This window comes from Rhinoderma darwinii, unplaced genomic scaffold (assembly GCF_050947455.1).
Source record: "Rhinoderma darwinii isolate aRhiDar2 unplaced genomic scaffold, aRhiDar2.hap1 Scaffold_2041, whole genome shotgun sequence".
NCBI classification, from domain to species: domain Eukaryota; kingdom Metazoa; phylum Chordata; class Amphibia; order Anura; family Rhinodermatidae; genus Rhinoderma; species Rhinoderma darwinii.
Genome location: NW_027462393.1, coordinates 1 through 56,687, shown reverse-complemented (window position 1 = coordinate 56,687; position 56,687 = coordinate 1). Strand labels below are relative to the sequence as shown.

Below are 56,687 nucleotides of genomic sequence, written 5' to 3'. Positions count from 1 at the left end.
CGGGGGGGGGATGTACCTCTAGTATTATAACACGGGGGGGGGGGGTATGTACCTCTAGTATTATAACACAGGGGGGATGTACCTCTAGTATTATAACACGGGGGTATGTACCTCTAGTATTATAACACAGGGGGGTGGTGCCTCTAGTATTATAACACGGGGGAATGTACCTCTAGTATTATAACACGGGGGAGGAATGTACCTCTAGTATTATAACACGGGGGGGGGATGTACCTCTAGTATTATAACACGGGGGGGATGTACCTCTAGTATTATAACACGGGGGGGGGATGTACCTCTAGTATTATAACACGGGGGGAGGAATGTACCTCTAGTATTATAACACGGGGGGGATGTACCTCTAGTATTATAACACGGGGGGAGGAATGTACCTCTAGTATTATAACACGGGGGGAGGAATGTACCTCTAGTATTATAACACGGGGGGGATGTACCTCTAGTATTATAACACGGGGGGGATGTACCTCTAGTATTATAACACGGGGGGGGATGTACCTCTAGTATTATAACACGGGGGGGGGGTGTACCTCTAGTATTATAACACGGGGGGGGGGTGTACCTCTAGTATTATAACACGGGGGGGGGGTGTACCTCTAGTATTATAACACGGGGGGGGGGATGTACCTCTAGTATTATAACACGGGGGGAGGAATGTACCTCTAGTATTATAACACGGGGAGGAATGTACCTCTAGTATTATAACACGGGGGAGGATGTACCTCTAGTATTATAACACGGGGGGAGGAATGTACCTCTAGTATTATAACACGGGGGAGGATGTACCTCTAGTATTATAACACGGGGGGGGATGTACCTCTAGTATTATAACACGGGGGGAGGAATGTACCTCTAGTATTATAACACGGGGGGAGGAATGTACCTCTAGTATTATAACACGGGGGAGGAATGTACCTCTAGTATTATAACACGGGGGGGGGGTGTACCTCTAGTATTATAACACGGGGGGGATGTACCTCTAGTATTATAACACGGGGGGAGGAATGTTCCTCTAGTATTATAACACGGGGGGAGGAATGTACCTCTAGTATTATAACACGGGGGGGGATGTACCTCTAGTATTATAACACGGGGGGAGGAATGTACCTCTAGTATTATAAACACGGGGGGGATGTACCTCTAGTATTATAACACGGGGGGGATGTACCTCTAGCATTATAACACGGGGGGGGCTGTACCTCTAGTATTATAACGGGGGGGGGATGTACCTCTAGTATTATAACACGGGGGGGGGATGTACCTCTAGTATTATAACACGGGGGGAGGAATGTACCTCTAGTATTATAACACGGGGGGAGGAATGTACCTCTAGTATTATAACACGGGGGGAGGAATGTACCTCTAGTATTATAACACGGGGGGGATGTAGCTCTAGTATTATAACACGGGGGGGGGATGTACCTCTAGTATTATAACACGGGGGGGGATGTACCTCTAGTATTATAACACGGGGGGGATGTACCTCTAGTATTATAACACGGGGGGGGGGTATGTACCTCTAGTATTATAACACGGGGGGGATGTACCTCTAGTATTATAACACGGGGGGGTATGTACCTCTAGTATTATAACACAGGGGGGTGGTGCCTCTAGTATTATAACACGGGGGAATGTACCTCTAGTATTATAACACGGGGGAGGAATGTACCTCTAGTATTATAACACGGGTGGGGGATGTACCTCTAGTATTATAACACGGGGGGGATGTACCTCTAGTATTATAACACGGGGGGGGATGTACCTCTAGTATTATAACACGGGGGGAGGAATGTACCTCTAGTATATAACACGGGGGGGATGTACCTCTAGTATTATAACACGGGGGGAGGAATGTACCTCTAGTATTATAACACGGGGGGAGGAATGTACCTCTAGTATTATAACACGGGGGGAGGAATGTACCTCTAGTATTATAACACGGGGGGGATGTACCTCTAGTATTATAACACGGGGGGGGGGATGTACCTCTAGTATTATAACACGGGGGGGGGGATGTACCTCTAGTATTATAACACGGGGGGGGGATGTACCTCTAGTATTATAACACGGGGGGGATGTACCTCTAGTATTATAACACGGGGGGGATGTACCTCTAGTATTATAATCACGGGGGGGATGTACCTCTAGTATTATAACACGGGGGGAGGAATGTACCTCTGGTATTATAACACGGGGGGAGGAATGTACCTCTAGTATTATAACACGGGGGGAGGAATGTACCTCTGGTATTATAACACGGGGGGAGGAATGTACCTCTGGTATTATAACACGGGGGGGGATGTACCTCTAGTATTATAACACGGGGGGAGGATGTACCTCTAGTATTATAACACGGGGGGGATGTACCTCTAGTATTATAACACGGGGGGGATGTACCTCTAGTATTATAACACGGGGGGGGATGTACCTCTAGTATTATAACACGGGGGGGATGTACCTCTAGTATTATAACACGGGGGGATGTACCTCTAGTATTATAACACGGGGGGGGATGTACCTCTAGTATTATAACACGGGGGAGGAATGTACCTCTAGTATTATAACACGGGGGGAGGAATGTACCTCTAGTATTATAACACGGGGGGGATGTACCTCTAGTATTATAACACGGGGGAGGAATGTACCTCTAGTATTATAACACGGGGGAGGAATGTACCTCTAGTATTATAACACGGGGGGGAATGTACCTCTAGTATTATAACACGGGGGGGATGTACCTCTAGTATTATAACACGGGGGGAGGAATGTACCTCTAGTATTATAACACGGGGGGAGGAATGTACCTCTAGTATTATAACACGGGGGGGGGGGGATGTACCTCTAGTATTATAACACGGGGGGGGGGGGGGGGGATGTACCTCTAGTATTATAACACGGGGGAGGAATGTACCTCTAGTATTATAACACGGGGGGGGGGGATGTACCTCTAGTATTATAACACGGGGGGAGGAATGTACCTCTAGTATTATAACACGGGGGGGATGTACCTCTAGTATTATAACACGGGGGGGATGTACCTCTAGTATTATAACACGGGGGGGGGATGTACCTCTAGTATTTTAACACGGGGGGAGGAATGTACCTCTAGTATTATAGCACGGGGGGGATGTACCTCTAGTATTATAACACGGGGGGGGATGTACCTCTAGTATTATAACACGGGGGGGGGATGTACCTCTAGTATTATAACACGGGGGGGGATGTACCTCTAGTATTATAACACGGGGGGGATGTACCTCTAGTATTATAACACGGGGGGGGGATGTACCTCTAGTATTATAACACGGGGGGGATGTACCTCTAGTATTATAACACGGGGGGGGGATGTACCTCTAGTATTATAACACGGGGGGGGGATGTACCTCTAGTATTATAACACGGGGGAGGAATGTACCTCTAGTATTATAACACGGGGGGGATGTACCTCTAGTATTATAACACGGGGGGGGGGATGTACCTCTAGTATTATAACACGGGGGGGATGTACCTCTAGTATTATAACACGGGGGGGATGTACCTCTAGTATTATAACATGGGGGGGTGTACCTCTAGTATTATAACACGGGGGGGGATGTACCTCTAGTATTATAACACGGGGGGATGTACCTCTAGTATTATAACACGGGGGGGGGGGATGTACCTCTAGTATTATAACACGGGGGGGATGTACCTCTAGTATTATAACACGGGGGGGGGGATGTACCTCTAGTATTATAACACGGGGGGGTTATGTACCTCTAGTATTATAACATGGGGGGGGTATGTACCTCTAGTATTATAACACGGGGGGGGAAGTACCTCTAGTATTATAACACGGGGGAGGAATGTACCTCTAGTATTATAACACGGGGGGGGGGATGTACCTCTAGTATTATAACACGGGGGGGGGGGGATGTACCTCTAGTATTATAACACGGGGGGGATGTACCTCTAGTATTATAACACGGGGGAGGAATGTACCTCTAGTATTATAACACGGGGGGGGGGATGTACCTCTAGTATTATAACACGGGGGGGATGTACCTCTAGTATTATAACACGGGGGGGGGGGTATGTACCTCTAGTATTATAACACGGGGGGGGATGTACCTCTAGTATTATAACACGGGGGGGGATGTACCTCTAGTATTATAACACGGGGGGGGGGTATGTACCTCTAGTATTATAACACGGGGGGGGATGTACCTCTAGTATTATAACACGGGGGGGTATGTACCTCTAGTATTATAACATGGGGGGGGTATGTACCTCTAGTATTATAACACGGGGGAGGAATGTACCTCTAGTATTATAACACGGGGGGGGGATGTACCTCTAGTATTATAACACGGGGGAGGAATGTACCTCTAGTATTATAACACGGGGGGGGGATGTACCTCTAGTATTATAACACGGGGGGAGGAATGTACCTCTAGTATTATAACACGGGGGGGATGTAGCTCTAGTATTATAACACGGGGGGGATGTACCTCTAGTATTATAACACGGGGGGGGATGTACCTCTAGTATTATAACACGGGGGGGGATGTACCTCTAGTATTATAACACGGGGGGGGGGGTATGTACCTCTAGTATTATAACACGGGGGGGATGTACCTCTAGTATTATAACACGGGGGGGTATGTACCTCTAGTATTATAACACAGGGGGGTGGTGCCTCTAGTATTATAACACGGGGGAATGTACCTCTAGTATTATAACACGGGGGAGGAATGTACCTCTAGTATTATAACACGGGTGGGGGATGTACCTCTAGTATTATAACACGGGGGGATGTACCTCTAGTATTATAACACGGGGGGGGGATGTACCTCTAGTATTATAACACGGGGGGAGGAATGTACCTCTAGTATTATACACGGGGGGGATGTACCTCTAGTATTATAACACGGGGGGAGGAATGTACCTCTAGTATTATAACACGGGGGGAGGAATGTACCTCTAGTATTATAACACGGGGGGAGGAATGTACCTCTAGTATTATAACACGGGGGGGATGTACCTCTAGTATTATAACACGGGGGGGGGGATGTACCTCTAGTATTATAACACGGGGGGGGGATGTACCTCTAGTATTATAACACGGGGGGGATGTACCTCTAGTATTATAACACGGGGGGGGGATGTACCTCTAGTATTGTAACACGGGGGGGGGATGTACCTCTAGTATTATAACACGGGGGGGGATGTACCTCTAGTATTATAACACGGGGGGGATGTACCTCTAGTATTATAACACGGGGGGGATGTACCTCTAGTATTATAACACGGGGGGGGGATGTACCTCTAGTATTATAACACGGGGGGGATGTACCTCTAGTATTATAACACGGGGGGGATGTACCTCTAGTATTATAACACGGGGGGGGATGTACCTCTAGCATTATAACACGGGGGGGGATGTACCTCTAGCATTATAACACGGGGGGGGGATGTACCTCTAGTATTATAACACGGGGGGGGGGATTGTACCTCTAGTATTATAACACGGGGGGGGGGATGTACCTCTAGTATTATAACACGGGGGGGGGGAGGAATGTACCTCTAGTATTATAACACGGGGGAGGAATGTACCTCTAGTATTATAACACGGGGGGGGGATGTACCTCTAGTATTATAACACGGGGGAGGAATGTACCTCTAGTATTATAACACGGGGGGGATGTACCTCTAGTATTATAACACGGGGGGGGGGATGTACCTCTAGTATTATAACACGGGGGGGGGGGGATGTACCTCTAGTATTATAACACGGGGGGGGGGGGGGATTGTACCTCTAGTATTATAACACGGGGGGGGGGGATGTACCTCTAATATTATAACACGGGGGGGGGGGAGGAATGTACCTCTAGTATTATAACACGGGGGAGGAATGTACCTCTAGTATTATAACACGGGGGAGGAATGTACCTCTAGTATTATAACACGGGGGGGGATGTACCTCTAGTATTATAACACGGGGGGGATGTACCTCTAGTATTATAACACGGGGGAGGAATGTACCTCTAGTATTATAACACGGGGGGGGATGTACCTCTAGTATTATAACACGGGGGGGATGTACCTCTAGTATTATAACACGGGGGGGGGATGTACCTCTAGTATTATAACACGGGGGGGATGTACCTCTAGTATTATAACACGGGGGGGGGATGTACCTCTAGTATTATAACACGGGGGGGATGTACCTCTAGTATTATAACACGGGGGGGGGGGGAGGAATGTACCTCTAGTATTATAACACGGGGGAGGAATGTACCTCTAGTATTATAACACGGGGGAGGAATGTACCTCTAGTATTATAACACGGGGGAGGAATGTACCTCTAGTATTATAACACGGGGGGGGATGTACCTCTAGTATTATAACACGGGGGAGGAATGTACCTCTAGTATTATAACACGGGGGGGGGATGTACCTCTAGTATTATAACACGGGGGGGGGGATGTACCTCTAGTATTATAACACGGGGGAGGAATGTACCTCTAGTATTATAACACGGGGGGGGGGGATGTACCTCTAGTATTATAACACGGGGGGAGGAATGTACCTCTAGTATTATAACACGGGGGGGATGTACCTCTAGTATTATAACACGGGGGGGATGTACCTCTAGTATTATAACACGGGGGGGGATGTACCTCTAGTATTATAACACGGGGGGGGGATGTACCTCTAGTATTATAACACGGGGGGGGGGATGTACCTCTAGTATTATAACACGGGGGAGGAATGTACCTCTAGTATTATAACACGGGGGGGATGTACCTCTAGTATTATAACGGGGGGGGGATGTACCTCTAGTATTATAACACGGGGGGGATGTACCTCTAGTATTATAACACGGGGGGGGATGTACCTCTAGTATTATAACATGGGGGGGTGTACCTCTAGTATTATAACACGGGGGGGGATGTACCTCTAGTATTATAACACGGGGGGGATGTACCTCTAGTATTATAACACGGGGGGGGTATGTACCTCTAGTATTATAACACGGGGGGGGATGTACCTCTAGTATTATAACACGGGGGGGATGTACCTCTAGTATTATAACACGGGGGGGGTATGTACCTCTAGTATTATAACACGGGGGGGGGGATGTACCTCTAGTATTATAACACGGGGGGGTATGTACCTCTAGTATAACACGGGGGGGGTATGTACCTCTAGTATTATAACACGGGGGGGGAAGTACCTCTAGTATTATAACACGGGGGAGGAATGTACCTCTAGTATTATAACACGGGGGGGGGGATGTACCTCTAGTATTATAACACGGGGGAGGAATGTACCTCTAGTATTATAACACGGGGGGAGGGATGTACCTCTAGTATTATAACACGGGGGGAGGAATGTACCTCTAGTATTATAACACGGGGGGGATGTAGCTCTAGTATTATAACACGGGGGGGGGATGTACCTCTAGTATTATAACACGGGGGGGGATGTACCTCTAGTATTATAACACGGGGGGGGGATGTACCTCTAGTATTATAACACGGGGGGGGGGGGGTATGTACCTCTAGTATTATAACACAGGGGGGATGTACCTCTAGTATTATAACACGGGGGGGTATGTACCTCTAGTATTATAACACAGGGGGGTGGTGCCTCTAGTATTATAACACGGGGGAATGTACCTCTAGTATTATAACACGGGGGAGGAATGTACCTCTAGTATTATAACACGGGGGGGGGATGTACCTCTAGTATTATAACACGGGGGGGATGTACCTCTAGTATTATAACACGGGGGGGGGATGTACCTCTAGTATTATAACACGGGGGGAGGAATGTACCTCTAGTATTATAACACGGGGGGGATGTACCTCTAGTATTATAACACGGGGGGAGGAATGTACCTCTAGTATTATAACACGGGGGGAGGAATGTACCTCTAGTATTATAACACGGGGGGGATGTACCTCTAGTATTATAACACGGGGGGGATGTACCTCTAGTATTATAACACGGGGGGGGATGTACCTCTAGTATTATAACACGGGGGGGGGGTGTACCTCTAGTATTATAACACGGGGGGGGGGTGTACCTCTAGTATTATAACACGGGGGGGGGGGGGTGTACCTCTAGTATTATAACACGGGGGGGGGGATGTACCTCTAGTATTATAACACGGGGGGAGGAATGTACCTCTAGTATTATAACACGGGGGGGATGTACTCTAGTATTATAACACGGGGGGGAGGAATGTACCTCTAGTATTATAACACGGGGGGAGGAATGTACCTCTAGTATTATAACACGGGGGGGATGTACCTCTAGTATTATAACACGGGGGGGATGTACCTCTAGTATTATAACACGGGGGGAGGAATGTACCTCTAGTATTATAACACGGGGGGAGGAATGTACCTCTAGTATTATAACACGGGGGAGGAATGTACCTCTAGTATTATAACACGGGGGGGGGGTGTACCTCTAGTATTATAACACGGGGGGGATGTACCTCTAGTATTATAACACGGGGGGAGGAATGTTCCTCTAGTATTATAACACGGGGGGAGGAATGTACCTCTAGTATTATAACACGGGGGGGGGATGTACCTCTAGTATTATAACACGGGGGGAGGAATGTACCTCTAGTATTATAACACGGGGGGGATGTACCTCTAGTATTATAACACGGGGGGGATGTACCTCTAGCATTATAACACGGGGGGGGCTGTACCTCTAGTATTATAACGGGGGGGGGATGTACCTCTAGTATTATAACACGGGGGGGGGATGTACCTCTAGTATTATAACACGGGGGGAGGAATGTACCTCTAGTATTATAACACGGGGGGAGGAATGTACCTCTAGTATTATAACACGGGGGGAGGAATGTACCTCTAGTATTATAACACGGGGGGGATGTAGCTCTAGTATTATAACACGGGGGGGGATGTACCTCTAGTATTATAACACGGGGGGGGATGTACCTCTAGTATTATAACACGGGGGGGGATGTACCTCTAGTATTATAACACGGGGGGGGGGGTATGTACCTCTAGTATTATAACACGGGGGGGATGTACCTCTAGTATTATAACACGGGGGGGTATGTACCTCTAGTATTATAACACAGGGGGGTGGTGCCTCTAGTATTATAACACGGGGGAATGTACCTCTAGTATTATAACACGGGGGAGGAATGTACCTCTAGTATTATAACACGGGTGGGGGATGTACCTCTAGTATTATAACACGGGGGGGATGTACCTCTAGTATTATAACACGGGGGGGGGATGTACCTCTAGTATTATAACACGGGGGGAGGAATGTACCTCTAGTATTATAACACGGGGGGGGATGTACCTCTAGTATTATAACACGGGGGGAGGAATGTACCTCTAGTATTATAACACGGGGGGAGGAATGTACCTCTAGTATTATAACACGGGGGGAGGAATGTACCTCTAGTATTATAACACGGGGGGGATGTACCTCTAGTATTATAACACGGGGGGGGGGATGTACCTCTAGTATTATAACACGGGGGGGGGGATGTACCTCTAGTATTATAACACGGGGGGGGGATGTACCTCTAGTATTATAACACGGGGGGGGATGTACCTCTAGTATTATAACACGGGGGGGGATGTACCTCTAGTATTGTAACACGGGGGGGGGGATGTACCTCTAGTATTATAACACGGGGGGGGATGTACCTCTAGTATTATAACACGGGGGGGATGTACCTCTAGTATTATAACACGGGGGGGATGTACCTCTAGTATTATAACACGGGGGGGGATGTACCTCTAGTATTATAACACGGGGGGGATGTACCTCTAGTATTATAACACGGGGGGGGATGTACCTCTAGTATTATAACACGGGGGGGGATGTACCTCTAGCATTATAACACGGGGGGGGGGATGTACCTCTAGCATTATAACACGGGGGGGGGGATGTACCTCTAGTATTATAACACGGGGGGGGGATTGTACCTCTAGTATTATAACACGGGGGGGGGGATGTACCTCTAGTATTATAACACGGGGGGGGGGAGGAATGTACCTCTAGTATTATAACACGGGGGAGGAATGTACCTCTAGTATTATAACACGGGGGGGGGATGTACCTCTAGTATTATAACACGGGGGAGGAATGTACCTCTAGTATTATAACACGGGGGGGATGTACCTCTAGTATTATAACACGGGGGGGGGGATGTACCTCTAGTATTATAACACGGGGGGGGGGGATGTACCTCTAGTATTATAACACGGGGGGGGGGGGGATTGTACCTCTAGTATTATAACACGGGGGGGGGGGATGTACCTCTAATATTATAACACGGGGGGGGGGAGGAATGTACCTCTAGTATTATAACACGGGGGAGGAATGTACCTCTAGTATTATAACACGGGGGAGGAATGTACCTCTAGTATTATAACACGGGGGGGGATGTACCTCTAGTATTATAACACGGGGGGGATGTACCTCTAGTATTATAACACGGGGGAGGAATGTACCTCTAGTATTATAACACGGGGGGGGATGTACCTCTAGTATTATAACACGGGGGGGATGTACCTCTAGTATTATAACACGGGGGGGGGGATGTACCTCTAGTATTATAACACGGGGGGGATGTACCTCTAGTATTATAACACGGGGGGGGGATGTACCTCTAGTATTATAACACGGGGGGGATGTACCTCTAGTATTATAACACGGGGGGGGGGGGGAGGAATGTACCTCTAGTATTATAACACGGGGGAGGAATGTACCTCTAGTATTATAACACGGGGGAGGAATGTACCTCTAGTATTATAACACGGGGGAGGAATGTACCTCTAGTATTATAACACGGGGGGGGATGTACCTCTAGTATTATAACACGGGGGGAGGAATGTACCTCTAGTATTATAACACGGGGGGGGGATGTACCTCTAGTATTATAACACGGGGGGGGGGATGTACCTCTAGTATTATAACACGGGGGAGGAATGTACCTCTAGTATTATAACACGGGGGGGGGGGGATGTACCTCTAGTATTATAACACGGGGGGAGGAATGTACCTCTAGTATTATAACACGGGGGGGATGTACCTCTAGTATTATAACACGGGGGGGATGTACCTCTAGTATTATAACACGGGGGGGGATGTACCTCTAGTATTATAACACGGGGGGGGGGATGTACCTCTAGTATTATAACACGGGGGGGGGGATGTACCTCTAGTATTATAACACGGGGGAGGAATGTACCTCTAGTATTATAACACGGGGGGATGTACCTCTAGTATTATAACGGGGGGGGGATGTACCTCTAGTATTATAACACGGGGGGGATGTACCTCTAGTATTATAACACGGGGGGGGATGTACCTCTAGTATTATAACATGGGGGGGTGTACCTCTAGTATTATAACACGGGGGGGGATGTACCTCTAGTATTATAACACGGGGGGGATGTACCTCTAGTATTATAACACGGGGGGGGGTATGTACCTCTAGTATTATAACACGGGGGGGGATGTACCTCTAGTATTATAACACGGGGGGGATGTACCTCTAGTATTATAACACGGGGGGGGTATGTACCTCTAGTATTATAACACGGGGGGGGGGATGTACCTCTAGTATTATAACACGGGGGGGTATGTACCTCTAGTATAACACGGGGGGGGTATGTACCTCTAGTATTATAACACGGGGGGGGAAGTACCTCTAGTATTATAACACGGGGGAGGAATGTACCTCTAGTATTATAACACGGGGGGGGGATGTACCTCTAGTATTATAACACGGGGGAGGAATGTACCTCTAGTATTATAACACGGGGGGAGGGATGTACCTCTAGTATTATAACACGGGGGGAGGAATGTACCTCTAGTATTATAACACGGGGGGGATGTAGCTCTAGTATTATAACACGGGGGGGGGATGTACCTCTAGTATTATAACACGGGGGGGGATGTACCTCTAGTATTATAACACGGGGGGGGGATGTACCTCTAGTATTATAACACGGGGGGGGGGGGGTATGTACCTCTAGTATTATAACACAGGGGGGATGTACCTCTAGTATTATAACACGGGGGGGTATGTACCTCTAGTATTATAACACAGGGGGGTGGTGCCTCTAGTATTATAACACGGGGGAATGTACCTCTAGTATTATAAACACGGGGGAGGAATGTACCTCTAGTATTATAACACGGGGGGGGGATGTACCTCTAGTATTATAACACGGGGGGGATGTACCTCTAGTATTATAACACGGGGGGGGGATGTACCTCTAGTATTATAACACGGGGGGAGGAATGTACCTCTAGTATTATAACACGGGGGGGATGTACCTCTAGTATTATAACACGGGGGGAGGAATGTACCTCTAGTATTATAACACGGGGGGAGGAATGTACCTCTAGTATTATAACACGGGGGGGATGTACCTCTAGTATTATAACACGGGGGGGATGTACCTCTAGTATTATAACACGGGGGGGGATGTACCTCTAGTATTATAACACGGGGGGGGGTGTACCTCTAGTATTATAACACGGGGGGGGGGGGGTGTACCTCTAGTATTATAACACGGGGGGGGGGGTGTACCTCTAGTATTATAACACGGGGGGGGGGATGTACCTCTAGTATTATAACACGGGGGGAGGAATGTACCTCTAGTATTATAACACGGGGGGGATGTACCTCTAGTATTATAACACGGGGGGAGGAATGTACCTCTAGTATTATAACACGGGGGGAGGAATGTACCTCTAGTATTATAACACGGGGGGGATGTACCTCTAGTATTATAACACGGGGGGGATGTACCTCTAGTATTATAACACGGGGGGAGGAATGTACCTCTAGTATTATAACACGGGGGGAGGAATGTACCTCTAGTATTATAACACGGGGGAGGAATGTACCTCTAGTATTATAACACGGGGGGGGGGTGTACCTCTAGTATTATAACACGGGGGGGATGTACCTCTAGTATTATAACACGGGGGGAGGAATGTTCCTCTAGTATTATAACACGGGGGGAGGAATGTACCTCTAGTATTATAACACGGGGGGGGATGTACCTCTAGTATTATAACACGGGGGGAGGAATGTACCTCTAGTATTATAACACGGGGGGGATGTACCTCTAGTATTATAACACGGGGGGGATGTACCTCTAGCATTATAACACGGGGGGGCTGTACCTCTAGTATTATAACGGGGGGGGGGGATGTACCTCTAGTATTATAACACGGGGGGGGGATGTACCTCTAGTATTATAACACGGGGGGAGGAATGTACCTCTAGTATTATAACACGGGGGGAGGAATGTACCTCTAGTATTATAACACGGGGGGGGGGGTGTACCTCTAGTATTATAACACGGGGGGGGATGTATCTCTAGTATTATAACACGGGGGGGGGATGTACCTCTAGTATTATAACACGGGGGGGATGTACCTCTAGTATTATAACACGGGGGGGGATGTACCTCTAGTATTATAACACGGGGGGGGATGTACCTCTAGTATTATAACACGGGGGGGGATGTACCTCTAGTATTATAACACGGGGGGGATGTACCTCTAGTATTATAACACGGGGGGGGATGTACCTCTAGTATTATAACACGGGGGGAGGAATGTACCTCTAGTATTATAACACGGGGGGAGGAATGTACCTCTAGTATTATAACACGGGGGGGGGATGTACCTCTAGTATTATAACACGGGGGGAGGAATGTACCTCTAGTATTATAACACGGGGGGATGTACCTCTAGTATTATAACACGGGGGGGGGGATGTACCTCTAGTATTATAACACGGGGGGGGGATGTACCTCTAGTATTATAACACGGGGGGGGGATGTACCTCTAGTATTATAACACGGGGGGGATGTACCTCTAGTATTATAACACGGGGGGGATGTACCTCTAGTATTATAACACGGGGGAATGTACCTCTAGTATTATAACACGGGGGAGGAATGTACCTCTAGTATTATAACACGGGTGGGGGATGTACCTCTAGTATTATAACACGGGGGGGATGTACCTCTAGTATTATAACACGGGGGGATGTACCTCTAGTATTATAACACGGGGGGGATGTACCTCTAGTATTATAACACGGGGGGAGGAATGTACCTCTAGTATTATAACACGGGGGGGGGATGTACCTCTAGTATTATAACACGGGGGGGATGTACCTCTAGTATTATAACACGGGGGGGGGCTGTACCTCTAGTATTATAACACGGGGGGGGAATGTACCTCTAGTATTATAACACGGGGGGGGATGTACCTCTAGTATTATAACACGGGGGGAGGAATGTACCTCTAGTATTATAACACGGGGGGAGGAATGTACCTCTAGTATTATAACACGGGGGGAGGAATGTACCTCTAGTATTATAACACGGGGGAGGAATGTACCTCTAGTATTATAACACGGGGGGAGGAATGTACCTCTAGTATTATAACACGGGGGGGATGTACCTCTAGTATTATAACACGGGGGGAGGAATGTACCTCTAGTATTATAACACGGGGGGGGGTGTACCTCTAGTATTATAACACGGGGGGGGGGGTGTACCTCTAGTATTATAACACGGGGGAGGGATGTACCTCTAGTATTATAACACGAGGGAGGGATGTACCTCTAGTATTATAACACGGGGGGAGGAATGTACCTCTAGTATTATAACACGGGGGGAGGAATGTACCTCTAGTATTATAACACGGGGGGGATGTACCTCTAGTATTATAACACGGGGGGGGGGATGTACCTCTAGTATTATAACATGGGGGGGGATGTACCTCTAGTATTATAACACGGGGGGGGGATGTACCTCTAGTATTATAACACGGGGGAGGGATGTACCTCTAGTATTATAACACGGGGGGGGGATGTACCTCTAGTATTATAACACGGGGGGGGATGTACCTCTAGTATTATAACACGGGGGGGGATGTACCTCTAGTATTATAACACGGGGGGGGGGGATGTACCTCTAGTATTATAACACGGGGGGGTATGTACCTCTAGTATTATAACATGGGGGGGGTATGTACCTCTAGTATTATAACACGGGGGGGGGAAGTACCTCTAGTATTATAACACGGGGGAGGAATGTACCTCTAGTATTATAACACGGGGGGGGGGATGTACCTCTAGTATTATAACACGGGGGGGGGGATGTACCTCTAGTATTATAACACGGGGGGGATGTACCTCTAGTATTATAACACGGGGGAGGAATGTACCTCTAGTATTATAACACGGGGGGGGGATGTACCTCTAGTATTATAACACGGGGGGGATGTACCTCTAGTATTATAACACGGGGGGGGGGTATGTACCTCTAGTATTATAACACGGGGGGGGATGTACCTCTAGTATTATAACACGGGGGGGGGATGTACCTCTAGTATTATAACACGGGGGGGGGGTATGTACCTCTAGTATTATAACACGGGGGGGGATGTACCTCTAGTATTATAACACGGGGGGGTATGTACCTCTAGTATTATAACATGGGGGGGGTATGTACCTCTAGTATTATAACACGGGGGAGGAATGTACCTCTAGTATTATAACACGGGGGGGGGGATGTACCTCTAGTATTATAACACGGGGGAGGAATGTACCTCTAGTATTATAACACGGGGGGGGATGTACCTCTAGTATTATAACACGGGGGGAGGAATGTACCTCTAGTATTATAACACGGGGGGGATGTAGCTCTAGTATTATAACACGGGGGGGGATGTACCTCTAGTATTATAACACGGGGGGGGATGTACCTCTAGTATTATAACACGGGGGGGGATGTACCTCTAGTATTATAACACGGGGGGGGGGGTATGTACCTCTAGTATTATAACACGGGGGGGATGTACCTCTAGTATTATAACACGGGGGGGTATGTACCTCTAGTATTATAACACGGGGGAATGTACCTCTAGTATTATAACACGGGGGAGGAATGTACCTCTAGTATTATAACACGGGTGGGGGATGTACCTCTAGTATTATAACACGGGGGGATGTACCTCTAGTATTATAACACGGGGGGGGGGATGTACCTCTAGTATTATAACACGGGGGGAGGAATGTACCTCTAGTATTATAACACGGGGGGGATGTACCTCTAGTATTATAACACGGGGGGAGGAATGTACCTCTAGTATTATAACACGGGGGGAGGAATGTACCTCTAGTATTATAACACGGGGGGAGGAATGTACCTCTAGTATTATAACACGGGGGGGATGTACCTCTAGTATTATAACACGGGGGGGGGTTGTACCTCTAGTATTATAACACGGGGGGGGGATGTACCTCTAGTATTATAACACGGGGGGGATGTACCTCTAGTATTATAACACGGGGGGGGGATGTACCTCTAGTATTGTAACACGGGGGGGGGGGTGTACCTCTAGTATTATAACACGGGGGGGGTGTACCTCTAGTATTATAACACGGGGGGGGATGTACCTCTAGTATTATACACGGGGGGGATGTACCTCTAGTATTATAACACGGGGGGATGTACCTCTAGTATTATAACACGGGGGGGATGTACCTCTAGTATTATAACACGGGGGGGATGTACCTCTAGTATTATAACACGGGGGGGGATGTACCTCTAGTATTATAACACGGGGGGGGATGTACCTCTAGCATTATAACACGGGGGGGGGGATGTACCTCTAGTATTATAACACGGGGGGGGGGATTGTACCTCTAGTATTATAACACGGGGGGGGGGATGTACCTCTAGTATTATAACACGGGGGGGGGGAGGAATGTACCTCTAGTATTATAACACGGGGGAGGAATGTACCTCTAGTATTATAACACGGGGGGGGGATGTACCTCTAGTATTATAACACGGGGGAGGAATGTACCTCTAGTATTATAACACGGGGGGGGATGTACCTCTAGTATTATAACACGGGGGGGGGATGTACCTCTAGTATTATAACACGGGGGGGGGGGGATGTACCTCTAGTATTATAACACGGGGGGGGGGGGATTGTACCTCTAGTATTATAACACGGGGGGGGGGGGATGTACCTCTAATATTATAACACGGGGGGGGGAGGAATGTACCTCTAGTATTATAACACGGGGGAGGAATGTACCTCTAGTATTATAACACGGGGGAGGAATGTACCTCTAGTATTATAACACGGGGGGGGATGTACCTCTAGTATTATAACACGGGGGGGATGTACCTCTAGTATTATAACACGGGGGAGGAATGTACCTCTAGTATTATAACACGGGGGGGGATGTACCTCTAGTATTATAACACGGGGGGGATGTACCTCTAGTATTATAACACGGGGGGGGGATGTACCTCTAGTATTATAACACGGGGGGGATGTACCTCTAGTATTATAACACGGGGGGGGGATGTACCTCTAGTATTATAACACGGGGGGGATGTACCTCTAGTATTATAACACGGGGGGGGGGGGGAGGAATGTACCTCTAGTATTATAACACGGGGGAGGAATGTACCTCTAGTATTATAACACGGGGGAGGAATGTACCTCTAGTATTATAACACGGGGGAGGAATGTACCTCTAGTATTATAACACGGGGGGGGATGTACCTCTAGTATTATAACACGGGGGGAGGAATGTACCTCTAGTATTATAACACGGGGGGGGGATGTACCTCTAGTATTATAACACGGGGGGGGGGATGTACCTCTAGTATTATAACACGGGGGAGGAATGTACCTCTAGTATTATAACACGGGGGGGGGGGGGATGTACCTCTAGTATTATAACACGGGGGGAGGAATGTACCTCTAGTATTATAACACGGGGGGGATGTACCTCTAGTATTATAACACGGGGGGGATGTACCTCTAGTATTATAACACGGGGGGGGATGTACCTCTAGTATTATAACACGGGGGGGGGGATGTACCTCTAGTATTATAACACGGGGGGGGGGATGTACCTCTAGTATTATAACACGGGGGAGGAATGTACCTCTAGTATTATAACACGGGGGGATGTACCTCTAGTATTATAACGGGGGGGGGGATGTACCTCTAGTATTATAACACGGGGGGGATGTACCTCTAGTATTATAACACGGGGGGGGATGTACCTCTAGTATTATAACATGGGGGGGTGTACCTCTAGTATTATAACACGGGGGGGGATGTACCTCTAGTATTATAACACGGGGGGGATGTACCTCTAGTATTATAACACGGGGGGGGGTATGTACCTCTAGTATTATAACACGGGGGGGGATGTACCTCTAGTATTATAACACGGGGGGGATGTACCTCTAGTATTATAACACGGGGGGGGTATGTACCTCTAGTATTATAACACGGGGGGGGGGATGTACCTCTAGTATTATAACACGGGGGGGTATGTACCTCTAGTATAACACGGGGGGGTATGTACCTCTAGTATTATAACACGGGGGGGGAAGTACCTCTAGTATTATAACACGGGGGAGGAATGTACCTCTAGTATTATAACACGGGGGGGGGGATGTACCTCTAGTATTATAACACGGGGGAGGAATGTACCTCTAGTATTATAACACGGGGGGAGGGATGTACCTCTAGTATTATAACACGGGGGGAGGAATGTACCTCTAGTATTATAACACGGGGGGGATGTAGCTCTAGTATTATAACACGGGGGGGGGATGTACCTCTAGTATTATAACACGGGGGGGGGTGTACCTCTAGTATTATAACACGGGGGGGGGGGGATGTACCTCTAGTATTATAACACGGGGGGGGGGGGGGGGTATGTACCTCTAGTATTATAACACAGGGGGGATGTACCTCTAGTATTATAACACGGGGGGGTATGTACCTCTAGTATTATAACACAGGGGGGTGGTGCCTCTAGTATTATAACACGGGGGAATGTACCCCTAGTATTATAACACGGGGAGGAATGTACCTCTAGTATTATAACACGGGGGGGGGATGTACCTCTAGTATTATAACACGGGGGGGATGTACCTCTAGTATTATAACACGGGGGGGGATGTACCTCTAGTATTATAACACGGGGGGAGGAATGTACCTCTAGTATTATAACACGGGGGGGATGTACCTCTAGTATTATAACACGGGGGGAGGAATGTACCTCTAGTATTATAACACGGGGGGAGGAATGTACCTCTAGTATTATAACACGGGGGGGATGTACCTCTAGTATTATAACACGGGGGGGATGTACCTCTAGTATTATAACACGGGGGGGATGTACCTCTAGTATTATAACACGGGGGGGGGGGTGTACCTCTAGTATTATAACACGGGGGGGGGGTGTACCTCTAGTATTATAACACGGGGGGGGGGTGTACCTCTAGTATTATAACACGGGGGGGGGGGATGTACCTCTAGTATTATAACACGGGGGGAGGAATGTACCTCTAGTATTATAACACGGGGGGGATGTACCTCTAGTATTATAACACGGGGGGAGGAATGTACCTCTAGTATTATAACACGGGGGGAGGAATGTACCTCTAGTATTATAACACGGGGGGGATGTACCTCTAGTATTATAACACGGGGGGATGTACCTCTAGTATTATAACACGGGGGGAGGAATGTACCTCTAGTATTATAACACGGGGGGAGGAATGTACCTCTAGTATTATAACACGGGGGAGGAATGTACCTCTAGTATTATAACACGGGGGGGGGGTGTACCTCTAGTATTATAACACGGGGGGGATGTACCTCTAGTATTATAACACGGGGGGAGGAATGTTCCTCTAGTATTATAACACGGGGGGAGGAATGTACCTCTAGTATTATAACACGGGGGGGATGTACCTCTAGTATTATAACACGGGGGGAGGAATGTACCTCTAGTATTATAACACGGGGGGGATGTACCTCTAGTATTATAACACGGGGGGGATGTACCTCTAGCATTATAACACGGGGGGGCTGTACCTCTAGTATTATAACGGGGGGGGGGGGATGTACCTCTAGTATTATAACACGGGGGGGGGATGTACCTCTAGTATTATAACACGGGGGAGGAATGTACCTCTAGTATTATAACACGGGGGGAGGAATGTACCTCTAGTATTATAACACGGGGGGGGGGGGTGTACCTCTAGTATTATAACACGGGGGGGGATGTATCTCTAGTATTATAACACGGGGGGGGATGTACCTCTAGTATTATAACACGGGGGGGATGTACCTCTAGTATTATAACACGGGGGGGGATGTACCTCTAGTATTATAACACGGGGGGGGATGTACCTCTAGTATTATAACACGGGGGGGATGTACCTCTAGTATTATAACACGGGGGGGGATGTACCTCTAGTATTATAACACGGGGGGAGGAATGTACCTCTAGTATTATAACACGGGGGGAGGGAATGTACCTCTAGTATTATAACACGGGGGGGGGATGTACCTCTAGTATTATAACACGGGGGGAGGAATGTACCTCTAGTATTATAACACGGGGGGATGTACCTCTAGTATTATAACACGGGGGGGGGGGATGTACCTCTAGTATTATAACACGGGGGGGGGATGTACCTCTAGTATTATAACACGGGGGGGGGATGTACCTCTAGTATTATAACACGGGGGGGATGTACCTCTAGTATTATAACACGGGGGGGATGTACCTCTAGTATTATAACACGGGGGAATGTACCTCTAGTATTATAACACGGGGGAGGAATGTACCTCTAGTATTATAACACGGGTGGGGGATGTACCTCTAGTATTATAACACGGGGGGGATGTACCTCTAGTATTATAACACGGGGGGGATGTACCTCTAGTATTATAACACGGGGGGGGATGTACCTCTAGTATTATAACACGGGGGGAGGAATGTACCTCTAGTATTATAACACGGGGGGGGGATGTACCTCTAGTATTATAACACGGGGGGGGGATGTACCTCTAGTATTATAACACGGGGGGGATGTACCTCTAGTATTATAACACGGGGGGGGGGCTGTACCTCTAGTATTATAACACGGGGGGGGGAATGTACCTCTAGTATTATAACACGGGGGGGGATGTACCTCTAGTATTATAACACGGGGGGAGGAATGTACCTCTAGTATTATAACACGGGGGGAGGAATGTACCTCTAGTATTATAACACGGGGGGAGGAATGTACCTCTAGTATTATAACACGGGGGAGGAATGTACCTCTAGTATTATAACACGGGGGGAGGAATGTACCTCTAGTATTATAACACGGGGGGATGTACCTCTAGTATTATAACACGGGGGGAGGAATGTACCTCTAGTATTATAACACGGGGGGGGGTGTACCTCTAGTATTATAACACGGGGGGGGGGTGTACCTCTAGTATTATAACACGGGGGAGGGATGTACCTCTAGTATTATAACACGAGGGAGGGATGTACCTCTAGTATTATAACACGGGGGGAGGAATGTACCTCTAGTATTATAACACGGGGGGGATGTACCTCTAGTATTATAACACGGGGGGGGGGATGTACCTCTAGTATTATAACATGGGGGGGGATGTACCTCTAGTATTATAACACGGGGGGGGGATGTACCTCTAGTATTATAACACGGGGGAGGGATGTACCTCTAGTATTATAACACGGGGGGGGATGTACCTCTAGTATTATAACACGGGGGGGGATGTACCTCTAGTATTATAACACGGGGGGGATGTACCTCTAGTATTATAACACGGGGGGGATGTACCTCTAGTATTATAACACGGGGGGGATGTACCTCTAGTATTATAACACGGGGGGGATGTACCTCTAGTATTATAACGGGGGGGGGATGTACCTCTAGTATTATAACATGGGGGGGTGTACCTCTAGTATTATAACACGGGGGGGATGTACCTCTAGTATTATAACACGGGGGGGATGTACCTCTAGTATTATAACACGGGGGGGGGGGGGTATGTACCTCTAGTATTATAACACGGGGGGGATGTACCTCTAGTATTATAACACGGGGGGGATGTACCTCTAGTATTATAACACTGGGGAGGAATGTACCTCTAGTATTATAACACGGGGGGGGGGGATGTACCTCTAGTATTATAACACGGGGGAGGAATGTACCTCTAGTATTATAACACGGGGGGGGGATGTACCTCTAGTATTATAACACGGGGGGGATGTACCTCTAGTATTATAACACGGGGGGATGTACCTCTAGTATTATAACACGGGGGGGGGGGGTATGTACCTCTAGTATTATAACACGGGGGGGATGTACCTCTAGTATTATAACACGGGGGGGTATGTACCTCTAGTATTATAACACAGGGGGGTGGTGCCTCTAGTATTATAACACGGGGGAATGTACCTCTAGTATTATAACACGGGGGAGGAATGTACCTCTAGTATTATAACACGGGTAGGGGATGTACCTCTAGTATTATAACACGGGGGGGATGTACCTCTAGTATTATAACACGGGGGGGGGATGTACCTCTAGTATTATAACACGGGGGGAGGAATGTACCTCTAGTATTATAACACGGGGGGAGGAATGTACCTCTAGTATTATAACACGGGGGGAGGAATGTACCTCTAGTATTATAACACGGGGGGGATGTACCTCTAGTATTATAACACGGGGGGGATGTACCTCTAGTATTATAACACGGGGGGAGGAATGTACCTCTAGTATTATAACACGGGGGAGGAATGTACCTCTAGTATTATAACACGGGGGGGGGGGGTGTACCTCTAGTATTATAACACGGGGGAGGGATGTACCTCTAGTATTATAACACGGGGGGAGGAATGTACCTCTAGTATTATAACACGGGGGGGATGTACCTCTAGTATTATAACACGGGGGGGATGTACCTCTAGTATTATAACACGGGGGAGGAATGTACCTCTAGTATTATAACACGGGGGGGATGTAACTCTAGTATTATAACACGGGGGGGGGGATGTAACTCTAGTATTATAACACGGGGGGGGATGTACCTCTAGTATTATAACACGGGGGGAGGAATGTACCTCTAGTATTATAACACGGGGGGAGGAATGTACCTCTAGTATTATAACACGGGGGGAGGAATGTACCTCTAGTATTATAACACGGGGGGAGGAATGTACCTCTAGTATTATAACACGGGGGGGGATGTACCTCTAGTATTATAACACGGGGGGGGGGATGTACCTCTAGTATTATAACACGGGGGGGGTGTACCTCTAGTATTATAACACGGGGGGGGATGTACCTCTAGTATTATAACACGGGGGGGATGTACCTCTAGTATTATAACACGGGGGGGGATGTACCTCTAGTATTATAACACGGGGGGGGAATGTACCTCTAGTATTATAACACGGGGGAGGAATGTACCTCTAGTATTATAACACGGGGGTCGGGCTGTGCCTCTAGTATTATAACACGGGGGGGGGGGAATGTACCTCTAGTATTATAACACGGGGGGGATGTACCTCTAGTATTATAACACGGGGGGGGCTGTACCTCTAGTATTATAACACGGGGGGGCTGTACCTCTAGTATTATAACACGGGGGAATGTACCTCTAGTATTATAACACGGGGGGATGTACCTCTAGTATTATAACACGGGGGGGGGCTGTACCTCTAGTATTATAACACGGGGGGGGGCTGTACCTCTAGTATTATAACACGGGGGGAATGTACCTCTAGTATTATAACACGGGGGGGATGTACCTCTAGTATTATAACACGGGGGGGATGTACCTCTAGTATTATAACACGGGGGGGGGATTTACCTCTAGTATTATAACACGGGGGGGGGGATTTACCTCTAGTATTATAACACGGGGGGGGAATGTACCTCTAGTATTATAACACGGGGGGGATGTACCTCTAGTATTATAACACGGGGGGGGGGGATTTACCTCTAGTATTATAACACGGGGGGGATGTACCTCTAGTATTATAACACGGGGGGAGGATGTACCTCTAGTATTATAACACGGCGGAGGAATGTACCTCTAGTATTATAGCACGGGGGGGGGAATGTACCTCTAGTATTATAACACGGGGGGAGGAATGTACCTCTAGTATTATAACACGGGGGGGGGGGATGTACCTCTGGTATTATAACACGGGGGGGGGAATGTACCTCTGGTATTATAACACGGGGGGGATGTACCTCTAGTATTATAACACGGGGGGATGTACCTCTAGTATTATAACACGGGGGGGGGGGGATTTACCTCTAGTATTATAACACGGGGGGGATGTACCTCTAGTATTATAACACGGGGGGAGGATGTACCTCTAGTATTATAACACGGGGGAGGAATGTACCTCTAGTATTATAGCACGGGGGGGGAATGTACCTCTAGTATTATAACACGGGGGGAGGAATGTACCTCTAGTATTATAACACGGGGGGGATGTACCTCTAGTATTATAACACGGGGGGGGGGGGATGTACCTCTGGTATTATAACACGGGGGGAATGTACCTCTAGTATTATAACACGGGGGGGGGATGTACCTCTGGTATTATAGCACGGGGGGGGGGAATGTACCTCTAGTATTATAACACGGGGGGGGGGATGTACCTCTAGTATTATAACACGGGGGGGGGGATGTACCTCTGGTATTATAGCACGGGGGGGGGAATGTACCTCTAGTATTATAACACGGGGGGAGGAATGTACCTCTAGTATTATAACACGGGGGGAGGATGTACCTCTAGTATTATAACACGGGGGGGGGGATGTACCTCTAGTATTATAACACGGGGGGGAATGTACCCCTCTAGTATTATAACACGGGGGAATGTACCTCTAGTATTATAACACGGGGGAGGATGTACCTCTAGTATAACACGGGGGGGGGGATGTACCTCTAGTATAACACGGGGGGGGGGAATGTACCTCTAGTATTAAGACGGGGGGGGGGGGGAATGTACCTCTAGTATTATAACACGGGGGGGGATGTCCTCTAGTATTATAACACGGGGGAGGCTGTACCTCTAGTATTATAACACGGGGGGAATGTACCTCTAGTATTATAACACGGGGGGGGGGGGGAATGTACCTCTAGTATTATAACACGGGGGGGATGTACCTCTAGTATTATAACACGGGGGGAGGCTGTACCTCTAGTATTATAACACGGGGGGGGGAAATGTACCTCTAGTATTATAACACGGGGGGGGATGTACCTCTATATTATAACACGGGGGGGGGAATGTACCTCTAGTATTATAACACGGGGGGGGGGAATGTACCTCTAGTATTATAACACGGGGGGATGTACCTCTAGTATTATAACACGGGGGGGATGTACCTCTAGTATTATAACACGGGGGAGGAATGTACCTCTAGTATTATAACACGGGGGGGAGGAATGTACCTCTAGTATTATAAACGGGGGGGATGTACCTCTAGTATTATAACACGGGGGGGGATGTACCTCTAGTATTATAACACGGGGGGGGGGTGTACCTCTAGTATTATAACACGGGGGGATGTACCTCTAGTATTATAACACGGGGGGGGGGGAATGTACCTCTAGTATTATAACACGGGGGGATGTACCTCTAGTATTATAACACGGGGGGGGATGTACCTCTAGTATTATAACACGGGGGGGATGTACCTCTAGTATTATAACACGGGGGAGGAATGTACCTCTAGTATTATAGCACGGGGGGGGGGTGTACCTCTAGTATTATAACACGGGGGGGATGTACCTCTAGTATTATAACACGGGGGGGGGGATGTACCTCTAGTATTATAACACGGGGGGATGTACCTCTAGTATTATAACACGGGGGGGGATGTACCTCTAGTATTATAACACGGGGGGGATGTACCTCTAGTATTATAGCACGGGGGGGGGAATGTACCTCTAGTATTATAACACGGGGGGAGGAATGTACCTCTAGTATTATAACACGGGAGGAATGTACCTCTAGTATTATAACACGGGGGGGGGGATGTACCTCTAGTATTATAACACGGGGGGGGGGATGTACCTCTAGTATTATAACACGGGGGGGGTGTAGCGCTCAGACTGGTTGATTATATAATGTTTATTACGGTCTCTGGGAGTGGAGGGTTACGTTTATAATCTCCAGTGACAGGTGAGCTATAATTTGCGCTGTCGTCCTCCGTATTTGTGGTGATAACATTCTCTCCTGTGTCACCTGTAAATATGGGGGAGGGGGCGGTGGCCGCTCCGTCCGGACCAAACAAACTGATTTTCTCCCGGTCACAGACTTTACTTCAGCCGCTCCGCTCCGTTGAGCTCCCACAATTCACTAGCAGAACTTTTGCTGCAGCTGTGGATGTGACTGGAGTCGTGACGTAAGTTGGGGATGGTTTGCTCTTCGTTATGGGGGAGGGGCAGATAATGGCGGAATCTGCCCCGGGGTAATATTTATTACGTCGTCATTCATGGAATTTCCATTATTCGTGGTATGGATCGGTTCTCCGGATGAGCGGCCATGATGGGGGTATTGATCTGTAGTGAGTGCTGCCCGGGGGTCCATCCAGTGCCCGGCCCCCTCCCCCTGTATATCTGCTGTGTGCGGTCGTGGTCGCCGCGGCGCGTTCATTTAGTCTCTGACGTTCATTTCTTGCCCATTTTGCGGTTCAGGTTCTCGTGACAAATGGGGAACGCGGAGAGCAGCGGCTACCAGAGACGAGTGGCGAGAGTGCCCCCGGCGGAGCTGGCTGACATAGAGAGAAGCTTCACCAACGTGACCAGAAACCCAGGCAAGAAATGCGCAGAGCTGACGGCGTTCCAGGTGAGACGCGGCGCCATCCCCTCACCTACAGCAGGCAGCGCAGGATAACACCTATAGTTCGCTGTTATCATGGACCTGAATAAGCTCCAAGCTCTCTGCTTGCTGTTAGTGAATGAAAACATTTTGCTAGGGCCTGAAAACCTGCGCTGACCTAGTCCTGCATACAGCTGAGTGTTTGTTACAATGTATCCGTGTGGGTAAGAGCACAGGGGAGATGTGTGCTGCTGCTGTGTTCGTGTCAGAGGATTGTCTATACTGATACACTGTAGCAGACCTTCCGCTATGTGCAGGACTAGGTCAGGATGAGTTTTGGATGTAAACCAGAATGTTTCCAGTCACTGACCGCATGCAGAGATCTTAAAAATGGCGAGGAATTAAAATACAAAGTCTATTAGGAAATTGTAGGACTTTTTATTATACAAGGATTACGTTTTATTTGCAGAAGACGGGACACCGGCCCTTTAAAACACAACATGAGGGGGTTGTTTGTGTGCAGAGACTCCGCCCTCTGTGCAGTGACTCCTCCCTCTGCGATCGATCACCGCTCTCAATATTATAATGGTTATAATGCTGCACTTACCCAGAATCCTCTGCTTCTGCCTCCCAGGATTCCATTGGGAACTCCCTCCCCGGCTCCGCGTCTCGACGCATTTTTCACGGAATACAGAGCGTGAATATAACCGGTAAGACGGCGGCGTCCAGCGCAGAGGTGACCAGGGAGCAGTTTGTTGTGTTCATCATTGACCTCCTGAGAGGGACGGCGGAGGAGAAGAGCGCTGCCATAACGCCAATGATCCGGGCTGACAACAGCGAGCAAGTAACGGGACCGCAGGTTCAGCAGGTGATTGTCGGTCTCGTCCCTCCTGTAGAGAGAACAGTGGGGGAGGGGCTGCGGTGATCCGGACACTGTAATCCGTCTTATCATAGTGTATCGGCTGCGGGGGCTGTCATGTGGACGTAAAATGATCAGTACAGCAGCGATTACAACTAATACATTATAATAACGCTGCGAGCGGGGGAGGGGTGACGGGGGAGGGGTGACGGGCGGTTTCCGGTGACTTCCCTGTGGCTGTTCCGGTTCACCAGATGTTTGTGTTACGTCTCCCCGGCCGCGCGTCTAAATCTACGTATTTTTTTTTCTCCTTCCCAGTTCCTGGAGGATTTGATTGGCGCCACAATTCACGTGTTACGTCAGCAGAACGCGCTCTCAGGGTGGAGCATTGAAAACACCCGGGACCTCGACTCCGGGATCCGCACCCTGGCGACGCAGCTGATGTCACCGCTAAACAGCCCGAACGGTAACTAGCTGTAAATGAAGGGTTAATGATACCTGACCGGAAACCAACAATAACCGCGACTTAATGTATCGAAAGAAAACGAAATGCCCCCCCCCCAGCATTATAGGAACTCCGCCATAATAACCACCGTATCCACAATGTATGTACACAGTGACTCCACCAGCAGAATAGTGAGTGCAGCTCTGGAGTATAATACAGGATATAACTCAGGATCAGTGCAGGATAAGTAATGTAATGTATGTACACAGTGACTCCACCAGCAGAATAGTGAGTGCAGCTCTGGAGTATAATACAGGATGTAACTCAGGATCAGTACAGGATAAGTAATGTAATGTATGTACACAGTGACTCCACCAGCAGAATAGTGAGTGCAGCTCTGGAGTATAATACAGGATGTAACGCAGGATCAGTACAGGATAAGTAATGTAATGTATGTACACAGTGACTCCACCAGCAGAATAGTGAGTGCAGCTCTGGAGTATAATACAGTATATAACTCAGGATCAGTGCAGGATAAGTAATGTAATGTATGTACACAGTGACTCCACCAGCAGAATAGTGAGTGCAGCTCTGGAGTATAATACAGTATATAACTCAGGATCAGTGCAGGATAAGTAATGTAATGTATGTACACAGTGACTCCACCAGCAGAATAGTGAGTGCAGCTCTGGAGTATAATACAGGATGTAACGCAGGATCAGTACAGGATAAGTAATGTAATGTATGTACACAGTGACTCCACCAGCAGAATAGTGAGTGCAGCTCTGGAGTATAATACAGGATATAACTCAGGATCAGCACAGGATAAGTAATGTAATGTATGTACACAGTGACCCCACCAGCAGAATAGTGAGTGCAGCTCTGGAGTATAATACAGGATATAACTCAGGATCAGTACAGAATAAGTAATGTATGTACACAGTGACTCCACCAGCAGAATAGTGACTGCAGCTCTGGAGTATAATACAGGATGTAACTCAGGATCAGTACAGGATAAGTAATGTAATGTATGTACACAGTGACTCCACCAGCAGAATAGTGAGTGCAGCTCTGGGGTATAATACAGGATGTAACTCAGGATCAGTACAGGATAAGTAATGTAATGTATGTACACAGTGACTCCACCAGCAGAATAGTGAGTGCAGCTCTGGAGTATAATACAGGATATAACTCAGGATCAGTACAGGATAAGTAATGTCATGTTTGTACACAGTGACTCCACCAGCAGAATAGTGAGTGCAGCTCTGGAGTATAATACAGGATATAACTCAGGATCAGTACAGGATAAGTAATGTAATGTATGTACACAGTGACTCCACCAGCAGAATAGTGAGTGCAGCTCTGGAGTATAATACAGGATATAACTCAGGATCAGTATAGGATAAGTAATGTAATGTATGTACACAGTGACTCCACCAGCAGAATAGTGAGTGCAGCTCTGGAGTATAATACAGGATGTAACTCAGGATCAGTACAGGATAAGTAATGTAATGTATGTACACAGTGACTCCACCAGCAGAATAGAGAGTGCAGCTCTGGAGTATAATACAGGATATAACTCAGGATCAGTACAGGATAAGTAATGTAATGTATGTACACAGTGACTCCACCAGCAGAATAGTGAGTGCAGCTCTGGAGTATAATACAGGATGTAACTCAGGATCCGTACAGGATATGTAATGTAATGTATGTACACAGTGACTCCTCCAGCAGAATAGTGAGTGCAGCTCTGGAGTATAATACAGGATATAACTCAGGATCAGTACAGGATAAGTAATGTATGTACACAGTGACTCCACCAGCAGAATAGTGAGTGCAGCTCTGGAGTATAATACAGGATATAACTCAGGATCAGTACAGGATAAGTAATGTAATGTATGTACACAGTGACTCCTCCAGCAGAATAGTGAGTGCAGCTCTGGAGTATAATACAGGATATAACTCAGGATCAGTACAGGATAAGTAATGTATGTACACAGTGACTCCTCCAGCAGAATAGTGAGTGCAGCTCTGGAGTATAATACAGGATATAACTCAGGATCAGTACAGGATAAGTAATGTAATGTATGTACACAGTGACTCCACCAGCAGAATAGTGATTGCAGCTCTGGAGTATAATACAGGGTATAACTCAGGATCAGTACAGGATAAGTAATGTATGTACACAGTGACTCCAGCAGAATAGTGAGTGCAGCTCCGGAGTATAATACAGGATGTAACTCAGGATCAGTACAGGATAAGTAATGTAATGTATGTACACAGTGACTCCACCAGAAGAATAGTGAGTGCAGCTCTGGAGTATAATACAGGATATAACTCAGGATCAGTACAGGATAAGTAATGTATGTACACAGTGACTCCAGCAGAATAGTGAGTGCAGCTCCGGAGTATAATACAGGATGTAACTCAGGATCAGTACAGGATAAGTAATGTAATGTATGTACACAGTGACTCCACCAGAAGAATAGTGAGTGCAGCTCTGGAGTATAATACAGGATATAACTCAGGATCAGTATAGGATAAGTAATGTAATGTATGTACACAGTGACTCCACCAGCAGAATAGTGAGTGCAGCTCTGGAGTATAATACAGGATATAACTCAGGATCAGTACAGGATAAGTAATGTAATGTATGTACACACTGACTCCACCAGCAGAATAGTGAGTGCAGCTCTGGAGTATAATACAGGATGTAACTCAGGATCAGTACAGGATAAGTAATGTAATGTATGTACACAGTGACTCCACCAGCAGAATAGTGAGTGCAGCTCTGGAGTATAATACAGGATGTAACTCAGGATCAGTACAGGATAAGTAATGTAATGTATGTACACAGTGACTCCACCAGCAGAATAGTGAGTGCAGCTCTGGAGTATAATACAGGATGTAACTCGGGATCAGTACAGGATAAGTAATGTAATGTATGTACACAGTGACTGACTCCACCTGCAGAATAGTGAGTGCAGCTCTGGAGTATAATACAGGATGTAACTCAGGATCAGTACAGGATAAGTAATGTAATGTACACAGTGACTCCACCAGCAGAATAGTGAGTGCAGCTCTGGAGTATAATACAGGATGTAACTCAGGATCAGTACAGGATAAGTAATGTAATGTATGTACACAGTGACTCCACCAGCAGAATAGTGAGTGCAGCTCTGGAGTATAATACAGGATGTAACTCAGGATCAGTACAGGATAAGTAATGTAATGTATGTACACAGTGACTCCACCAGCAGAATAGTGAGTGCAGCTCTGGAGTATGATACAGGATATAACTCAGGATCAGTACAGGATAAGTAATGTAATGTATGTACACAGTGACTCCTCCAGCAGAATAGTGAGTGCAGCTCTGGAGTATAATACAGGATATAACTCAGGATCAGTACAGGATAAGTAATGTAATGTATGTACACAGTGACTCCTCCAGCAGAATAGTGAGTGCAGCTCTGGAGTATAATACAGGATATAACTCAGGATCAGTACAGGATAAGTAATGTAATGTATGTACACAGTGACTCCTCCAGCAGAATAGTGAGTGCAGCTCTGGAGTATAATACAGGATAAGTAATGTATGTACAGTGACTCCACACATCATGTAGATTATTTATCTGTAACACGGGGTCAGTGGGGGAGATATTGTATTTATTAGCAAACTCCATCCAAAAGCTGAAAATGTAAACCTTCTGTTGTCTTTTACTTGTTGAGCCCCAGGTCATCCATATAGCCTCAGTGTCTGCTGCAGTGTGGAGAATATGGGATGTACAGGATATAGCAGTACTGCAGATATTACTGAATCCAGCATTAGAGCCAGGGTGCGGCCCCTGGGGTAGGGAGGGACACAATGAGCTCCAGAGTAAATGATTCCTCCCCTTCCCTGGTAATAGATGGAGGACAGGCGGTCGCTTTAGATTCCACCTGTAGGACCAGGTCAGTAGAAGTTGTGGCACTGACCCCGGTTGTTCTCTGATCGCAGGTGGACAGTCGCTGGAGGCTCCTGAGCTCTCGTCCTCCCCCATATCCAGCGTGGCCATGGAGGACTGGCTCTACAAGGTTCCCATCATCTCCACGTTCCTGAGAGTCGTCATCACGTTGGGCCTCTCCATCCTGAGGGAGAATCTAGAAGGGCAGAAAGATGTCAGCAGGCTGGTGCCGCGGTGCCGCAGGGGGAGGGCGCCCTCCTTCACCAGCCTCCTGGACCTCCCGGCCATCATGTACCTGAACTCCCACCTGCCCTCCGACATGCAGCATAAATGGCGGCTGCTCTTCTCCACCCAGGTCCACGGCGAGAGCTTCTCCCAGCTGTGCGGTCAGCTGGTGGACCAAGGACCCAGCCTGTTGGTTCTGAGGGACTCGGGCGGCTTCATCTTCGGAGGATTTGCGTCGCAGAACTGGGAGGTGAAGCCGCAGTTTCAGGGTGAGTTCTCTGCATCTATTTACCGTGTGTCACAACATTCGCTCCGGCCAATCACAGCGCAGCCTTCGTTGTTACAGCGCGGTTTAATAAGTACTTTGTTAGGACACTTCAGCAGATCAAGTATTTCCATTCATTACTATTTTCAAGATTTGTTTGCTGTCAATGACTTGAAACGTTACTGCTTATATCTAGAGGCTGACAACCTGTGCTGCTCTAATACATCTCACAACTGAGGGTTTGTTACAATTGTATCCAGTGTAGACAATCCTCTGTGAGATTAATAGCCTGGACTCCAGATTGATACATTTTACTTGCACTGATACATTGTAACAAACCCTCAGCTGTGTTTTGCTCAGAGAGGATTGTCTACACTACATACAATTGTAACAAACCTTCAGATGTAAGTGTTAGGTCTGATTGAGGTCCTTGTTTGTAAGCAATAAATGTTCCTATTTACTGACTGCAAGCAGAGATCTTGAAAATTGTGAATGTGAACACAGTCTATTAGAAGGCTGCATGCATTTTCATTAGGACTGCACGAGTCCTTTAAGTTACAAGTACGGAGAACATATTGCTGTAAACACTCTGTGCTGCTGTGGCACGCTGCTAATCTCTCCATTGTGGCTTCTTCTCCTCAGGCGACAGCAGATGCTTCCTGTTCACCGTGTTGCCACGTCTGGACGTTTTCGCGTACACGGGATACAACGATCACTACATGTACCTGAACCACAGCCAGCAGACCATGCCCAACGGACTGGTGAGCGCTCGCTGGGTCTGTCTGTACCAATCACTGTCCAGGTGACGGTCGCGCTCTGATGCGCTGCCACTCTGGTTGGGGATTTATAATGGGCCCTCTCCCCTATAGGCTGCCAGTCTGGGAGTTTTTCACGCCGCACGTCAGTTGCGGATGTTTTATCGGTCTCCGATTTATTTTCCTAATTTGCTATGAAACGGGTAAAATCCACGTCGATATCTGCATGTAACACGCTGGTATTTTGTTGTGGATTTCAGGCCACTCAACAGCAGGCGGGCACATGAGCTTACAATTTAGTGCCAGCCGCAGGTCGCTGACCTCTGGGGTAATGCACTGCAGATGGTTTCTGGTGCTGCAGTTACCTGTAATCACCACAAGATGGCAGCAGGTAACATACAGAACACAAGGCGCCTCCGTCTTATGGTCTATAGATCTAATATATTACACCCCAACACCCCCCCCCCCCCGATTGTGTCCACAAAGCTGTAAGCAACGCAGCAGTGCTCAGGTTGTAAGTATCCCCCCCCCCCGCAGCCTGTGCAATGTATGGGACACAACCGAAGGGGGCAAACTGGACCGAGGGGGCGCTAGAAGTGGCAGCGGGACATTATATATAAACCTCCATCACTGATCAGCTGCTGTTTGTACGTCCTCGCAGGGCATGGGGGGGCAGCACCACTATTTTGGACTTTGGATTGACAGTAATTTCGGAAAAGGCCACAGCAAAGCAAAACCGCGGAGTACGACGTATAACAGCCCCCAACTGTCTGCCGGAGAGGAATTCTCTATAGACTCCATGGAGGTGTGGGCGCTCGGGGATCTGCCGGAAGAGTTACAGGTGAGACGAGGAAAATACTGTCCCTATACTGCACCCCATAATCCCTGCGTGTATATACTGCACCCCGCTGTCCCTATACTGCACCCCATAATCCCTGCGTGTGTATATACTGCACTCCGCTGTCCCTATACTGCACCCCGCTGTCCCTGTGTCTCTATACTGCACTCCGCTGTCCCTATACTGCACTCCGCTGTCCCTGTATATACTACATCCCGCTGTCCCTGTATATACTGCACCCCGCTGTCCCTATATCTCTATACTGCACCCCGCTGTCCCTGTATATACTACACCCCGCTGTCCCTGTATATACTGCACCCCGCTGTCCCTGTATATACTGCACCCCGCTGTCCCTATATCTCTATACTGCACTCCACTGTCCCTGTATATACTACACCCCGCTGTCCCTATATCTCTATACTGCACTCCGCTGTCCCTGTATATACTACATCCCGCTGTCCCTGTATATACTGCACCCCGCTGTCCCTATATCTCTATACTGCACCCCGCTGTCCCTGTATATACTGCACCCCGCTGTCCCTGTATATACTGCACCCCGCTGTCCCTGTATATACTGCACCCCGCTGTCCCTATATCTCTATACTGCACTCCGCTGTCCCTGTATATACTGCACCCCGCTGTCCCTGTATATACTGCACCCCGCTGTCCCTATATCTCTATACTGCACTCCGCTGTCCCTGTATATACTGCACCCCGCTGTCCCTATATCTCTATACTGCACTCCGCTGTCCCTATATCTCTATATTGCACCCCGCTGTCCCTGTATATACTACACCCCGCTGTCCCTGTATATACTACACCCCGCTGTCCCTGTATATACTGCACCCCGCTGTCCCTATATCTCTATACTGCACCCCGCTGTCCCTGTATATACTGCACCCCGCTGTCCCTGTATATACTGCACCCCGCTGTCCCTATATCTCTATACTGCACTCCGCTCTCCCTGTATATACTGCACCCCGCTGTCCCTATATCTCTATACTGCACTCCGCTGTCCCTATATCTCTATATTGCACCCCGCTGTCCCTGTATATACTACACCCCGCTGTCCCTGTATATACTACACCCCGCTGTCCCTGTATATACTGCACCCCGCTGTCCCTATATCTCTATACTGCACCCCGCTGTCCCTGTATATACTGCACCCCGCTGTCCCTGTATATACTGCACCCCGCTGTCCCTATATCTCTATACTGCACTCCGCTCTCCCTGTATATACTGCACCCCGCTGTCCCTATATCTCTATACTGCACTCCGCTGTCCCTATATCTCTATATTGCACCCCGCTGTCCCTGTATATACTACACCCCGCTGTCCCTGTATATACTGCACTCCGCTGTCCCTATATCTCTATACTGCACCCCGCTGTCCCTGTATATACTGCACCCCGCTGTCCCTGTATATACTGCACCCCGCTGTCCCTATATCTCTATACTGCACCCCGCTGTCCCTGTATATACTGCACCCCGCTGTCCCTGTATATACTGCACCCCGCTGTCCCTATATCTCTATACTGCACTCCGCTCTCCCTGTATATACTGCACCCCGCTGTCCCTATATCTCTATACTGCACCCCGCTGTCCCTATATCTCTATATTGCACCCCGCTGTCCCTGTATATACTACACCCCGCTGTCCCTGTATATACTACACCCCGCTGTCCCTGTATATACTGCACCCCGCTGTCCCTATATCTCTATATTGCACCCCGCTGTCCCTGTATCTCTATACTGCACCCCGCTGTCCCTATATCTCTATACTGCACTCCGCTGTCCCTGTATATACTGCACCCCGCTGTCCCTGTATATACTGCACCCCGCTGTCCCTATATCTCTATACTGCACCCCGCATCCTCTTGTAATGTTTATACTTCCTTTGCATGTTTCTGTCAACTTCTGCTTCGATGCATTGTGGGAGATGTAGTGCTGGAAGGGGAGTTTCTATTTGAACAATGACTGTTTGCAGTCCCATGTAACTGTTGTCGTACGTCTCTGGGTTCTGTCTAATCTTTGGTGTAAATTCTCGTCCAGGCCAAGAACAAGAGGAGCATCCTGGACGTAGACCCGGAGGCGCAGGCGCTTCTGGAGATGACGGGACGGACACGGCAGAGCGATGGCCTGCGAGATAAAGACGACGACGGAACGTAGAAGACGGTGGATGAGAGGACAACGTGTCCGGTACAAGTATAGACTCACGACTACAGGTGACACGTCTGAGACCCCGGGGGCTTCTTCCCCCTGACATCATTATTCTCCGGTCCTGCAGTTACCCGTGTTCACCACAAGATGGCAGCAGATTTGCGCGGTGCTTTCTCTGATCCCCGTTTTCCTGCGTGTCGGATTTTAGAGACAACGTTTTTATTGCTTGTATTATTTAATATTCCGTCGCCTCCGGTTCTCGCTGCTTTTAAGGTAATTACATCTATTTTATATATAAACCGTATAATAAAACTAAATCTGGCTCCTCCCCCTCATTTGCATACAGTGATGGCAGCTTTAGTTGTACGCTCGGTCATCTGCTCAGTGTGGACCCTCCCCCCTCATTTACATATATTGTCAACAGCCACTAATACGTGGGCGGAGAATACGCAGGAAGGGGCTGAGACGTAATAAATCGCGTCCACGCGCTGTGGAAAAGACCTGTGGTGCAGAATAGTCGCGTCCCGCGGGAGGGGGAGATGTTTGATTTGCTGCAGAGATAAAATACCGAGTGCGGGATGTGCGGGGTGGGGGGGGGGGATTTGCTGCGGCGGTTTCTTTGTATTTTCAGCAGCCGCCGTTCATGTTCTGTCAGGCGGGGGTCCAGCCGAGGCCTCGTGCATCCCCCTCCCCCGGTGTGAGCGGCCACCATGACGGTGCAATGCTCTGCTCAGCCCACAGGGGGCAGCGCGGTATTAAATCCCGGCCTCAGTAATTTTTTTAAAAATAAAGGATTAGTCTTTAATTGTAAATGAATGGAAAATACAAAAAAACCAAAATGGAGGTTCTTTCCGGTGTCCGGCGCTCGGAGCGTCTGGTTTTAGTCTTTCCGGTTTTCATTCTTGTTAAACGTGTCGACATAAATACATAATATCCGGGTGGCGCCGAGTCGGGTTTAGATTTCTTCTTCCAGGACTTTGACCGTTTTCTTCCGGCAGCAGAATTGCTCGCAGAATTTAATCAGCTCCGACACCACGAAAACAGAGGACGCCAAACCGGTGAGGAAAAGCAGATCTGCGGGGGCGAGAGAGGGCGGGGTTAAGTAATGACAGATAATAGGGGACACACACACAGTCACTCCCATCATCCGCTCACCCAGTGCGTGCAGGTTTTGTGTCAGGAACACTCTCTGCAGGGGGGGGACGTAGACGACGGCCATCTGACCCAGGATGGAGCCGATCACCGAGTACCAGAACATCCGGTTCCTGAAGATCCCGATCTCAAAGATTGTTTTATTCTGGAAAAGATGGAGAAACCTTAAAGGGGCAGCGCAGGAAATGAAGCGCAATCTCCGGGAGCGCGCAGACCCCGCAAGACATTTATCAGTGGATTTGTGGCACTTGCGTCTTATCTGCTGTGACGTATCAGTACAATCGCGGCGAGTGGGCGTGGCTTAGAGTGGGCGGAGACATTTATGGAATGTAACGTTTAAAAAAAAACAAAAAAAAAAAAACCTACCGCACGCAGACCCCGGCGTAGAAAAAGTAACGTAAGGCCCCGCCGTGCACACGACCACGGTTCTTATCCGTAATCCGCGGACCGGCTCATGTCTATAGACCACGGACGCCGGTCGGTATATTTATGGATGTCTCCGGGCCATAAAACCAATCTGAAAAATACAGAACCCGTCCCACTCCTGCCCATAGAAGTCTTGGGGCACATGCAAATCTGCAGGCGTAATTACGGAGATTCCCCCAAGAAAATGGCGCCTGCGTGATGTATATAAGGGTTTGGGAAACGTCGGCGACGTGTTTTTTTTTTTGCGGATCCATAAACAGACGCACCGCAGACCGTATTTGTGGACAGTCAGAAACCCTACGGTCGTGTGCACGAGGCCCGCGCGGGGGATTTGGCGACAGATTTCTCAGAGGAGGGAACGCGCGGTCAGGACTTTGTCAGTAAATGATCTGATCTGTAACTTGGATGAGGCTAAAATGGCGCCACTAAAGGGACTTTGTGTTGTAGGATCGGGGTCTCGCGGGGTCATTATATTCCGTGCGCGGACATCGGAGCCGCACTCACCAGCGACCGACACGCCAAGGCGTTGAACATGTCAAAAAACACGAAACAGGTGAAGGTCATCGTGGTGGTCCTCGGGGTCACTTTCCCATCCGGAATCTGAGGGAGGAGAATAAAATGCAGAAATTACGAGATCATGTGACAGCAGCGCAGACCCCGGGGGGTCCGGCCGCACCTCTCACTGTATAGCACGGTAACGTCCCCCATCCCCCGCCCACGATTCAGCCGCTAACGAGTATGAATGGCTGAAAAACCAACGAGTCGCGTCCCGGCGTTGTCCCCTCCCCCTCCCCGAGTGGTAATTGCTGCTCCCCCTCCCCCGCCGCTCTCCGCAGCTTTTTACTTCAGTGCATTTAGAGATGTTGATGTGCGGTAAAAACGCATCAAATATCGCGACAAACGCACACGAGGTGTGACCGCAGTTCGGGCCGCTGTTTCGCCGTTTTTTTTTTACTGCTGATAAACGTTTATTTTACAAGTCATCTGTACAAACCGCAGAAGAACAACAATACAGCGAGAGCGGCCGCGCCACGCCGTAAGACGGCCATAGCGGATGCGTTTTTATTGCGCGGCTAAAAACATCTCCGGTAAATGCAGCGAATCGTCCGACAACGTTCCAACCTCTTTCCAGAAGACGAAGAGCGTCCCGCTGATGATGATGGCGGCCGAGAGCAGGATCTTCAGGAGTAAGGCTCGGCTGAGGATGGATTCCTTGGCGTTCCTCGGGGGCTGCTTGATGGCGTCTTTATCCACAGGCTCCACCCCCAAACTGGAGGACGGGAAGAGAAACGGTTACGGAATTAAAGGGATGTATCAGATCAAAGGGGGAGGGGGCGGCACCGGAACGGTCACTCTCAGGGACGCGCTGTCAGCGATACCGGAAAAAAACACTGCGCCCGGCCGTGTCAGGTGACCACAACCTCCGAGACGTCCGCAAAGATTCATCTATTGAAGTCGCCAACATTTTCTTCTATTGGCGCCCGATTCCCGTGTTATTCCAGGTCGCTGTCTGATTGGTGGTGGGGGAGGGGACTGAAGGGGCCACAACGCTGATTTAACGCCGTGTCCCCTCTTAAGTTTCCCCTGCGCAGCGGATGGTCGGGTCCTGCTGTGCAGAGCTCGGTCGGCGTTGTGGCCCCTTCATTCCCAGGATCTGGGGGTCCCCTCCCCCAATCACAAAGTGACGGCATATCCTAGTAATATGTGCAACAAACAGAAGAGACCGGCGCCGCGGAATAAAAAGGGTTAACAAAAGCCTCACAGCGATAATATCCGAGCGACGCGCCGTCACTATAAGAGGGGAATAGCGGAAACCGTATGACGCAGGAGGAGGGGGATGCGGCGCTCTCAGCTGGGGTTTTTGGCGCTGATCTCTGTGTATTTTATATGAAACGTTTGATTGGCTGTCGGGCCTCGTCCACACGACCGTAGTCGCCATCCGTTATTACAGATCAGGGACTGGCGGAGCCGCTCATTTCTATTGGTCACGGATTTTTCAGTATATTGACGGATGTGCGTCCAGGCCGTAGAGATGATGCGCAAAATATAAAACGTCCTAATCCTGTCCACAATTGCAGCACGGACTATGGAAGTCTCCGGGCGCCTCCGCAATTGTGCGCGGTTACGGACGTGTATCCGTATTTGCGGACAGTAAACCCCTCCCGGTCGCGTGCAGGAGCTCCGAGTGGCGGCTTCGCTCTACGAGATGCTGGAGCTTCGTGTATTTATAAACTTGGGGTTCAGAGGGGACCGGTCTGGCGTTACGGAGGGGATCGGTCTGGCGTTACGGAGGGGATCGGTCTGGCGTTACGGAGGGGATCGGTCTGGCGTTACGGAGGGGATCGGTCTGGCGTTACCTCTGCGCCGGCGGTCCGTCCATGATGATGTTGATCCACAGGATCTGCATGGCGTTCAGGGGGTTTGGAAGATTCATGATGGTGGACAAAGTGATGAGACTCAGCGCCGAAATACTCCTGAGAGGAGAGAAGAGTCAGCTGTGCCCCCCACAAATACCCAATCACTCCGGGGGAGGAAGTACTAGAGATCCCAGCCAACAGGACAGATCCCATTATCAGGTCCCTGGGATCCAGCAGGATTGCAGCCGTAACATCCCCATATATCACAGGTCTTATACTCCAGTCACATCCAGAGCAGCGCTCAGACTGCCCATGTCTGTGCACAGGACGCTCTGCTATGATGTTTACCCCAGGAACTTTCTATAAAGCCACATTTCCCACAATGCAATGCTGCAGTGTACAGTTGTTAGTGGTGTGCCTGTCAGCAGGCAGCCCAGTGATTCCTGGAAGGAGTGACTGCAGCTCTGGATGTGACTGGAGTAGAAGACGTGATGTATCTCCGGTTCAGTACACGAAGATTTCATCTATAAAGGACATGGAGTTGGATCTGAGCGGCAGAGACATCGATATGGGGGAGACGGAGCAGATCTCATGGGTCCCAGATCTCGGGTGACGTCGTGGCCACTTACGTGCTCAGCTGGAACCGGACAAAGTTCTTGATGTTATAGAATATTCCTTTCCCCTCCTCGATGGCGTTCCTGCAAAACGTAACGTGACCCAAAAATAAATCCACAGATAAATTTGTAAATAAACAGAAAAAGACAGCAAGCAGAGATCCTGAAAATGAGATGGAAGAGAAACACAATGGGGGGAATGTAAACGTTTCATATGACCGTCCCAATATAAAGAGAACGCACGTAAACGGCAGGTAATGAATGAGAAAGCGCCAAACTCTAAATAACAAAGGGGCATCGCTGGCTGTCCGTGCGCCAGAAAGGGGAGGGTCGTAGCTGGCGCAGCTTCTGGTGTAAAAACGTTTGTAATTGCAAAAACGGCTGAAAATCAGAGGCGGTTTTACCTTGAAAACATCTCCGTATTTTCAGCCGTTTTTAGTAAGCGCGTGGACATACGCTAAGAGTTCTATGTCACCCCAGTGCTGGATTCACCTCTATACTGCTCGTTACTGCTGTATAGCGTCCTCCGTGCTGCTGCAGATCTAGATGTGATGGACGGTGGTAGGAGAGCGGGATTCTCCTCTTCTGTGTGCAGCCTATAGGAGACATGATAGCATATAGGCTCCGCCCACTAGCTCAGGGACAACGGAGATGTAGGCCGGGTTTATACGGGACGATACGCTGCATAAAAACCACGCCTCGTATCCGACCTGGAACCCACTGTACATTCCGTCCGAAAACCGCACCACACTGACGGAATTTCTGCAGAAAGCAGCGGGTCGTTATGGCGACGTGTCTGTCCTGTGCAGTCCAGTCTCCCCGCATGACGCTGCAGCCTGTGATTGGAGGCCGGACTGCAGGAAGGCGGAGACCGTTCTGGGTAAGTATGATTTTTTTTTCCCCCGTAGTTGCGTTTTTTACGGCGTAATCGCTGTGAATAGACCGCAGAAGCCGCAACACTCGGCTTTCTGTTGCAGGTTTTGCATCCCCATTGAATTCAACGGGGAAAACCTGCAACGGAAAAATCTATGAAAAACGCAGCGTAAATGGACATGGAATAAAATTCTGCACCGCAGCGCAATTCATTAACGTTTGGGCCGGAGATTTTCTAAATCTCATCCACTTTGCTGCTACTGTAAATGTTGCCGAAATTCCGCAGCGTTTACGCCTTAGAGAGACTGCAGAGGGGAAAACTGCTAAATAATGCAGAATACAAATCATGTATTGGGCAGGTATTATTATTCCTTGCGGCGCGTCTCCGGCCAGATATTATTATTCCTTGCGGCGCGTCTCCGGCCAGGTATTATTATTCCTTGCGGCGCGTCTCCGGCCAGGTATTATTATTCCTTGCGGCGCGTCTCCGGCCAGATATTATTATTCCTTGCGGCGCGTCTCCGGCCAGGTATTATTATTCCTTGCGGCGCGTCTCCGGCCAGATATTATTATTCCTTGCGGCGCGTCTCCGGCCAGGTATTATTATTCCTTGCGGCGCGTCTCCGGCCAGGTATTATTATTCCTTGCGGCGCGTCTCCGGCCAGATATTATTATTCCTTGCGCGTCTCCGGCCAGGTATTATTATTCCTTGCGGCGCGTCTCCGGCCAGATATTATTATTCCTTGCGGCGCGTCTCCGGCCAGGTATTATTATTCCTTGCGGCGCGTCTCCGGCCAGGTATTATTATTCCTTGCGGCGCGTCTCCGGCCAGGTATTATTATTCCTTGCGGCGCGTCTCCGGCCAGGTATTATTATTCCTTGCGGCGCGTCTCCGGCCAGGTATTATTATTCCTTGCGGCGCGTCTCCGGCCAGGTATTATTATTCCTTGCGGCGCGTCTCCGGCCAGGTATTATTATTCCTTGCGGCGCGTCTCCGGCCAGGTATTATTATTCCTTGCGGCGCGTCTCCGGCCAGGTATTATTATTCCTTGCGGCGCGTCTCCGGCCAGGTATTATTATTCCTTGCGGCGCGTCTCCGGCCAGATATTATTATTCCTTGCGGCGCGTCTCCGGCCAGGTATTATTATTCCTTGCGGCGCGTCTCCGGCCAGATATTATTATTCCTTGCGGCGCGTCTCCGGCCAGGTATTATTATTCCTTGCGGCGCGTCTCCGGCCAGATATTATTATTCCTTGCGGCGCGTCTCCGGCCAGATATTATTATTCCTTGCGGCGCGTCTCCGGCCAGATATTATTATTCCTTGCGGCGCGTCTCCGGCCAGGTATTATTATTCCTTGCGGCGCGTCTCCGGCCAGGTATTATTATTCCTTGCGGCGCGTCTCCGGCCAGGTATTATTATTCCTTGCGGCGCGTCTCCGGCCAGGTATTATTATTCCTTGCGGCGCGTCTCCGGCCAGGTATTATTATTCCTTGCGGCGCGTCTCCGGCCAGGTATTATTATTCCTTGCGGCGCGTCTCCGGCCAGATATTATTATTCCTTGCGGCGCGTCTCCGGCCAGGTATTATTATTCCTTGCGGCGCGTCTCCGGCCAGATATTATTATTCCTTGCGGCGCGTCTCCGGCCAGATATTATTATTCCTCGCGCGTCTCCGGCCAGGTATTATTATTCCTTGCGGCGCGTCTCCGGCCAGATATTATTATTCCTTGCGGCGCGTCTCCGGCCAGGTATTATTATTCCTTGCGGCGCGTCTCCGGCCAGGTATTATTATTCCTTGCGGCGCGTCTCCGGCCAGGTATTATTATTCCTTGCGGCGCGTCTCCGGCCAGATATTATTATTCCTTGCGGCGCGTCTCCGGCCAGGTATTATTATTCCTTGCGGCGCGTCTCCGGCCAGGTATTATTATTCCTTGCGGCGCGTCTCCGGCCAGGTATTATTATTCCTCGCGCGTCTCCGGCCAGGTATTATTATTCCTCGCGCGTCTCCGGCCAGGTATTATTATTCCTTGCGGCGCGTCTCCGGCCAGGTATGGGGGTAACGCTTTATAACTCTGTAAATGGAAAGCGCTGAGACAACATGTAACGGATGAAGTGTTTGCCCAGGAGGCGGCCGGATCCTCATAATCTCTGTAAATACACAGAAGTAACGACAGCGCAGGACGGCAGGTGTTATACGGGGGGCATTATAGCCGATCAATTACCCCACAAAACACATCCGCTGCTGCGCCTTAATGCTGCCTAATGGCACGGAAACATTACATGTGTCAGCCGCTAACTCAGAGCAAACACTGAACGAGCCGGACGACAGCAAACACTACACGAGGACTACTCCCATCATCCCACAAACACTACACGAGGACTACTCCCATCATCCCACAAACACTACACGAGGACTACTCCCATCATCCCACAAACACTACACGAGGACTACTCCCATCATCCCACAAACACTACGCGAGGACTACTCCCATCATCCCACAAACACTACACGAGGACTACGCCCATCATCCCACAAAAACTACACGAGGACTACTCCCATCATCCCACAAACACTACGCGAGGACTACTCCCATCATCCCACAAACACTACACGAGGACTACTCCCATCATCCCACAAACACTACACGAGGACTACTCCCATCATCCCACAAACACTACGCGAGGACTACTCCCATCATCCCACAAACACTACACGAGGACTACGCCCATCATCCCACAAAAACTACACGAGGACTACTCCCATCATCCCACAAACACTACGCGAGGACTACTCCCATCATCCCACAAACACTACACGAGGACTACTCCCATCATCCCACAAACACTACGCGAGGACTACTCCCATCATCCCACAAACACTACACGGGGACTACTCCCATCATCCCACAAACACTACACGGGGACTACTCCCATCATCCCACAAACACTACACGGGGACTACTCCCATCATCCCACAAACACTACACGAGGACTACTCCCATCATCCCACAAACACTACACGAGGACTACTCCCATCATCCCACAAACACTACGCGAGGACTACTCCCATCATCCCACAAACACTACACGAGGACTACCATCATCCCACAAACACTACGCGAGGACTACTCCCATCATCCCACAAACACTACGCGAGGACTACTCCCATCATCCCACAAACACTACACGGGGACTACTCCCATCATCCCACAAACACTACACGAGGACTACTCCCATCATCCCACAAACACTACACGAGGACTACTCCCATCATCCCACAAACACTACACGGGGACTACTCCCATCATCCCACAAACTACACGAAGACTACTCCCATCATCCCACAAACACTACACGGGGACTACTCCCATCATCCCACAAACACTACACGAGGACTACTCCCATCATCCCACAAACACTACGCGAGGACTACTCCCATCATCCCACAAACACTACACGGGGACTACTCCCATCATCCCACAAACACTACGCGAGGACTACTCCCATCATCCCACAAACACTACACGGGGACTACTCCCATCATCCCGCAGGCATTTATACAGGAGTTCAAAAAAGTATAGGAGCTGCTTAAGGGCCGGTCCAAGCCCATACCGAGAAAGCCCAATCATTGTAAACTGGAACATTCTGCAACTGTTTAATAGACTGTGTCTGTTTTCCACCATATTTAAGATCTCTGCTTACTGTCAGTGAATGAAAACAGTCTTGACCTATTTTTCTCACAGCTAAGACTTGTTACAATGTATCAGTCTGCAATCCAGTCTGTGTGAGTTAAACATCTTGGACTACAAACTGATACACTGTAACATCAGGACAGGACAGCTACTGTGTTTAACCCGCAGGGGATGGTCTAGACTGGATGCAACTACAACAAACCCTCAGCTGCGAGACGCATTCGGTCAGGACGGCAGTTACTACCTCGGTCGGATCGGATTCAGTTACTTACATGATGGTAGAGAAATCGTCGTCCACCAGGATCATGTCCGCGGCCTCCTTACTGACGTCTGTGCCGGTTTTCCCCATTGCCACGCCGATGTCCGCGGACTTCAGAGCGACCGCATCGTTTACGCCATCTCCGGTCATGGCCACAATGGCTCCCGTGCGCTGCAGAGCCTGGAAATGTGCAGCAGAGTTATTACATCTCTGACCCCTTCATTGCAGAATGGGGGGCGGCACGGCTCCCCCGCCCCTGTATAGAACGCGTTATACCGCGGAGCCCCCTCCCCGTTACCTTGATGATCTTCAGCTTGTGCTTGGGGCTGGTTCTGTAGAACACGGAAACCTGAGAAAATGACAAAACAGCCGTCAGATCAGGAACGTCACAACAACAAGTCCAATACGATGAAAAACGGAAACGAGACCTTGGTGACCACGGACGACAGCGCCGATTCATCCAGACGGTCCAGCTCCTCTCCAGAGATCGCCTTCAGGTGTCCGTTACACAGACCGATGCTCCTGCCTGGGAAACCAGGGACGTGAGTGACGGGGGAGCGCGCGCCAGACTGCAGAGCACGCACAGCAACGCGCGCACACACACAGCAGAGCTCACACACAGCAGCTCTCACACACACACACACAGCGCACAAACACAGCAGCGCGCACACACAGCAACACGCAGCAGCACGCACACACACACACAGCAGCACGCGCGCACACACACAGCAACACACACGCAGCGCACAAACATGCAGCAGCGCGCGCGCACACACACACAGCAACACGCAGCAGCACACACACAGCAACACACACGCAGCGCACAAACATGCAGCAGCGCGCGCGCACACACACACAGCAGCACGCGCGCACACACACAGCAACACACACACACACAGCGCACAAACATGCAGCAGCGCGCGCACACACACACAGCAACACGCAGCACACACACACACACACACACAGCAGCGCGCCACGTCTAAATCTCCATATAGAACTGAGGAAATGTGTACATGCTTTGTACCTAGTACTCCTCCTACTCATGTCTTATACCCCAGTCACATCCAGAGCTGCAGTCACATCACGTCTTATACCCCAGTCACATCCAGAGCTGCAGTCACATCAGGTCTTATACCCCAGTCACATCCAGAGCTACAGTCACATCAGGTCTTATACCCCAGTCACATCCAGAGCTGCAGTCACATCACGCCTTATACCCCAGTCACATCCAGAGCTGCAGTCACATCACGTCTTATACCCCAGTCACATCCAGAGCTGCAGTCACATCACGTCTTATACCCCAGTCACATCCAGAGCTGCAGTCACATCACGTCTTATAACCCAGTCACATCCAGAGCTGCAGTCACATCACGTCTTATACACCAGTCACATCCAGAGCTGCAGTCACATCACGCCTTATACCCCAGTCACATCCAGAGCTGCAGTCACATCACGTCTTATACCCCAGTCACATCCAGAGCTGCAGTCACATCACGTCTTATACCCCAGTCACATCCAGAGCTGCAGTCACATCACGCCTTATACCCCAGTCACATCCAGAGCTGCAGTCACATCACGTCTTATACCCCAGTCACATCCAGAGCTGCAGTCACATCACGTCTTATACCCCAGTCACATCCAGAGCTGCAGTCACATCAGGTCTTATACCCCAGTCACATCCAGAGCTGCAGTCACATCACGTCTTATACCCCAGTCACATCCAGAGCTGCAGTCACATCACGTCTTATACCCCAGTCACATCCAGAGCTGCAGTCACATCACGTCTTATAACCCAGTCACATCCAGAGCTGCAGTCACATCACGTCTTATACACCAGTCACATCCAGAGCTGCAGTCACATCACGTCTTATACACCAGTCACATCCAGAGCTGCAGTCACATCACGCCTTATACCCCAGTCACATCCAGAGCTGCAGTCACATCACGTCTTATACCCCAGTCACATCCAGAGCTGCAGTCACATCACGTCTTATACCCCAGTCACATCCAGAGCTACAGTCACATCAGGTCTTATACCCCAGTCACATCCAGAGCTGCAGTCACATCACGCCTTATACCCCAGTCACATCCAGAGCTGCAGTCACATCACGTCTTATACCCCAGTCACATCCAGAGCTGCAGTCACATCACGTCTTATACCCCAGTCACATCCAGAGCTGCAGTCACATCACGTCTTATACCCCAGTCACATCCAGAGCTGCAGTCACATCACGTCTTATACCCCAGTCACATCCAGAGCTGCAGTCACATCACGTCTTATACCCCAGTCACATCCAGAGCTGCAGTCACATCACGTCTTATAACCCAGTCACATCCAGAGCTGCAATCACATCATGTCTTATATCCCAGTCACATCCAGAGCTGCAGTCACATCACGTCTTATACCCCAGTCACATCCAGAGCTGCAGTCACATCACGTCTTATACCCCAGTCACATCCAGAGCTGCAGTCACATCACGTCTTATACCCCAGTCACATCCAGAGCTACAGTCACATCAGGTCTTATACCCCAGTCACATCCAGAGCTGCAGTCACATCACGTCTTATACCCCAGTCACATCATGTCTTATACTCCAGTTACATCCAGAGCTGCAGTCACATCACGCCTTATACACCAGTCACATCCAGAGCTGCAGTCACATCACGTCTTATACCCCAGTCACATCCAGAGCTACAGTCACATCAGGTCTTATACCCCAGTCACATCCAGAGCTGCAGTCACATCACGTCTTATACCCCAGTCACATCATGTCTTATACTCCAGTTACATCCAGAGCTGCAGTCACATCACGCCTTATACCCCAGTCACATCCAGAGCTGCAGTCACATCACGTCTTATACCCCAGTCACATCATGTCTTATACTCCAGTCAAATCCAGAGCTGCAGTCACATTCCTCTGGTTTCGCTGGTAACAGGGAGGTCAGTGAAGCAGATGATTGTGTGTTGTATGGAATCATCTGGTGACATGTTGGGAGTAGTTGTACAGGATCTCGGCTCACCGATGGCCTGGGCGGTCTCCAGCGCGTCCCCTGTGATCATCTTCACGGCGACCCCCGACTCCAGCAGGATCTGGACGGCTTCACTCACCCCAGTACGCGGCGGGTCCATTATTCCGATCAGGCCGAGGAACGTGAGATTTCCCAGCTCAGCGCCGGACGCCAAGGCTAAAACTAGACGGAGGGAGCAAGAGACGCCGTTACACAGGACACGGGGCGCGCTTCATCACGTCACTATAACTCCCATCATTCATCTGTCGGAAGTCGCTGCCGCTCGGACTCATTAGCAGGACTGGTCCAGTACACGAAGCTTTACTACTAAATACCAAAAAGCTCTGCAACTTTCTAACAGAATTTGTGTTTTCATTTATCACCATTTTCAAGATCTCTGCTTGCTGTCATTATTTTTACATCGCAGGATGAAAACCTGTCCTAACCTAATACTTCTTACAGCTGAAAGTTTGTTACAATGTGTCAGTATAGACAATCCTCTGACAACACAGCAACAGCAGCAGCACAAATCGCTATCCAGTCCTGATAGTTTGTTACAATGTATCAGTCTCACAGAAGATGCAATTGTAACAAACCCTCATGTCGACCTGTGAAGAAAGAATAAAGGTCAGTGCGTGATCCACAGGACGGGGGGTGTTTGGTGGCTCGTACCCCGCAGGCCCTGACTCCCCATGTTCTTCTCCTCCTGCAGGTACAGGGACTTCTGCTGCGGCGTCAGCGTCACGGACATCCCGCCGCTGTTGTAGGTCGTGCAGCACCGGATCACCTCCTCGTACGCCCCTTTCATGAAATAAACTTCTTCATCGTTCTAGAAAAGAAAAACCAGAATCAGAAATAGTCGGAAAAGACGAGGTTTCCCGGGGCGCCGCATTCACCGGCCAATCAGCTGTCAGGGGCGGAGCTTCAGCTTCTTACCTCCCGCTTGTCCGCGCATTTCACGGCCATCCACCGCTGCTCTGAGCTGAATGGAATTTCCTTCTTGCGGGTGTAATTGTCGCTGGCGTTTCTGAGACCCATCTGGAAGTGAGAAAAGTAAAACAAGAAACTGGTAAAGCGACAGATGTATCTCCGTATAAGTCACCGCCACGACGCCATGTTTTATCATATATAAGCCACGTCTGGACAGATTCTGCGCACAGCACGGCGGGCGCCAATCCTGGGGGGGGGGGGGGGGTGTTATTTAAATGAAAAATGACACGTTAGAGAAATGGTGCAGGAGTGGAGCGCCATAACGATAAAAGAGGTGCGCCATTTTAAATGGACGGGGCCAAGCATTGACTGACACACGTACAACAGCCGGGAGTAGCAAGTTGCGCCAAATTAATAGTCTCGTGTGTCGTGAAGACTTCAGGTCAAGGAGAATTCTGGCGTACAGAATCACAAGACGGAAATCCCAGCCCCGGCGCCGTCTCTTGTAACTTGTTGCGGAGCAACAACCACTGATGGCCGCCATTATATACAGGTCGTCACCCAGCTTTCCACATACCCAGAACGGCAGCTAATTCTACATCGTTATACAGTCTCCTCCTCACCACTGAGGGTTTGTGCACACGACCTCTTATCAGGCGCAATGGAGGCGTTTTACGCCTGAAAAGACGAATCCAATACGTCGGCAAAAATCTGCGCAGTGCCTGCAATGGGTCTTACGATGTTCTGCGCAGACGAGCTGTCAAAAGACGGCGCGTAAAATGACGGCCGCACCAAAGAAGCGCAGGAGACTTATATACATTATATGCGGGACACTTCTTGGGACGTTTTTCATCGACTCCATGAAATAACAGCTCCAATAACGTCCATAAAAGACGCCGCGAAAAACGTCTGAAATCCAGGAGCTATTTTCTCCTGCAAACAGCACCGTTATTTCAGCCGTAATGGCATGTTGAGGCGCTTTTCGCGGCGTCTTTTACGGACGTAAATGGAGCTGTTATTTCATGGAGTCGATGGAAAACGGCTCCAATTACGTCTGAAGATGATGTACCAGTTTGCGGCCTGTAGGGGGATAGATTTGACTTGTGGAGAGGTCTCGTCTTCCTTCTGCTGCTCCGCACAGTTTATTACTTCTTGGCAGTTTCCAAAAACAAGACTAATTATCGAGAAGAGAATTCCCAGAGATCCTGACAGCGGCGTGCAGGCGTCACCGCGAGAATGGAAATAAGAAAACCGGTTTAGCCTGGATGTCAGAGTCAGGACACGGATCTTCCCTGTTTCCTCTCAAGAGAGTAACCACAGGTAAGATTCCTGCCATGAAAACAGGGCGAGGAGGTAATATTTATAGCACCAGTCACCCCTGAACCCCATTATACATCCAGTCACATATAGAATTATCTTCATAATTACCTGAGTCACTGTGTACATACATTACATTACTTATCCTGTATTATACTCCAGAGCTGCACTCACTATTCTGCTGGTGGAGTCACTGTGTACATACATTACATTACTTATCCTGTACTGATCCTGAGTTATATCCTGTATTATACTCCAGAGCTGTACTCACTATTCTGCTGGTGGAGTCACTGTGTACATATATTACATTACTTATCCTGTACTGATCCTGAGTTACTGCCTGTATTATACTCCAGAGCTGCACTCACTATTCTGCTGGTGGAGTCACTGTATACATACATTACATTACTTATCCTGTACTGATCCTGAGTTATATCCTGTATTATACTCCAGACCTGCACTCACTATTCTGCTGGTGGAGTCACTGTGTACATACATTACATTACTTATCCTGTAGTGATCCTGAGTTATATTCTGTATTATACTCCAGAGCTGCACTCACTATTCTGCTGGAGGAGTCACTGTGTACATACATTACATTACTTATCCTGTACTGATCCTGAGTTATATCCTGTATTATCCTCCAGAGCTGCACTCACTATTCTGCTGGAGGAGTCACTGTGTACATACATTACATTACTTATCCTGTACTGATCCTGAGTTATATCCTGTATTATCCTCCAGAGCTGCACTCACTATTCTGCTGGTGGAGTCACTGTGTACATACATTACTTATCCTGTACTGATCCTGAGTTACATCCTGTATTATACTCCAGAGCTGCACTCACTATTCTGCTGGAGGAGTCACTGTGTACATACATTACATTACTTATCCTGTACTGATCCTGAGTTATATCCTGTATTATCCTCCAGAGCTGCACTCACTATTCTGCTGGTGGAGTCACTGTGTACATACATTACATTACTTATCCTGTAGTGATCCTGAGTTATATTCTGTATTATACTCCAGAGCTGCACTCACTATTCTGCTGGTGGAGTCACTGTGTACATACATTACATTACTTATCCTGTACTGATCCTGAGTTACATCCTGTATTATACTCCAGAGCTGCACTCACTATTCTGCTGGTGGAGTCACTGTATACATACATTACATTACTTATCCTGTACTGATCCTGAGTTATATCCTGTATTATACTCCAGACCTGCACTCACTATTCTGCTGGAGGAGTCACTGTGTACATACATAACATTACTTATCCTGTACTGATCCTGAGTTACATCCTGTACTATACTCCAGAGCTGCACTCACTATTCTGCTGGTGGAGTCACTGTGTACATACATTACATTACTTATCCTGTACTGATCCTGAGTTACATCCTGTATTACACTCCAGAGCTGCACTCACTATTCTGCTGGTGGAGTCACTGTGTACATACATTACATTACTTATCCTGTACTGATCCTGTGTTATATCCTGTATTATACTCCAGAGCTGCACTCACTATTCTGCTGGTGGAGTCACTGTATACATACATTACATTACTTATCCTGTACTGATCCTGAGTTACATCCTGTATTATACTCCAGAGCTGCACTCACTATTCTGCTGGTGGAGTCACTGTGTACATACATTACATTACTTATCCTGTACTGATCCTGAGTTACATCCTGTATTATACTCCAGAGCTGCACTCACTATTCTGCTGGAGGAGTCACTGTGTACATACATTACATTACTTATCCTGTACTGATCCTGAGTTATATCCTGTATTATACTCCAGAGCTGTGCTCACTATTCTGCTGGTGGAGACACTGTGTACATACATTACATTACTTATCCTGTACTAATCCTGAGTTATATCCTGTATTATACTCCAGAGCTGTGCTCACTATTCTGCTGGTGGAGACACTGTGTACATACATTACATTACTTATCCTGTACTAATCCTGAGTTATATCCTGTATTATACTCCAGAGCTGCACTCACTATTCTGCTGGTGGAGTCACTGTGTACATACATTACATTACTTATCCTGTACTGATCCTGAGTTATATCCTGTATTATACTCCAGAGCTGCACTCACTATTCTGCTGGTGGAGTCACTGTGTACATACATTACATTACTTATCCTGTACTGATCCTGAGTTATATCTTGTATTATACTCCAGAGCTGCACTCACTATTCTGCAGTTTCGGAGTTTAAATCTTCCAGCTTTGCCTGCTTGTTCAGTGTCTGCACAGGGCTTGCTCCGGTGACTTGCATTCTGGGATGTGTAGTGTTTACACCGACTCTGTACAGTCATCTGATGTAGGATAGTTGCTGCCCCCTGCATTATAGGATCTCCGCTAAGCTGAGCTGTTGGCAGGGGGGAGGGGGGTTGTTTTTCTAGCCACAAGCTTGATGATGGTTTCCAGTAACAACCATCAGAACAGTCAGTAATAATAATTTCGTCGGGATCATTGCGAGTTGTTGTCTCCGCCTCTTTTTATAAATAAGACGTCACTTGCAGCATTTTTCTATGAACCCCCAATGTAGAGCGATCGCTGTGATTAGAGGGAGTTTACTGCGGGGATGATGAGCGGCAATCCTGGACCCCAGCGCCGGATCATGTGCACATCTTACCTTCATTGCCAGGACTAGGAGGGCGCCCTCTGTTGGTTGACCCATGAGCTTCTCCTCCTGGATGACGGCATTATTAGCGACGCAGCCGGCCTGACCAGACAAGAGAGCGGATCAATGACGTCCGAAGAAAACAAACCTCATTACTCTGTGCTGCTGTTCACGTCAGGTGATCAGACCAACTAAGCTCCTCCCACTACCATGCCAAATAACCCTACCCAGGAGCCTCGGGCTGAAATACTCTGTGCTGCTGTTAGTATCCTGGTGATCTACTTTATACATGCCTAAAAAAATGATACATAACATCTGTATTGGCAGAAATACTCTGTGCTGCGGTTAGTATCCGTTGATCTACTTTATACTTGCCTAAAAAAAATGATACATAACATCTGTATTGGCTGAAATACTCTGTGCTCCTGTGATGTCACATAAAGCTCCGGATAATTCTCTTATAATTGGCGTTATTGTAGGACGCAGACGGCGCCTCTCACCTCCACCAGTTTTCCTACAGAGACGTTGGAGAATTCTCGGAGCTCGTCATTTGATGGTAGGAGGTTGACGGATCCTTTCCCATCGTAGCCGACACCGGTGATCTGAGGAAAGGAACCGTGTGATACATCACTGTAAACGGCGCAGCTATTAAGGTCGATTCGCACGTGGCGGTCAGATCAGTTTTTTGCAGAGATTAAATCCCAGCGGTTTTGTGAGAATCGCGGCAAAAAACAAAATATGACTGAAGTTTGAATAAACCCTTAACGGGGGTCATCACCGGTTTATTTTTTCGTTATTTTCTCTCTTTCGTGTTCAGCAGACGAGGAAGTGGTTAAAAAAAAAAGTGACGAACAAGTGAAAATATAAATGCGCTCCCCCATCCCCCACCCGAGGGCGCGGCCTCCATTGTTGTTCTCCGGACATCAGACCCGTTACCTCTGCGTGCAGCCCGTCCGACGTGACTAATCTGGTGGCCGTCATCTCGTTGGCGGTCAGAGTGCCGGTCTTGTCGGAGCAGATAACGTTGCAGCAACCTGGAGAGAGAGAGGGGAAGGTCATGGAGATATGTGGGGAGCAGGGGGCGCTGGTGGTCCTCACACCACCACGAGGCCGGCACTACGGGCACCAACACTACGGGCACCACCACGAGGCTGGCACTACGGAGCACCAACACTACGGAGCACCAACACAGGGCCGGCACTACGGGCACCAACACTACGGGCACCACCACGAGGCCGGCACTACGGGCACCAACACTACGGGCACCACCACGAGGCAGGTACTACGGGCACCAACACGAGGCCGGCACTACGGGCACCAACACTACAGGCACCACCACGAGGCCGGCACTACGGGCACCAACACTACGGGCACCACCACGAGGCTGGCACTACGGAGCACCAACACTACGGAGCACCAACACTACGGAGCACCAACACAGGGCCGGCACTACGGGCACCAACACTACGGGCACCACCACGAGGCCGGCACTACGGGCACCAACACTACGGGCACCACCACGAGGCAGGTACTACGGGCACCAACACGAGGCCGGCACTACGGGCACCAACACTACAGGCACCACCACGAGGCCGGCACTACGGGCACCACCACGAGGCCGGCACTACGGGCACCAACACGAGGCCGGCACTACGGGCACCAACACGAGGCCGGCACTACGGGCACCACCACGAGGCCGGCACTACGGGCACCAACACTACAGGCACCAACACGAGGCCGGCACTACGGGCACCACCACGAGGCCGGCACTACGGGCACCACCACGAGGCCGGCACTACGGGCACCAACACGAGGCCGGCACTACGGGCACCAACACGAGGCCGGCACTACGGGCACCAACACGAGGCCGGCACTACGGGCACCAACACGAGGCCGGCACTACGGGCACCAACACGAGGCCGGCACTACGGGCACCAACACGAGGCCGGCACTACGGGCACCACCACGAGGCCGGCACTACGGGCACCACCACGAGGCCGGCACTACGGGCACCAACACGAGGCCGGAACTACGGGCACCAACACGAGGCCGGAACTACGGGCACCAACACGAGGCCGGCACTACGGGCACCAACACGAGGCCGCCACTACGGGCACCAACACGAGGCCGGCACTACGGGCACCAACACGAGGGCAGCACTACGGGCACCAACACGAGGCCGGTAAATACAGTAAACAGAAAAATTATAATTAATAGAACCAATCACTGCCCCCGCCCCTCCCCCATGGTGCCTACAGCTCATCCACACCCTCCGCGCCTCCAGTAGTGGCAGACACTCTGCAGAGTCTCAGGTTCCCTTATCCGGGTGGCAGCTCAGATCCCGCGGCCGTCACTCACCCAGCGTCTCTACAATGGGCAACTTCTTGACGATCACCCGCTTCTTGGCCATTCTCATTACCCCGAGGGCCAGCGTCACCGTCACCACTATCGGGAGACCTTCTGGAATAGCAGCAACGGCCAAACTGAAAAAACAGAGAGGAGGGTTCAGGACTTGGGGTGGAAGACCCCGGATCACCCGGCACCTGAGGAACGTACCTGACCCCGATGGTGAACATGCTGAGGAGAGGCTTCCCCTGCAGCCAGCCAATCAGCATGATGAGCCCTGCGCGGGAGAGATGGACACGGGTCAGCCGGACTGCAGCCCCCGCAATAACCCCTCCCCCCCGCAATAACCCCTCCCCCCGCAATAACCCCTCCCCCCGCAATAACCCCTCCCCCCGCAATAACCCCTCCCCCCGCAATAACCCCTCCCCCCACACGCACAGAGGAAGCGGCACTGCAATATATATCACGTGTACATGCGGGAGGTGTCGGATAGTGCAGGAGCCGCGGGGTCACAGGATATTTGATGGCAGCCTGAGCCCGCTGTACCAGGCACTGCACAGGCCGCCATAAATGTTTCACATGAAAAAAAAAAAAAAACTTGAGAATCACTACAGCCCCTCCCCCTCCATATATTTCCAGATGGTGCCACAAGGGGATCAGTTCTCCTTATAACCTAAATGGCTCCCACGGGGTGACGGCTGTATATCGGGGGGGTAACGGGGTAACGGCTGTATATCGGGGGGTGACGGGGTAACGGCTGTATATCGGGGGGTGACGGGGTAACGGCTGTATATCGGGGGGTGACGGGGTAACGGCTGTA

The 56,687-nt window shown here is 49.2% G+C and overlaps 2 protein-coding genes across 2 annotated transcripts; one reads left to right on the top strand and one right to left on the bottom strand.

The window, feature by feature from the left end:
• The first annotated feature begins 26,160 nt into the window (after positions 1-26,160).
• On the top strand, positions 26,161-36,570 carry MEAK7 (MTOR associated protein MEAK7). Its single transcript, XM_075848137.1, has 8 exons — positions 26,161-26,348; positions 26,641-26,791; positions 27,399-27,632; positions 27,942-28,089; positions 32,066-32,506; positions 33,145-33,263; positions 33,919-34,098; positions 36,146-36,570. The coding sequence occupies exons 2-8, from the start codon at positions 26,654-26,656 to the stop codon at positions 36,260-36,262; spliced, it is 1,377 nt and encodes a 458-aa protein (XP_075704252.1). The 5' UTR covers positions 26,161-26,348; positions 26,641-26,653; the 3' UTR covers positions 36,263-36,570.
• A 400-nt stretch (positions 36,571-36,970) lies between these two features.
• Positions 36,971-56,153, bottom strand: LOC142701466 (calcium-transporting ATPase type 2C member 2-like). The gene is made up of 17 exons (XM_075848138.1): positions 56,078-56,153; positions 55,880-56,004; positions 54,458-54,555; positions 54,022-54,123; positions 53,534-53,623; positions 49,574-49,675; positions 49,310-49,466; positions 48,650-48,820; positions 46,054-46,151; positions 45,924-45,974; positions 45,639-45,805; positions 40,818-40,886; positions 40,189-40,305; positions 38,954-39,101; positions 38,336-38,431; positions 37,409-37,550; positions 36,971-37,327 (listed from the first exon to the last, which is right to left on the bottom strand). Exons 1-17 carry the CDS (start codon positions 56,134-56,136, stop codon positions 37,209-37,211), a joined length of 1,911 nt encoding a protein of 636 aa, XP_075704253.1. The 5' UTR covers positions 56,137-56,153; the 3' UTR covers positions 36,971-37,208.
• Positions 56,154-56,687: the final 534 nt, after the last annotated feature.

Bases quoted from the DNA above. Each gene is read 5' to 3' on its own strand.
- MEAK7 (XM_075848137.1), top strand. From the start codon at position 26,654: ATGGGGAACGCGGAGAGCAGCGGCTACCAGAGACGAGTGGCGAGAGTG. The intron at 26,792-27,398 runs GTGAGACGCGGC...TCTGCCTCCCAG, and splicing joins CAGAGCTGACGGCGTTCCAG to GATTCCATTGGGAACTCCCT. The intron at 28,090-32,065 runs GTAACTAGCTGT...CTCTGATCGCAG, and splicing joins ACCGCTAAACAGCCCGAACG to GTGGACAGTCGCTGGAGGCT.
- LOC142701466 (XM_075848138.1), bottom strand. From the start codon at position 56,136: ATGCTGATTGGCTGGCTGCAGGGGAAGCCTCTCCTCAGCATGTTCACC. The intron at 45,975-46,053 runs GTCTCGTTTCCG...TCATTTTCTCAG, and splicing joins TGTCGTCCGTGGTCACCAAG to GTTTCCGTGTTCTACAGAAC. The intron at 39,102-40,188 runs GTAACGCCAGAC...CCCGTCCTCCAG, and splicing joins GACGGACCGCCGGCGCAGAG to TTTGGGGGTGGAGCCTGTGG.